Source organism: Ziziphus jujuba, chromosome 10, assembly GCF_031755915.1.
Source record: "Ziziphus jujuba cultivar Dongzao chromosome 10, ASM3175591v1".
Lineage (NCBI taxonomy): Eukaryota > Viridiplantae > Streptophyta > Magnoliopsida > Rosales > Rhamnaceae > Ziziphus > Ziziphus jujuba.
Genome location: NC_083388.1, coordinates 11,660,875 through 11,732,963, shown reverse-complemented (window position 1 = coordinate 11,732,963; position 72,089 = coordinate 11,660,875). Strand labels below are relative to the sequence as shown.

General features: G+C 29.8%; 2 protein-coding genes across 9 annotated transcripts; one reads left to right on the top strand and one right to left on the bottom strand.

Annotated features, from left to right (window-relative positions):
* Positions 1-26,891: 26,891 nt before the first annotated feature.
* On the top strand, positions 26,892-36,048 carry LOC107411291 (uncharacterized). 5 transcript variants are annotated; one of them, XR_007238997.2, is made up of 14 exons: positions 26,892-27,074; positions 27,811-27,909; positions 28,158-28,285; positions 28,381-28,534; positions 28,631-28,740; positions 29,782-29,865; positions 29,962-30,010; positions 30,118-30,209; positions 30,860-30,992; positions 31,614-31,693; positions 31,773-33,304; positions 34,051-34,164; positions 34,468-35,374; positions 35,693-36,048. XR_007238997.2 is itself a non-coding variant. In XM_048467770.2 (13 exons), exons 2-13 carry the CDS (start codon positions 27,817-27,819, stop codon positions 35,034-35,036), a joined length of 3,144 nt encoding a protein of 1,047 aa, XP_048323727.2. In that variant the 5' UTR covers positions 26,892-27,074; positions 27,811-27,816; the 3' UTR covers positions 35,037-35,586. The 5 variants fall into 5 exon arrangements, 1 of the variants encoding a protein (XP_048323727.2); XR_007238996.2 differs by having other exon boundaries at positions 30,854-30,992; positions 34,054-34,164; XR_007238995.2 differs by having other exon boundaries at positions 30,854-30,992; positions 34,468-35,202.
* A 16,080-nt stretch (positions 36,049-52,128) lies between these two features.
* Positions 52,129-56,375, bottom strand: LOC107411289 (ethylene-responsive transcription factor RAP2-7). Of its 4 annotated transcripts, none has more exons than XM_048468564.2 (10): positions 55,229-56,374; positions 54,837-54,862; positions 54,690-54,720; positions 54,483-54,570; positions 54,236-54,381; positions 53,959-54,003; positions 53,748-53,851; positions 53,519-53,649; positions 53,173-53,286; positions 52,129-52,657 (listed from the first exon to the last, which is right to left on the bottom strand). In XM_048468564.2, exons 1-10 carry the CDS (start codon positions 55,792-55,794, stop codon positions 52,382-52,384), a joined length of 1,527 nt encoding a protein of 508 aa, XP_048324521.2. In that variant the 5' UTR covers positions 55,795-56,374; the 3' UTR covers positions 52,129-52,381. The 4 variants fall into 4 exon arrangements, with proteins under 4 accessions (XP_048324521.2, XP_048324522.2, XP_060668054.1 ...); XM_060812071.1 differs by lacking the exon at positions 52,129-52,657 and adding an exon at positions 52,770-52,867 and having other exon boundaries at positions 55,229-56,375; XM_048468565.2 differs by lacking the exon at positions 53,959-54,003.
* Positions 56,376-72,089: the final 15,714 nt, after the last annotated feature.

Genomic DNA, 72,089 nt, shown 5'->3' with positions numbered 1-72,089 from the left:
GGTAGCTGTTTTAGTGCATTCTTGGACTCCGGATAGCAAGGAATGGATCCAATACTTCATCATTAAGATTTCATGGAAGAAAGACAAGGTATAAGCTAAAGCAACTAAAATGGTGATTTGCGCATGGAAGGATTTTCGGGCCGAAAATGCTGTTTTGCCGCTGGCTTTACTTTATTTTGCTGATTTGGTATTTTCTCTTTGTTCCAATCAAGGGCAACGTGTGGGAATCATCATTAAGCCTATTTGGCATCCTATATGGTACATTGGAACATATTTAGAGCCTTTACAAGCTGAAAATTAGTCAAAGTTAGCTTAGAAGTCAAAATAGTCAACTAGTTTCCTAATTTGATTTTGACTTTTTATTTCAGGAAACTAGCTTTTATTTTGGTTTTATTTAATTATTTTGCTGGAAAAATTAAATTAGAAAAGTTATTATTTTATTATTTCAATTTCAAATTAATTAATTCTTAATTCAAAATAAAGAAATTAATTATTCAAAATTAGATTAGGAAATGAATGGAATTTTCGGCCACATTAGGAATTTGTCAATGTATGGCCGGTTTTGTCTTAGCTTTTTAGGGTTTATTATTTTATGACTTTAGCCTATTTAAGGGCTTATTTTTCAATGAGAATACAGCTTACATATTATTTAGAAAATTATTTGTGAGAAAGAATTCTTGTTGTTCTCTTTGAACACCTAAAACACCCTTAGAAAGTGAGTGTTTTAGTTTGACTTACCAATAGGATATCTATCACCCATTGTTGCATCTTCATCATATACCAAGGTTTCTAGTCATTGGTTGATTAGGGGTTTAGGTGACCATAAGAAATTGAACTTAATTTTTTTAACCCGGCTAATGTAATACAGGTTTTTATGTAAGTTAACCTAGGTTCGTATCATTTAGTATCAGAGACAAGATTTTGTTCAGGTTGGATCGATCTTATTTGATTTATTTTGTTTTCTGTTAATGCAATTTTAGCATTAGGTTAATGTGGCATCTATTCAACATGTTCTGCATATTAAAAAAACAAAATCATAGCCGAAATTAGGTTCCTTGTTTTACCGTCTTTTTGCTTCCTAGATTGTTGGTTGCTTTTCATCATTATTGTTCTTGTTAATTTGGTTATTTGTTGAATTTTATTTCCTTTTTTGATCTTAGTTATTTGCATCCATATAGTCAAAAAATAAAAAAAGGAGGAAAAGAGGATTTGCGGCATCAAATTACAAATTCACAAAAAATTACAAATTTGTATTTTGTGGTCTTGGGTTTGGTTTTTGTTGTCATTGAAGTTGTGGTTTTTATTGTTTTTGGTGCTGTTGTAAATTGTGTTGCATCATCATATTTGTGATTAAAAAAAACAGAAAATAGATTAAAAAAAGCCAAAAAGCAGAGTATAAAAAAAATGCACAAAAGGCCGGTTTGTTTAATTTGGAGAGTGAAATTTGTTTGAGCTGAAAAATTTGAAATTGTGATATCTGGAGTTTCTAGAATTATCTATTGTTGCTAGTTATTTTAAATTTGAGTGCTAAATTTAATTGGATTAAAATTAGTTAAAGGAATTGAGACAAAACTTGAATTACAAGAACAACAACCAACAACTATTCCTTATTTTTGTTCGAATTGTTTCTTTGTTCATTGTTTGAATTTCTTTTCTTAAATTTTATCCTTGAATTTTGACCCTTAATATTCTGGTTTATTCTTGTTAAATCTGAATTTTCCTTGATTGACTTACGTTTGTTTTGGTTAGTTAGGCCGAGAATAGGTATTTTCATTCCGCTTGGTATTTGCCTATGTTGCTTGCTGTTTTATTGATAAGTTTAAATTAAGGAACACTTCTGATCTAGTTTCTGTTTAAGTGTGTTTTAATTAGAACTTTGAGTTAATTCTTTATGTAAAAAAAGCAAGAGAATGTGAGCTTAAAAGGGGGTTAAAAGCAGAAATTAGTGTGCATACACGAGTGTCGAAACCTTATTTGAGTGAAACACATGAGGTTGTGAATTTGATGAGGATTTTTGTATTATTTTTACTAACATGGTAGATTCAAGGATGAGGAGAGGAGATAGATCATTAAGAATTAATGATGAAGAATCTGTGGGGTTCAAAGGTGATTCAAAGGCAACAGGAAGTGGAGGCGAACATACCGATATGATGGCGATCATGGAACAACTCCAACGGATGAATGCTTGCTTTGATCACCTAGATCAAAGATTGAACTGAGTGGAGAACTCACAAGGTGGACCGAATCCTAGGAGGGCACCACATGGAGGTTAAGGTCAAGGACGAGGTGGTCGTGGATACCTTATGGAGGAGTTTGAGGGAGGTAACTTTGGAGATAACCTTGAAGAAGAAATTGATGATATTTTTTCACTCCAAGGAAGACCAATCTATAGGAGACCAGCAAGGAATGAGGATGATGATTTTGAAAATATTAAGGTCAACATACTACTTTTCATGGGAAAAAGTGATCTGGGGGCTTACATAGAGTGGGAGGAGTGAATGGAGATGACATTCAATTGTCATAACTATTCGGAGATGAAGAAGGTAAAATTGGTAGCAATGGAATTTGATCATTATGCATTCCAATGGTGGACAAATGAGCAAAGTACCCAAAGAAGAGTTGGAGATGAACCTATTACTACTTGGCGACAAATGAAATGAGCCATGAGAAAGAGCTTATACCAAGTCATTACCATAGGTTGCTGCATTAAAGACTCCAATCATTATCACAAGGTAGTAGGACCGTGGAAGATTACTACAAGGAGAAGGAGATGCTCATGATGAGATTGAGCATAAATGAAGATAGAGAAGCAACCATGGCACTGTTCCTAGGTGAGTTGAATCGAGAGATAGCCAATGAATTTGAATTACAACAACATGTGGAATTGGAAGAGATGTTGCATGTGGCTATCGAACATGAGAATCAATTCAAGAGGAGGGGTATAGGCTCATGGTTTGGAGGAGTATCAAACAGCAGAAGATCAAATCCAAGTGTTTGGAGAAGCAATCCCACATATGATAACAAGCCAAAACGGAAGCAAGGTGATGAAAGCACCAATCGGCCAAAGAAAGAAGCCAAAACCGAATATATCCAAGCACCAAAGAATGAAGGTAAATCGGATCCTAAACCTTCTAGAACTCATGACATTGTTTGTTTTAGGTGACAGGGACAAGGACACATTGCCAATTAATGCCCGAATAGGAAAATCATGGTACTAAAAGGTAACAATGAGTTGGAATCTAAAAGTGAAGGAAGTGAAGGTGAAACCGAGCAAGAAGAGGAAGAAATTGAAGATGAAGTCGAGACCCTTAATGCTTCAAATGCCAAATTGAGCTTGGTGAAGATATCTTCCACACTCATTGTGAACTTCAAGGTAAACTTTGTAGTATGATAATTGATAGTGGGAGTTGTGCAAATGTACTTAGTAATGTTGTGGTGGAAAAATTAGGCTTAGCAACAATTAAACATTTCAAACCATATAAATTACAATAGCTTAATGATAGTGGTAAAATGAAAGTAAACAAACAAGTCAAAGTAAATTTTAGTATTGATAAATATGTAGATATTGTTTTGTGTAATGTTGTACCTATGCATGCCAGACATATTTTATTAGGTAGACCATAATCATTTGATAAAGATACTATACATTACCATTGAGAGAATGCTATTGCTTTTAGATTTAAAGGTAAAAAGGTCAAGCTGGAACCATTGACTCCCAAGGAGGTATTTAGAGACCAACTTCAAATACAACAAAGGAGGGAGGCCGAAAAGCTTAAAGAAAGAACTAGTGTGGCACCCACAGCTTCAACTCCAATCCAAGGGGGCAAGACTGAACATGACCAACCAAGTAAGTGTCCTAAACTCAAACTTAAGGAAAAAGAAAGAGAGAAGTCCGAGAGGGTGAAAAGAGATGAAAAAGCGAAGAGTGGAAAAAAATGGGGAAAAACCGAGAATGAGAGAAAAGGTGAGATGGCTAAGAGAGAGAAAGAAAAAAAGAGGAAAGAGAAGAAAAATAAAAATTTCTATCTTAGTTTTGGGGATGTTAATAAAGCAATTTTGAATAAAAAAACCATTGCTGGTCATGATTTATAAAGATATATATTTAAATGATCAAGCTAATCCCAAAGAGCTTGAATTGCCAAGTTCTATCTCTTCTCTTTTACAAGATTTTGATGATGTCTTCCTAGAGGAGATTCCTAATGGTTTACCACCTATCCGAGGGATAGAACATCAAATTGAAATTGTGCTAGGAGCTACAATTCCAAATAGGCCTGCATATAGGAGTAATCTTGAGGAGACAAAAGAGCTACAAAAGCATGTAAGTAAATTACTTAACAAAGGTTATATTCGTGAAAGTATGAGTCCATGTGTTGTTCCTATTTTGTTAATACCTAAAAAAGATGGTTCATGGCATATGTGTGTGGATTGTAGGGCTATAAATAATATTACCATTAAATATATATACTAATTCCTAAGTTAGATGATATGCTAGATGAATTACATGGTGCTAGCATGTTTTCAAAAATTGATATTAGGAGTGGGTATCATCAAATTAGGATGAAAGAAGGTGATGAATGGAAAATCGCATTTAAAACTAAATATGGTTTGTATGAGTGGTTGGTAATACCTTTTGGTTTAACTAATGCACCTAGTACTTTCTTGAGATTAATCAACCATGTTATGCGACCATTCATTGGAAATTTGTGGTTGTTTATTTTGATAATATTCTTGTATATAGTAAGCATTTAGATAGCATGTAGAACATCTTAGGTTAATTTTAGGAGTACTTAGGAATGAAAGATTATTTGCTAACCTCAAAAAGTGTGATTTTTGTAGAGATGAATTGGCTTTTCTAGGATTTGTTGTAAGTGCAGCAGGAACTAAAGTTGATCAATCCAAGGTGAAGGCAATCCAAGAGTGGCCGAAACCTACATCTATCACCCAAGTAAGGAGGTTTCATGGTTTGGCTAATTTCTATCACCCAAGTAAGGAGCACTTTTGACCAAAGTTGTAAAGAAAAATGTTGGCTTCAAATGGGGGGAAGCATAAGAAAAATCTTTTAATTGTTGGGGTGAGAAGGTTATAACCAAGAGAAAGCTAGCTTGAAGTGTTAGCAACAAGCAAGCTTTTAATGATGCTCTTGGGAATGGTTGTGTGTGAGTTGTATTTTTAGGTTTTGGTTATGGTGTTTGCTAGTTTTTAGGGTTCCTATAGTGTTCTAAGATATTGAATAAGAGATAAGGAGAAGGAGAACATGTTGGTTTTTGAAAATGAGGCTTAGATATTCAGCCATCTCATTCATTCAACAATATAAGCTTTAAATTACAACTAGTTCACACATGCCCAGCATGTGAGCTTACAAAATGAGTAAAGCATTTGAAATTTAAAAAGTAAACACCTAACTTTTCATACACAAAAAAGGTAGAAACTAGCTGCAACATGTTTATTCCAAATATAGCAAAAAGGTGGCACATTGTTTGAACTAAGTTCTGATTGTCTAACTAGTTTGGGTAAACAACCAAACTAGCTTCACCTACTTAGTTTCCCTTTGTATTTGCTTGTTGCTTATCCTTCTTTTTAGCTTTGTATACTCTCTCCACATGACCCTTTTGTTGGCATTTATGGCAAAATGCATCCGGCCTCCACCAACACCTTCTTGGATTATGACCTTTCTTTTTGCAATGGTGACAAGGTTCATAAGATTTCCTCTCGGGGTTTGCTAGTTTCACCTTTCTTTTGTATGACCTTCGGCTTGTTCTTCTTTTGATTTCATTCTTTTGATGTTATTTAGACACAAATGCAGCCTCCATTGATTCTTTATGTCGAATCCTCCTCCTTTGCTCTGCAGCTTGTAAGGCATTCACCAACTCGGTTAAGGAAATTTCATTTAGGTTCTTTGCCTTCTCCAATAAAGATATTTTGGCTTTAAATCTCTCAGAAAAGGAGACCAACATCTTCTCCATAATCCATTGGCCACTTAATCTTTCACTTAGCACCCCTAATTTGATTCACCATATTAAGGAGCCTTATGGTGAACTCCTTAACCGTTTCTTTATATTTCATCTTGATAGTCTTAAACTCCCTCTTTACGTCAAGGATTTGCATTTGCCTTGTCCTTGCACTCCTTTGGAACTCATCTTGAAGTTTGTTTCAAACTTCCTTAGCATTCTCACATGCATTATTCTTGTGAAAATGGTGTCACTAACACAAGAATGAATGGTGGTGAGAGCCTTAAAACCTTTAGCAAATTCCCCTCATGGTGCTTGATTTGGTTGACCGTTGCTCCTTGTCTTAAAGGCTCGGATTTTTGGGATTTATGGTGACCTCCTAAAGACCATAAGCCTTCAAGTAGGTTTGCATCTTGATACTCCAAATGTTGTAGTTCTCCCCATTGAAGATAGGAGGAGAAGGAGATGAAAAACTTGAAGAAGCCATGTGAATGTTACTCTTGGGTATGAAGGAATATAAAAATATATTTGTGCTTTCAAGTATCTCTTCACTCTCAAGGAACGAACTAGCCCAAAAACCTCACAAATCTCACAAAAATATGCCTTGCTCTAATACCACTTTGTTGAAGTGAGAAGGTTATGACCAAGAGCAAGCTAACTTGAAGTGTTAACAACAAGCCAGCTTTTGGTGATGCTCTTAGGAATGGTTGTGTGTGAGTTGTGTTTTTAGGTTTTGGTTATGATGTTTTCTAGTTTTTAGGGTTCCTAGAGTGTTCTAAGATTTTGAAGAAGAGAGAAGGAGAAGGAGAACACATTGAGTTTTAAAAATGAGGCTTAGATATTCAGCCATCTCATTTGTTCAACAATATAAGCTTGAAATTATAACTAGTTCATACATACCAAGCATGTGAGCTTACAAAATGAGTAAAGCATTTGAAATTTAAAAAGTAAAATGGTCAACACCTAACTTTTCATACACAAAAGAGGTAGAAACCAGCTGTAACATGTTTATTCCAAATATAGCATAAAGGTGGCACATGGTTTGAACTAAGTTCCTATTGTCTAACTAATTTAGGTAAACAACCAAACTAGCTTCACTTACTTAGTTCCTCTTTGTATCTACTTATAAAACTTGGTTTGAAGCATCCTTGGTCATCAATAAATATTGTTCCAAGAGCTAGGAAGGTTTTAGAACCGGTTCATGGGCCAAATAACTCCAAAACTTACCCATACTCCACATATTGGACACTTCAGATACAGCAATCTGTTTGGAATAGAAAATGGACTTCCCCATGTCATTTTAACTTGAAATTTGGACCATAGTCTTCTATATATGTCTGTAGAAATCCTCAAAATTTCAGCCCAAAACTCTTTTTGCAGCCTAAGATATAACAAAAACAGTGGACCTATATTGCTAGAAATTATGAATTCAACATCAAAGGCATTTCAAGCATAATATTCTTACTCTTTTGTGTATAGTTTTGCCTATGCTATTGAATAAATAAGTTAGGCACAAAACATCATCAAAATGTACCTTGCATCAACTAAAAACATACAAGAAAATATAAACTCATAAAAGGAAAGGAGGTGATATCAAGGTGTGTATGCTAGCCGGATAATGCAAGCACCATCAAGTGGCAAAATTGCCACACTTCAACATTAATTTGTTGAAAGAAAAACTAACTAATGCACCTTTACTAGTTTTGCCTGATTTTGATAAAAGTTTTGACATTGAATGTGATACTTCGGGTGCAGGTATTGGAGCTATTTTGATGCAAGAAGGAAGACCATAGCATACTTTAGTAAGAAGCTAAATGGAGCGACATTGAAGTACCCGACTTATGACAAAGAGATGTATGCTTTGGAGACATGGCAATGTTACTTAATACCGAACGAGTTTGTGATTCGTACGAATCATGAATCTTTGAAGCATATTAAAGGTCAATGGAAGCTCAACCGAAGGCATGCTAAGTGGATTGAGTTCATTGAGACTTTTCCTTATGTCATTCGCTATAAGAAAGGTAAGGAAAATGTGGTTGCCGATGCATTATCCCGAAGGTATGTACTATTTTCTACCTTAGATGCTAGATTGCTTGAATTTGAACAATTGAAAGAACTTTATGAGTAGGATAGTGACTTTGGTGAAATATTTAGGAGCTGTACAAAACATGGATTTAATAAATTTTGCATCTTTGAGAGATATTTATTTAGGGAAAATCAACTTTGTGTGCATAATTGTAGCATTCGGGAATCGTTAGTGGGGGAAGGTCATGGTGGTAGTTTAATGGGTCATTTTGGTGTTTTAACAATTTTATCCTTGCTGCAAGAACATTTTTATTGACCCAACATGAGGAGAGATGTGGAAAGAATATGTGACAGATGCTTGAAATGCCGAAAAGCCAGGCCTAAATTGAAGCCACATGGTTTGTATCATCCTTTGCCTATTTCAACCTTTTCTTGGGTAGATTTGTCTATGGATTTTATTCTTGGTTTACCTAGGTCTAAAACAGGTAAGGATTCAATTTTTGTTGTTGTGAATAGATTTTCTAAGATGGCACATTTTATTGCATGTAATAAAGCTGATCATGCATCTAATGTTGCTAATTTATTCTTTAAGGAAATTGTAAGGTTGCATGGTATGCCTAGAACAATTGTTTCGGATATGGATGCTAGGTTCTTAAGTTGTTTTTGGAAAACTTTGTGGGTAAAGTTAGGAACTAAGCTTTTATTTTCAACTACTTGTCATCCACAAACTGATGGACAAACTGAAGTAGTGAATAGGACATTGTCTGCATTGTTAAGGGCTTTAATTAGTAGGAATTTAAGAATATGGGAAAAATGTTTGCCACATGTTGAATTTGCTTATAATGGACTTTGCATTCAGTGACTAAATATACTCCATTTGAAATTGTTTATGGTTTTAATCCTTTGACTCCATTAGATTTAACACATTTACCTTTAAGTGAACGTGCTAATCTAGATGGAAAGCAAAAAGCTAATTTTGTGAAGCAGATTCATGAAAAGACAAAGGCAAATATTGAAAGGAAGACCGAGCAATATGCAAGAAATGCTAACCAAGGCTAAATAAAGGTTGTTTTTTAACCTGGAGATTGGGTTTGGTCGCACTTAAGAAAGGAAAGGTTTCCTGAGCAAAGAAAGTCCAAGTTTATGCCATTTGGGAATGGACCTTTTCAAGTCTTTGAGCATATTAATGAGAATACTTATAAACCTGACTTACCGGGTGAATAAAATATTAATGCTACATTTAATGTTGCTGATTTATCTTCTTTTGCTGCAGGTGATGATTTTGATTTGAGGTCAAATCCTTTTCAAAAAGAGGAGAATGATGAGAATCCGCCCAAACCCGCTCAACCAACTACCCACTAGGATGCTAATCCAATACAAATGAAGTCCGGGCCAATCACTAGAGCATAAGTCAAGAGATTTGAAGATAACCAGGCTGAATTTATACAGAGAGTTATCAATTCTCAAAGGGGTTTATCCATATCTGAAGTTACAAGACTTGTTTTATGCATCCAGGTGGTGAAGGCCGATATGGACCCGAGTCGATGTTTTAGTGTATTTTTGAACTCTGGACAGCAAGGAATGGATTCAACACTTCATAAATTCGATGAATATCACTAATAGGTCATGAAATCAAGACAAGGCAGAAGCTAAAGCAACTAAAATGGTGATTTGCGCATGGAAGGATTTTTGGGCCGAAAATGTTATTTTTGCCACTAGCTTTACTGTATTTTGCTGATTTGGTATTTTCTCTTTGTTCCAATCAAGAGCAATGTGTGGGAATCATCATTAATCCTATTTGGCATCCTACATAACACATTGGAATAGATTAGGAGCTTTTACAAGCTGGAAATTAGTCAAAGTTAGCTTAGTAGTCAAATTAGTCAACTAGTTTCCTAATTTGATTTTGACTTTTTGTTTCAAGAAACTAGCTTTTATTTTGCTAGACAAATTAACTTACAAAATTTATTATTTTATTATTTCAATTGCAAATTAATTAATTCCTCATTCAAAATAAAGGAATCAATTATTCAAAATTAGACTAGGAAAGGAATGGAATTTTCGGCCACATTAGGAATTTGTCAATGTATGGCCGGTTTTGTCTTAGCTTTTTAGGGTTTATTGTTTTATGACTTTAGCCTATTTAAGGGCTTATTTTTTAATGAGAATACAACTTACATATTATTCAGAAAATTATTTATGAGAAAGAATTCTCTTTGCTCTCTTTGAACACCTAAAACACCATTAAAGAGTGAGTGTTTTAATTTGACTTATCAATAGGACATCCATCACCTATTGTGGCGTCTTCATCATATACCAAGGTTTCTAATCACAGGTTGATTAGGGGTTGAGGTGACCATAAAAACTTGAACTTAATTTTTTTATTTGGGCTAATATAACAAGAGTTTAGGCACAAGTTGATCTAGGTTCATATTTAATGTAAGTGTTTAATCTAAAAGATGAGTAAAGACAAAGGCCTAATTCAATAGTTTATGGGATTTCAAGCCCAAAAGACCAGTTACTTTGTGGTTATATAATTGATTATTATTGCTTATTTTTGTATTTATTTTTACTATTGGATATTAGGTGATACTCCCAAGTTATAGGAGCTGGATAGTTTTAGAGATTTTATTTTATTTTCGTAATTTAGAAAATTAGAGGAAAAAGAGGAAACTCTAGTTTTATTTAAAGGTTTTGATTTTCACATACAGGAGATATACGCACCTACACCCACTCCGCCGTCTATATGAACCTAGATCGATTTGCTTCTAAACCTGTATTATATTAGCCCGGATCACAATTAAATTCAGGTTTTAATGGTCACCTTAACCCCTAATCAACTTGTGATTAGAAACCTTAATAAGGGATGTTCTATTAATAAATCAAACTAAAACACTTGATTTTTATTCAATATTTTAGGTGTTCAAAGAGAACAAAGAGAATTCTTCTCACAAATAATTTTAGATTAATATTCTAAGCTGCTTTCTCAGAGAAAAATAAGCTTTTAAATAGGCTAAGAGTACAAAACAAAAACCCTAGAATAGTAGTGTAAAATTCAGCTAACATGGATTGGAATTAGGAAAGTGGCCGAATTTTCTAACATTTCCTAAACTAAATTGGTTTACTTAATTCCTTAATTTTGGAAATATGAATTAATCAATTTACAATCAAAATAATAAAATTTTAACTTTCCTAAAGTAATTTTTCCAGCAAAAAAATAAATGAAAACCAAAATAAAGACCATTTCCTAAAACAAAAGTTAAATTACAAATTAGGAACTGGTTGACTAATTTTCAAACTAAGCTGTCTTTGACCAATCACCAGCTAGTTTAGGCTCCAAATCAGCTCTAAATAACATTTAGGATACCAAATAGGATTAATATTGATTCCCATACGTTACCCCTTGATTGGAATAAGTCAAACTTGCTTGATCAACAAAAGAAGTCAAAGTCATCGCCAAAACAAGCATTTTCGGCCAACATGATGCTTCATGTGCAAATGTGCCATTTTAAAGCTTTTGTTTCTATCTAGGCATGATTTCACAGTCCCTTGGAGTGCTCAATCATGTTCATAAACCAAAAAATTCACTCCTTGCTATCCGAAGTCTATAGAAGAACCAAAACAGTTTGCCAGATCCATTTCGACCTACATAACTTGGATGCATAAGATAAGCTTTGGATCTTCTAGTATTGTCATGGCCTCTTGAGATTGAATCACTCCTTGTATGAAGCTAACCAAATTGTCCTTAAATTTCCTAACTTGTATCCTAGTGATTGGTCCCATCTTCATTTGTAGAGGATCAGCAACCCAACGGGTAATTGGTTGTACTGATACGGGCAGATTCTCATCACCGTCTCCATCTCCATGCCACCTTCATCATTTATTCACCATTGAAAAAGTTTTGAAAGCTTGTATATTTAGAAAAAGATGAGGATTGAAGCAGAATTAGTGATGCAAATCCGCCCGAACCCGCACAATCAACAACCCACTAGGGTGATGATCCGATATGGATGAAGACCAGGCTGATCACTAGGGCTCAAGCTAAGAGGTTTAAGGACAACCTTGCTGCCTTTATCCAAGAGGTCATTCATTCTTAAAAGGGCTTGTCCATACCCAAAGATACAAGGTCTGTTTTGAGCATACAATTAGTGAAAGCCGATACGGGCCCGGATAGCGGTTTTGGTGCATTTATGGATTCTGGGCAGTGGGAAATGGGTTCAAATCTTCTTGAATTTACTTGATATCACTAAGAAATCATGGGATCTGGTCAAGACCACAGCTTTGCTGGTCATTTAAGACGTGTCTGCATGAGAGAGAAAATGGCCGAGTTTTGTTGTATTATTTGCCGGCTTTACTATATTTTGCTGAATTGGCCTTTCTCTTTCCTCCAAGCAAGGGCAATGTGTGGGACTCCATAATAATCTTATTTGGCATCCTACAAAGCATATAGAAGCTGATTTGGAGCTCAAATTAGTCAAAGATTGGTCAAAGTCAACTTAGTCAAGCGTATTCTAGTTTCCTAATTTGATTTTGACTTTTTATTTTAGGAAATTAGTCTTTTATTTTTATTTTTATTTATTTATTTGCTGGACAAATAAGTTTAGGAAAGTTATTATTTTAGTATTTCAATTGTAAATTAATTAATTCTTAATTCAAAATAAAGGAATTAATTAATCCAAATTAGTTTAGGAAACTAGAGAAAATTAGGCACTTTCTTTTTCCCTACTTTCCTTTTCTCTACTTTCTTTTTCTCCACACTTTGTGTCCAGTTTTGAATTAATTTTTTAGGGCTTTTGCTTTGTAACCTTAGCCTATTTAAAGGCTTTTTTTCAATGAGAAATCAAGCTTGAATTTTATACATAATTTATTTTGTAAGATTGAATTTCTCTTTATTATTTTGAACACCTAAAACACCATCAGTGAGTAAGTGCTTTAGTTTGACTTATTAATAGGAAATCCATCACCTATTGTGATATCTTCGATATACCAAAGTTTCTAATCACAGGTTAGTTAGGGGTTGAGGTGACCATTAGAACTTGAACATAATTAGATTCGGGCTAATATAATATGGGTTTAGGCGCAGGTCGTCCTAGGTTTGTATCAATTAGGGACAAGTGATAGTAAGCCTTTGGACGCTATCAAAGTAGTTGTTTAATCCCATCAATTATTAAATCTATGTATTTTTAAGAACCTAGTATTGTAAAACGATATTCACAAGCATAACTTTCTTCCACCCTATTCAATTAGTTTTTTTTTTTTTTTTTTTTGGTAATTTCATTCATTTTCTTTAATGAGAATTATCTTCTAAGTTTTATTGTTTCTAAAATCAATTGAGTAAATATCAACAACAATACCTTAAACAACATAATAATTGGATCTATATAATAAATTAATAAAAACTATTCTTTTTTTCTTTAGATTGAATATTTGGTTACTCACCATAGCCATCGAAAACTTAGAACTTGAAGATTTTGGGGACAATTATTACAAGAAGTAAGATTATCTGAAGGAATACACAATCATTTTATATTAACTGAATGGTCAAGAAATGTGATCCAAAACTAACCATGCCCAGTTCAACCACCACAACACAAGAAATAACTAGGTATTCTCAAGAAAGTAAAAGAGAAGGAGTCTGATGAAGTAGTCCAAAATCCTGAATCAACTATAGTAATTTCAGCCAACATGGATTAGGAAACAATGTGTGGTCCAAATCCACAACTTTCCTAAACTAAATTGGATTAATTAATTCTTTTATTTTAGAATAGCAATTAATTAATTTTACAACCAAAATAATAAAATTCTAAATTTCCTTAAATAATTTTTCCAGCAAATAAATAACCAAAAACCAAAATTAAAGACTATTTCCGAAAACAAAAAGTCAAGGTTCAAATTAGGAAACTAGTTGACTAGTTTTACAACTAAGCAATTTTTGTCCAATCACCAGCTAGTTTAGGCTCTAAATCAGCTCCAATATGCCATGTAGGATGCCAGATAGGATTAATATTGATTCTCATATATTGTCCTTGATTGGAATAAGTCAAACTTGCTTGATCAACAAAAGAAATCAAAGTCAGCGCCAAATTGATGATTTTCGACCAACATGAAGCTTCATGTGCAAATGTTGGATTTTAATGCTTTTGCTTTCATCTTGGCATGATTTCATGGTCTCTTGGAGTGCTCAATCATATTCACAAATCAACAAATTCATTCTTTGCTGCCAGGAGTCCATAGAAGCATCAAAACAGCTTGTTGAGTCCATTTCCGCCTTCATAACTTGGATACATAAAATAGGCTTTTGATCTTTGAGTATTGTCATGCCCTCTTGAGTTTGAATCACACCTTGAATGAAGCTAACCAGGTTACCCTTGAATCTTTTACCTTGTTCCCTCATGATTGGCCATATCTTTATCTGTACAAGATCAGCACCCCATCAAGTAGTCGGTTGTACAGATATGGGAGGATTCTCATCAAATATTCACCTTCTGGTTCCTCAACTATGTAAAGTAAATTAATGCAAGTCTAATAGTTATTTTCACCTTTTAATACCTCAACTACACTAAATCATTCAAACCCATAAGCACACAATAATTTATTGAATGAAAATACTTGATTAAATAAATAAAACATACAAGAAAGTAAATAATTTATCGAATGAAAATACTTTATTAAATAAATAAAACATACAAGAAAGTAATCAAACATTTATAATTAAAGCTCCAACATATCTCTAGTTATGAAGTTTAGTCCTTCATAAAACAAAAAAAAAAATCCATAACGAATCAAAAACAAAGGTTCACAATCAAATAATCAAAAAAAAAAAAGTAGAAGATGAGGCAAAATTGATGAAGTACCCTAGTAGAACTCTTTCTCTAAGCTAGCAGTTTGCCCTTCTTTTATTCCTTAATTATGTTACTTTTCCTTCTATTTTTGTTGCTTATGAAAAACTTGCCTTGCATCTCGTCCATATGGGGTAAAATCCAAAAATTATAGCCTTTTATAAAATATTTTGATGCCTTGAGCCCCATTACAATTAGGGTTGCGGTTTCTTCAAATCCAAATCAAGTAGGATTCTAAAACTCAATCTGATTAGACAATGAAATTGGTACTAATTGGCTAGTCCATTCGATGAAATTTTACAAAAATGATCTTTAATGTCTTCAGAAAATTCTCCAATTGGAATCATCTTAAAATTTTACATGTAGCTCTAAATATAATCAAAATAGTGACTACTACGCAGAATTTCAACAACTACTAAAATGACTTTAAAAAAATAGGTAGAGAATTAATCTTCAAATCTTCAAATTACATATCTAAGATCTTGAAAAATCTTATCCAAAATTGATCTCCATAACTTAAAACAATAAAGCTCCACAAAATGTTTCTCTCCTAAATTAAGTTCAAAAAGTCTAAAATATAAGTAAAAACTCCATCTTTTACTTTTTTACACTAAAATAAGAAAATCATTAAATCAATAGCTTTTAATTTAAAATAATAACAAATCAACAAGAAGGTAACAAATATTAATTATAAAAATAGGTAAAGTTTAATAAGGTTACATGGTAATAGATAGATGTATACATTTTTATATAAGTATTGATGGAGAATGTCAATATATACAATTTCCTTTTTAGTTAAACGGAGTGGTAATTTACAGGGTCAATTACATTTTGCAATTTTGATTGCAGCTTACCATTACATGTTCAATTGCATATTACAATCTCAATTACAAATTGCAATTACATATTTAATATATAGGCTCTATTATAGATTATTGTTTGCATTTCAATTCCCCTATTTATAAGTTCAATTAAAGTTTCCTTTAAAATTAAATAGAACTAATAGTTCCATGACTCAAATGTCACATTTTACATTTCAAAATTATCAAAATATTACACAAAGTTGAACTAACAATAAACAAACATTACGTACTCAACAGATAATTAAGTTAACACCAACATTGCCTCATAAGACTATGACAATGTCACCTTAATATTATATACAGCATCGTCACCAACATTCCATCACTAACCAACAAAGGATATTACAATACCACCAACATTTCACCATTAACCAATACAAAACATTACATAAAAGAGGACAATGCCATCCATATCACCAGTTTAAATATTACATCACTAGTTTTTATTTCCCAACCATATAACCAACAATAAAAATGACATGAATCCAAACTGCCTCCCTTGAATATCTTCATAATCATGTTCCAATTGTGTGATCCTTGCATTATCAATTTCCACTTTTGTAACCTTTGCATTTGCATTCTCCAAGCTATGAATCCATTTGAACAAGCCTAATAAGTCCTTCAATCATTCGTATGTTATTGGATCAAACCCAAACAAAAAATATCTTGCAATAGCACATTTGAATTGAAAATTTAATCACATCATATTAAACATAGTGATAGTTAAAACGTATGGGTTATATATTAAACATAATCTATGCCTCAGATTTTTATTCATCACATAGACACCTAAGCATTGCTCGAAGGAAAGTAAAAATTGGTGTTATCATAATTTATGTTACAACTAGATAAATAAATGTTTTATATGATCATATGTGCATGTGTAGCAGTAAACGAAAGAACCTGATTGATATCTAAAACCAAATTTACTATTATACTTTCTAAAATCATAATAGCAAGGTGTCTAACACAATGGCAAAGACTATATTTTGAAACATTTTCTCATTGAAACTTTTATTTTGAATTTAACCTGATAAATAAAGAATACAAACACAAATCCTTAACCAAACAATCTAACTGAATCAACATAAACATTTCCATACCTTAATCTTTACACACACATAAAACCTTCTTCCCAAATTGTGATCAGTTTATGCACATCACCTTCTTTACCTGGGTGTCCCAATTTTCTTGGATTTTGAGGAATTCTCTAAAATTCTTTTAAACCCTAAACACTGATTTTAACCCTTTATTAATGAAGAAGAATGTAATTTATCTTTGATTGCAAGAAAGAAGAATGGAGAGAAAAGTAAAATATTGAGATGGGAATTAAATAATTTAAATAACCATATATTAGCTAAGGTGTTGGTCATGTTAGAGGCATATGGTGAAGAAAAGGGCTAAAGCGGATAGGGATTGATGGTAAAGTTTACTGTGGCAATGTTTCACTATTCTATATGGCAAAATGTAGCAAACCCCAAAAGTTTGGGGATAGCATCATAAATAAACCTTAGTAATTAATTTAATCAAATAAAAAACCCAAAAGCAATAAATTGTACATTTAAGCAATAATAATAAATTGAATGTTAAATATTATATATACTGATTAACGACCAAAGCTCCTTAACCATCACAATATAATTAGCAATGAAGTAAAAAGTGGAAAAGCAATAACAAATGCACATGCAAGGTTTGCAATGAGAAGTACTTTGAACAGAAAGTATTCACTCAGCATTCCATAGCCAATTAACTTCACTGTTTCTTCCAATCCTTCAACATGTCCTGCTATCACTTTTACCAAGAATCATCTACCACAACGATGATGATGAAGATAAAGAAAAAGAAGGAAATAATCTCTAGAAGACAAAAAAACCATGGATCAATTTGAGCAAATACCTCATGATGCACATGAAAGTTCCTATGCCAAAAAGATTATTAAAAAAGAAGATGAAAAAGATGGTGACCATGAATTATATATCAATTTCTTTTTTAATCTAATCATTATTTAAATATTGAAATTAAAATCATATAATCGATATCTTATTTAAATTGATTCATGCAATTGGTTATTCTGGATCAAAGATTCTAATGGAGTAGGTCAACAAATGGGCTCTTCCTAATATATGATTTACTTTTCTCTTATATTAACTGATAATAGTATGAATATCGAACTTTCAATTAGTTCTCTATAACGAAGTCTTATCAAGCATGGCTGCACTTTCATCAGCTTTTGATTCTCCTTCCTCACAGAGAAATTGGGCATCAATTAAGTTAAAACAGAGAAGGTGATTAGCCCAACCTTCCCAAGGTCCTACCCACGATGACATTAACTACTCTAAAGCCATTAAGAAGGAAAACCAACAACTCCAAGTTAACAATAAATGACTTTTCAAACAACTTCAATAATTTGAGAATTAAACTCCATATACTTCATAAATCCAAAATCAAAGACATGCAAACACCAATATTCAAGGAAAATTTATAAAAATTCAAAACCCACAACATCAAAAATATTCCACGGTATGTATGCAAGTTTAAACCAACAATCTGCTTTAAAACTTACAAATCCAAGTTCAAGAACAACATGCAATGATGAAAAATCAAAGATCTAAGCTTAGAACCAACAAACATGGACAAAAATTTAATGATCCAAGATCACTTACCAAAGTTTTCATCCATACTTCCATATGCAACCAAAGATTCCAACTAAAAACTGAAATATCCAAAACATATTTCAAACCCAAACCAAAATCCAAATAATAGAAGGAAAATTTTATAGAATCAAGCAAGATAAACTCTCGAGTTTAACAGGAAGTATGTGATAAAAATGCTTAAGTTAGAAAACAAACAAACAAGAATCGATCTAAATGATGCAGGCCACAGGTTGAGAAGAAAATGAGAAGAAATGGAGCAAAATGAGGGAATGGTGAGGTGTGAAGGCTTTAGTGTTGTCAAGAAGGAAGAGAAAAGAATAAAAGAAAAATTAAGAATAGTGGTGGTGGTAGAGTCGGTGGGGGAGGGGAATTGAAACAATGATAGAAACAAAATCCCAAGAATTAAGGTGGTGGGTGTTTAAGTAGACCAAGGAGAGTGAGAGCAAATTTGGAAATTTCCAAGGGTATTTCATGTCAATATCACATGTACACCTTGCATGAACAAATGCAATTCTGCATGTGCCCCTCCTTTTCTTGGTCTTCCAATAATATCCTTAAATTAAAAATAATGTTAATTCTCCCCCATATATATATATATATATACCTCTTGGGAAGTTGCTTTATTTTTAAAAGAAAACACTTTCTAAGATGTTAAAACAAAGAGATAAAAGAGAGATCGAAGAGATGGCAAATGTGAAAAGATGAATTTTACCTATAAATGGTGCTTCACGTGGATTTCACGATGGATTTCAAACAAAAGTAAGCGTAGTGACTACAACTTTATTCAAGTTTAGGGACTAAAGTGCTAAAAAAAAATATTTAGGACAAATTTGTAAAACATGATATAGTTTAGAGACATGTAGTAATTATGACTTATATATATATTATATATCTTGAATGGTATTTTTTTCAAATAAAGGGAAAAAAAAGCTTAATTTATAAGAATTAAAATATTTATAGTTAAAAAAATTTGAAATAAAAAAATTATCTTATGTGTTTTTTTTGAAAAAGTTCAAACAATCATTTTTATTGACTTGGATCGAGCAAAGCATCACCTTCTGTCTACGCCTTTTTCGTCTTCCCCTTTCTCTTCTTTCCCCTTTCCTTTTTTTCTTTTTTTTTCTTTTTTTTTTTTTTTTGGGGAAACCACATCAAAAGGTTGTTCATCCAAAAGGATTTTACCCAATAGATCTCCTCCAGCATATATGTTGATTGTCATTTAAGTGTCCTTTCTACCACTTTTTCTATATGTCCATGTTCCGATTCATAACTTCCAAATATATCCTCAAGCATGTGGTAGTGCAATATTGCAATTTTGTAAACTACATCCAAAAAGCAATCCAACTATAGCACGCAATTCATTAACTTGCATGCAGAATCAAGTATAACGTATGCAAAATAATTCAAGATAGTTATTCATTTAGTTCAAGCAGTAGCAAGCAAAGGGGGAGAATATAAAGTGGATACATACTGCATAAATAGATGTAATTAAACGAAAAAAAAATTCAAAGACTATAAAGTAGATACATACTTCACAAATAGATGTAATTAAACGAAAAAAAATCAAAAACTATCAATTATTATTTCATTTTTTTCTTTGAGCTATAATAAATTATCCTCCTAATTATGGCAAAAGCTACTCCATATACAATACATAGTGATTTATGTTTGATAATTCAGGTTGACAGAAAAAAATTTGCAAAAGGATTTGGCCTAAATGGATGTTTGCTAAGGAGGAAATCTAATTACCCCAAAATTGAGCCATTTAAACACTAAAATTGAGCCCTAAGGAAAGGGAAAATCCAAAAGTAATAGACCAAATTTCACACATTATTCCTTCTAAACCATCAATGTCTCATTTGTCTTCTCACCATTCTCTCCTAAAAAAGCTTGACTTTGATTTCTTACTACCTTCAAATTCCTTTGCTTCTTAAGGTGTTTTCTTTTCACCTCATTAGAGTCTACAACTCCCGTTCTTCTTTCACACTCCTCTATATCCACTAAAAGAGAACAAGTTCTTAAAGCAGGTGTTAGACTTGTTGTAAGGATAGTATATGCCAACCGTTTGAGAGCGAGCTTTTTGGCTCTTGGTTCTACTACAAATTGGCCATTCATTGATAGATCAAGGCTATCTAGATCTTTCTTTCTCCTCACTTCACATCCCTCACTTCTCGTTCTCATTCTCCATCTTTTTTTCTTCTTTTTTTGCTTTTTTTGATGATTATCTATTTCTTTTTTTTCAATTTGTTTAGATTTTCTTATATATTTGATAATTATCTATTTCTTTTTTAGGGTTAAAAAATTATATAAAAATGTTTTAAAATATATAAACAAAGACTTTTAAAAAAATCTTACAATAGTATTTTAAAATTAATTTAACTAATCATCAAAGGTAAAAAAGTACTTCATAATTTTCATATAGAAGAGAGACCACCAACTTCAAATGATGCTAAAAAATAGGATTTGCAGTTGAATTGTTTAAAAATAGAGGAGTAAAATTGATTTTTCATATGCTATAATTGAAAATGAGCCTATCAACAAAGAATAATATTAGTAAATAACTAAGCTAAAACTTAAAAATACATTAAGATTTGTGCACAAGTGATGATTGATGAGAAAGATAATAATATAATTAGATTCTAACCAAGAAGGTAAACATTGGGTTGAAGATTTAATCACACACTTATAAAACTAAAAATTAGATGGAAAAAAAGTGTATGGTTGATACTGAATGGTTTTGCCTTCATTATTTAGAATTTGCAAAGATATGTCAACCTCTAATTTTCTAATCTCTTTCATTTATCAATAAAAAAGAAGATAAAAACAAAAAAAACCAAAAAAAAATCTTTTCTTTTTTTTTATTTACCAAAAGATAAAGACAAAAAATAAATAAAAAATAAACTTGTTTTGTCTTGAACTCTTTTCCATCCAAATATATTTTTTGTTGAAAAACATGCTTCAAACACATATAATTTAACTAATCAAAAAAAAATCCATGAAAAATCAATTTTAGCCACAAAAATCAACTTTATTAACCTTTTTCCTCAACATTTTAAATTTTCTTATAGATATGCTCAATATCTCAAAAGTAAGAACATATCCAGTAGCAAATTGCATTATGTCATTGGCATTTTTAAATTTTGCCATTAGCATACACCTCTTTAATGTTAAATGCCAAATTTTGACATAACATTTCCAATGGCATATGGTAAAAAATACATTGGCAAATATATATTTTATTTAATCATTGTTTTTTTCTACTAAAAAAAAGTTTGGGTTGGATCCTACTTTTTTAACTTTAACAATTAAAAAAAATTAAAAATTAAAAATTTAATTATTTAGTGGCGTGAACCCCATAGATTTTATTGTTAGTGAGGTCCACTATCAAAAAATACCAATTGCATTTTTGCAATGTCCCATTAGAGCACAAAAAGAGCATAATTATGCTATTTTTTTATATTACAATGAGAAAATGTAATACTACTGGAAATGCTCTAACATTACAAATTGCAAATTACAACTAAGTTCGGAATATTTAAAAAACAAAAACCTAAGCCTAGAGAAATATAAATTTTATTGACATTTTCATGAGTATTTACCCAAAAAGAAAAAGCATTGTTGCCCCATTAACAGAGAAAAAGGAAAAAAAAAAAAAGTTAATTACAGTTTACTTCTTTTTAGTTTTGAAAAGTTGCATTTTTGGTCATCAAATTTAAAACATTGCAATTTATATTTTATTTATTGAATTTTTTGGCAAACGACGGTTAATAGCTTGAAAGTATTAAAATGCAACATTTTAAAACTAAATAGCCTAAATTATCATAAATTGTATTTTAACACTGGTTATATGGGGGAAAAATCTACCACAAAATTGAACCAAAATGTAACAAATTGAAACTTAAAGATCTAAATTATAATGTTTTATATTTTGAAGTTAAAAGTGCAACTTCTCACAACAAAAGGGTATTAAAATACAATTAGCCCTAAAGAAATAATGAAAAAAAATATTTTTATGGTTTCTCCATATATTGCTTTGCATCTTAAAATGTTATTCTCCATTTTAGTTGGTATCAAATGCCAAAACTTTATTTATGGAATCTGAATGTGTTTTCACCCATAACCAGTGTTATTACATGGGATTTTCAAATAATAAAAAGCTATTTGTTACTATTAGTGCTCATTACCATGAGACCCATATGCCCACATGATATTTTAATTGGCTATCTAAAAGGGTTCACTTGCCTATATTAGATTTTTTTTTTAAAATTAAAAGAAAATTAAATATAACTTATCAATATTTATCATATCAATGGTGACAAATAACAAAATTTATTTTAGAATATATGACACTAATATGATTTGTAGTTAATATCAATGATCATGACACTAAGTTTTAAGTCATTGGATATATGGTTGATACACCAAATAAAAGTAAAAGCATCTCCAATAGAAAATGTGAATTTTGAAAATAAATATTGTCGCATAAACAATATTAACAATATTAAAAAAAAATTATTTTCCAATGATAATCTTTACAATGAATGTTATTTAAATATTGTCAAATTGAATATCTACCTTCGAAGGCAAGGCACGTTATGTTTTTTCTATATATGCAAAATCTTCCTAAAAAACCAACTTTATCTAAAATTTTAAAAAAAAAAAGTTTATAGAAATGTAAATAATTAATAGCTACAAATAGTTTTTTCCAGATAATATCATTAGAGAACAATTTTTTATTTGATTATACATTTTATACCACCTAATTATCAATACTTTCAATTTTTATGCCACATATACAATGATCCACATTCGTCATTTAAAAAGACTCTAAGAATAGTTAAATGTGCATATTATTATTAATGATTTGTTTCTTATTTAAGAAAGATATTGTATAATGAAATGGAGCTTTCTCAATTTTGATAGATTTACATATCAAGCATATATATGCGTTATGGTACCATTTCAAGTTAAATTATAAACTATAAAAGTTAATTGCATTTTAATACTTTCTAATATGGAAGAATTTTACTTCGGATTTTTAATTTAAAACATTGTAATTTGGATCCTTCAATTTTAATTTCTAGCATTTTGATCCAATTAAATTTGTTAACTATCAATGGTTAATGGTTCCATTGCATTTTAACAATATTAGAATATAATTTATTTCAATTTAAACAATTTAATTTACATATTTATGGTTTAGCATCCTCTAATTTAGATCTCCATGTTAATCTCTGTTAATTGAAAAATTCAATTGTCAAAAAATTTAATAAATTATAACTTGAAAACTAAAATTGCAAACTTTTAAATTTAAGGATCCCAAAATGTAAATCCCTTAAATTAACGGATACTAAATTACAATTAACCTAACTTTCAATTGCATCAATCAACTCTTTATTTGTTGAATTGTTCAAATTATTTCATTACTCCAAGATCAAGTCTGTATTTGTTTGAATTGTATGGTTTATTTTATTATATATTAACTTGGGATAACTAAATTTATCCTTTCAACTACACTAATTTTACATTTTGCCACCTATACTATAAAATCCCTCAAATTGCCCCAAACTATGTTCATATACCAATTAATCCAATCATGCATTTTTAATATATGAATTGGATGAATTTGTTTACCCAATTTATGAAACTTTACTTAGAAATTATTTTATTCTACTCTATTTACTTTTAGACATTATAAGTGATTAATTTTGCCAAATTTATTAGGAATAATTGCGTAAATAAATTAAATTGGCATCAAAATAATAGCTATGGGGATAATTTGAGAAAATTTTTTAGTTTGAGGAGCAAAGTGCAAAAGGTAATATAATTGAAGGGATAAAAATGTGGTTATCCATATTGACTTAGTGCTTGTTTGGCAGAGCTTTTTTTTGGATCAAAAGCTCTATTTAAAAGCCAAAAGCTCTTTTGTTAAAAAATAAGGGTGTTTAGCAAAAGTTAACAAGCACTTGTTGACCAAAAAATAATTTTTTTAAACCGTTTTGGAGAAGCTCAAATTTTATACTTTTTTAAAAAAACTATTTTTTTAACTTATATGGAAACTTAATGAGCATTTAATACAACTATTTTAGCGTATATGAAAACTCATTGAGCATTTAGTACAGCTTTTTTTATTTTCAGCCAAACACTTATTAAATTTTTAATAATAGCTCTTTTTCAAAAAACATCTATTATACAGAACTCTACAAACTAAAACTCTTATTTTTATTAGCTATACCAAATGGACCACTAATTCTACAAGTATACAGTATTCATGTTACAAATTTTTTTACATTTAGATTATGTCTTTAATTTAAAAAAAAAAAGTTATTTCCTTACTAATATTTGTCCTTTTTTTGGTGAATAATATAAGCTATATTTATCACACCGTTGTAATTCATCAAAACTTGTATACCTATTTCTTTAAAAAATAAAAATAAAAAAGAAAGAAAAAAAAAGAGAAAAAGGAATCTTATTGACCTATTATTATTATAAATATTATGAAATGAATCTTTAAAGGTTTTTATAATGGTTACATGCAATAATAATTATGTGATAAATATCAAGAATTTTTAAATTAAATAATATTGCAAAAAAAAAAAAAGGTAATGTTAATTAACATCTAGAGGAAATAACCGGTACAAATAGAAAAATAAAATTAAAAGTCAGCCCTCATTTGACCATATATTAAAAATATATTTATATATATATATATAAGTAATATATGTTTCTTTTGAGTGAAAATTGTTTTCAATAATTAAAAAATATTTTTTCCCAGAACAAAATAAAGCAATATCTTTTTGCAAACCCAAAAAATTGAATTTATGATTGAAAAACAAGGTCAATATCGTATCATAACTTCAATATCTCCCTAACTTTACACTAACACTAAAGCATCGATGGTTATAAGGTTTTCAAAATAGACCTTAACCAATTATAGTCCCTTCAAAATAAAATAAATAAATAAAAACAAGTATAGTCCCATAGCCCACAATGGATAGCACCATGATAATACTTTCCTACATAAGCCTAAGGCATACTATTATTTCCTAATTCCTTCATAAGTTAGCCTTACAAAATCCCATTTTCAAAAAGCCCCAATCATGTTGCCTTCCCAAACCAATTTGACAACCAAAATGAAAAAGAATCAACGTCTTTATACTATGAACCTTAACAAATCCTTTCACAGATTCCATCAAAACTAGAAAAGTTTCTTCACCAATATTCTTTTTTCCCATACACCAAAACTTTTTTCTGAATATGACATGTAAAATTTTTTAATCAATCGGACAAATACCCATTTTAGTTCAGATTTATAGCAACTATTGAACTGAAACATCAATATTAATACTAATAATAATTATTGTATTATTAGTATCTTTACTATCTTAGGATGTATTTTTTTAAGCACTTATTTTTTATAATATTTATTTTCGTAGCATTTTTGTTAATAAATATTTTATAATATAAATGATAAAATATTTAAATTTATTTTTGATATTTTTATTTTTCAATTAATACGTTGAATGCTTTTTCTTTTTCATCCTAAAATATTTCTTTTAGAAAAATCTTTAGTATTTATATTTTTGTCAAAAAAACACTTTTAATTTTTTTACCAAACATGATCAAAAGTTTTTATTTTTTTTAGTCTCTTAAAAGCATTTATTAGATCTCCAAAAATATTAACAAATACACTTTTAATTTGAACAATGTTATGTCAATCAGACAATTCAATAATAGCTATCATTATTTTTTCAGATAGTGATTTAATTTCAAACTCCATTATTTGCAATATAAAAATAAAATAAACTAAAAGTTGAATAAATTTCATTTTAAAGTCTCTAAATACTGATGAAATCATATATATATATATATATATATATATATATATATATATTTACTTTATAACAATTAAAGAGATAATCCAACAGTAAAAAATAAAGACTCCAAAATTAACTATATCCAAATAAAGATAATAAAATGCAGTTAATCTTTATATCACAAAATAAAAATAAATAAATAAAAAATAAAAGATGAAGAAGAACCAAGAATTAATGAATCATAATTGAAATTCCTTAGTCTTTTTCCAATCAAATGCTACAAATTATCAATTCTAAAGTGAAAACCAACATAAATTTGTTAACGTTAAAAATAGGATTAAAAAATTTTACATACACGTCATGCATATACTAGACCACCTCTTTTTTTTTTTTTTTTTTTTTCTTTTTGGGCTTCAAGCATCTATTAGACCACTTTAAGACGCAAAAGAAATAAAAATTTATATACAAAAATAAATAAATAGAAATACGTGTAACAAAACAAAAGAACCAATATGCTAGAATTCAAGCAAAAAAAAAAAAAAAAAAACAAAAAAAACAAAAAGAAAATCCAATGTGCTAGAAGAACCGAGCTCCCAAAGTCGACAAAGCCGGAGCATAGAGAGGAAAAGCCCAAAGAAGCAATAAAAAAGTCACAGGGGGAAGGGGGAAGGGGCATATCTTCGTAATATAAATAAAATCCAAGGGCATTAAGAGGAGGTATCTAATATTTAATTGACAGCGACGCAGAGAGAGTAAGCCAGCAGCCAAAAAAGCCATCCAAACGAGAGCGTCTCTCTCTTTAAAGCCCTCCCTCTAATTGTGGTTCTCTCTCTCTATCTCTCTATTTTGTGCGTTTTCTTTTATCGTGCGCTTCTCACACAATCTCATCCTCTCGTAGATTCGTCGCCTTCTGGATCTCCCAACTGCTGTAAGTCATTTCAGCTCAAATCTCGAGCCCTAATTTTCTTCATCCGATCATTTCTCTTACAGATCCCTAATTTAGTTTTTCTATTATTTTTTGTTTTTTTTTTTTTTTGGGGGGGGGGGGGGGGGGTGGGTGGTTAATCTGTGGTTTTCTTAGATGTCGATACGTTTTGATTTGTGCTAGTTTTGATGATTTAGGTTTTGGGTTCTCTGTCTATGCATGCTGGCGATTCCCGATTGCCTTTTGAATTTTGATTTTTGTTTAATTGGAAGGAATTGATATGCGATTTGTTTTGTTCTTTTTCTTTTTTTTTCCCTTTTTTTTTTTTGCTTATTTAGGTTTTTTTTTATGGATTATTGGTTTGATCTGCGATGACTTCGATTTTTGTTTGACTTTTGAATTTGCCTGGGATTTATTTTGGTTACCTTGTATTAATATATATTTTGTTTATCTTCAAATGGGGTATATTCAATGATTTGGGTTAATAGGGTTTCAATTTGGTGCTTTGGAGACCGGTCCGAGCTTTATCTTGTAAACCCATGTTATTTCGTTTGAGATTTTTCTAGGGTTTTGATGCTTTCGCATTTTATTTTAGGTTATTTTATTTGTATAGTGAAACCTGTAAAATGCGGATGTTGCAATTATATGACATGCAAAGGGACCTGGGAGGAGAAAATAATTTTGAATTTGGTATATGATTTTTATTTGTTGTTAATTTACACTCTTTGAATTTTTTTAGGCAATCATGAGTGATGAGGGAGAAAAGACTTGTCCTCTCTGTGCTGAAGAGATGGACTATACTGATCAACAGCTGAAGCCATGCAAATGTGGTTATGAGGTTTGCGATATTTACTCCTTTTTTCCCCCCCTCTCTTTGTTGTGGGTGGGTCTTGTGAATAAGTATTTTGAAATAGAACTTTTTTTTTTCATATATTATTTTTCTCTCTACATAGATTTTTGCTAAATTGACAAACTCATATGTTATGTAGATGACCGCCCAAAATAAGAATATGCATTCTGTGCTCTTCGATGCACCAAATTTATCAACTATAATCAAATTCTCTATAACTCCCTACTTCATTACAGATATGCGTTTGGTGTTGGCATCATATAATGGACATGGCTGAGAAGGAAGATACAGAGGGGCGTTGTCCTGCATGTCGTACGGCTTATGACAAGGAAAAGATAGTAGGGACGGCTGCAAATTGTGAAAGGTTCTCTTTTTATGAACTCTTTAACCCTTTGGCTTAGGATAGATATCAACATCAAAACCTTCTTTTGACCTTTTTCTTAATAATTTTTTCAACAGATTGGTGGCTGAAATCAATATGGAGAGAAAAGCTAAGTCACAAAAGTCTAAGGGAAAAACATCAGAAGGACGGAAACAGCTTAGTAGCGTGCGCGTTATTCAAAGAAACCTTGTCTACATAGTTGGGTTGCCTCTTAATCTGGCAGATGAAGAAGTAGCCTTTCTCTTCCCTTCTATGTCTCTAATCACTGAGCTTCTCTTTGCATTTCTGGGTTGAGTGGCTTAGCATTTTTTATTTCCTATTTTGCAGCTTCTCCAGCGTAGAGAATATTTTGGTCAATATGGGAAGGTTCTCAAAGTTTCTATGTCTCGGACAGCAGCTGGTGTCATCCAGCAGTTTCCGAACAATACATGTAGTGTGTAAGTGGAAATATACTTATGCCTGTTTTTTAACTAGCTTTGAACTTGAAAGTCATATTTTGGTTTAGAATTGTTTATTAGAGCATCTAGAAACACTGTGCAGGGATTGTTCTGCTTGTACAGGTGGTATACGTGCATTACTACTGATGATTTGCCTCATAGGCACTGTTTTAGCATAGTTGTCAAAATGTGCATCGTCTTGACTATTATTTTGTGAAAAAGTGTCATATATTGTAGTGTATCGCATGTTGTAAGATTCTTCTTTTAACTATTTTAATATATAAAAATATATGTTTCTGGGTGTGTATTTGTTATATACAGTTATGATGTTTATGGTGTTCCCAAAAATTTGTCGTTTTAGTCCTTGTATGGTATGCATCTTAAACAGAAAGAAAGCATCAATAGAGTAAACTAGAACATCATTATTAAATCAATATACAAGTTCCAAGTAGTTTCTTAAAAATTAAATTCCATACGTCAATCATTAATTTCATTTTCAGTGGCATCATAATCTTCATCCACAAATGCCAGTAAATCTCTACATTTTTTATACATATATATTTATTATATAAAGAAGCATGAATTTATTATAACCTAGGCACTTTTTACACAAAAATATTATATAAAGAAGCATGAATTTAACTATAACCTGGGCTCTTTTTACACAAAAACATTGTTTTGATGAATTTTGCAAAACCTATCTATAGGCATATCATACTTATTGTTACAGATTGTATCATGTGACGGGTGATATACTGTAACTAAATATATGTGTGTGTCATGTATTGTTGTATTTTATTGTGTATTGTATGTCATATTATACTAACAACAATGGTTTTAAGTGCACTGTTTAACATGTTTCAATGTGTTTTTAATATTGCTTCCTTAAATTGTCCTGTTATTGCATGCTTTCTTATTTTTTCCTTTGATCGTGTTCCTTTGGAAGTATTGGTTTGATGATGTGTCTAGTTTTATTAGTTTGTTTGCGTTTTTATTTGATATGTTTGGTAAGGCTGTATTGCCAAATTTCTTTGTGCTCAGATATATTACATACTCAAAAGAGGAGGAAGCTATTCGTTGCATTCAAAATGTACATGGATTTGTTTTGGAGGGTCGATCTTTGAGGTACATTAATGTTATTGAGTCTGAATCTGTCATCAGTGGAATGGTTATGAGTTTGTAGCACGAATCTTGATTATTGTTTTTATAAATATCATTCAGGGCGTGCTTTGGAACCACAAAGTATTGTCATGCATGGCTGAGGAATGTGGTATGTACATCTTCCGGATCCATTGTGTTGTAGTGAATTGATCTCTTATAGTTGTTTTGAACTGAATTTTTTTCAATTTAAGTGGGATTGCATTTTTTCTTTTGCAGCCTTGCACTAATCCTGATTGTCTGTATTTGCATGAGATTGGTTCTCAAGAGGATAGTTTCACCAAAGATGAAATTATATCAGCATACACAAGGTATATTTGGAATTCTGTTCTTGCCAAGATACTGTTTAGGAGTGTAATATTTTCTTATTTATATGATAGTTAAGTTGTTGGTATGATGTTTTCACAGAGATGATTTTCTTGTTCAAACTGGGGAGAATTTGTATCCCCGAATATTTCTTTTAATACATTTTCTAAGCGACTTTAGTTGGCAAGGCTGAATCTTTTTATGTGAACTATGCTTTTACAACCCTGACAGTGTAGTTTAGTAATCTTTTACCTTGATTCTGCAAGGGAGAAGGCCTTATTATTCTTAGTGAATATTTGTTAACATTTCATCCTCGTTCAAGGCCAATCATAGAGTCTGAAAAGTATGTTTCCACCAAGCATGATAGATGTTGTGAATCCATGATTGGCTTGGAACTGGGGTGAAATGATTGATCCTTTGTCAAGTATTGAGATTTCAAAATCCATGTTATCTCAAATTATGTATTTAAGGTTGGAGGTGACAATATTGTGAATGGTGAAATTCTTGATGTGGGTTGGAACTATTACAGTTTGGATGGTATTTATCTTTATTTTTTGGGTTTCCAGTTGCTTTCTGTTGCTCTATGCTTTGGAATGTTATATGGTGTTTTAATTGTGAAGATTAATTAACTTACATAGTTGTTTTAAAGGAGTAGAGTTCAACAAATTACTGGTGCTGCAAACAATGTACAACGGCGTTCAGGGAATGTGTTGCCACCTCCTGTAGATGATTCTTGGAACAGCAGTTCTGGTTCCTCTGGAAAGCCTATTGTGAAGAATGGTTCTACTGTAAGAATCTTATTGTTAATTGTCTCAGTTGTACAAATAAGTGTGTTCTACAGACTTCCATGAGCAATGGTTGCCTGCTATAATTTTTATTCTTTTTTTTCTTTTCCAGGAAAAAAAAAGAAAAAAAAGATTGTTGCTGCTGTTATTAATTATTTGTGGTGGTCATTAATTATTTATAAACTATCTACTGGTGGCTTCTATTTGCTACTGGTTTTGACATTTCACTGCATAGTGTTTCCATTTTATGAAACTGCATATTTAAAGTATGTCACATGCTATTCCTTGAACGTTGGAGTAGTTGGTTGTTTGTAGGTGCCATGATGTGGTTGATCAAAGTTAATACGTAGACAAACACGTTTCACTTGTGTCCATGTAATGTTTGTTTAAATATATTATGTCGAGAATTTAGATCATATCATGGTATACAATACTCTGGAAGCATGTACAAAGGGCCAAAGTTTGATAAGTGTGAGATATTCTTGGCATCCTACAAATGTTGTTAAATTATTATGTTGTTGTAATAGGTTGTTGATAGATGAAGCAATCTTCTTGAACCACATTTATTCAATTTGTAGGTAGAAATGCATAATCTTATTTTGTTATTTTTTTTTTTTCTCACAGAATTCTGGAAGTATTATTAAAGGTTCTCCTCCAAATGGAGGCTCTGGTAGATCTATAGCTCTTCCAGCAGCGGCCTCATGGTATGTTATTCCTTGTGTTTGGTGTTCTATTTGGTTTATGGTTGTAACTAAGTTGTATTTATTTGGTTGAATGTTGTAGGGGAACACGTGGTTCAAATTGCCAACCACCAGTTGCTAATTTTACATGTTCAAATGGACCTTCTAAACAGAAACCTGACACTGTTAGTAGTCCATTGGCATTTTCATCAGCAGTTGCAGGCACTACTCAGGCGTCTCTATTGGATAGTGATGGAGGGAAGACGCAGTCATTGATTGAAGCAAGTCAGTATGTGCATGCTAAAGTTAATCAAGAATCAGTGAAGCCTGTGAGAGAGCTTAGTTTGGATTGTCAAACAAATTTGTCTGAAAAACCTGCTTCACTTGATGGTGCTTCTGCTGCCATAAATTTGAGCAACCAGTTTTCATGTTCACCAGTATCGAAGGATGATGATAGAGGCATTAATATGGCTGCAAACATTTCAAATGCCACTGACCTAGATGGGCAGTCTTGTACTTCTGTTCATGAAATAGAACAGATAGTTACTACTGATGATCGGGTCCAGAAATTATGCTCTCAAGTTTCTTCGTTGAGCATTGATAGAAATGGGATGGATGACCATTCTGGAATAACAAGGTTGAGTAATTCAATTTCTGATAATGCCCTTATCAAATCATCACAGAATCAAGATTTGCAGCAATATTATGCTGATCAATCTAGAGAACCTTCATCAATTACTCAGAAAACTGCTACATCAACTAATGGGGTTTACATTTCAAGAGATAAATGTGAATGGTTATCAGATTCACAAACACAAGCGGTGCCAAATATATTTCCCGAGTTGGAAGAGGATATAATATCCTTTGATAATCAACGACTTAAAGATCCTGAAGTTGTGAGTCATAGTACTTATTTGCCTAATTCAGTTAATGTACTCCATAGTTCCAATCACTTTAGGTCTCCTTCGCAGCAACGCGAGTCGTATGGTGTAGCTAATATGAGTGCTGATCATCTATACACGGATAGCAAAGTTAGGGATGGTTCAATTCTATCTGGCTCTAGTGTTTCAGCTACACCTAATGGCTACCTTCGGAACTTGGCGGCTAGTTCTGCTTGTTCAGACCGAGCCTTAGAGAATACCTTAATGCATCCAGATGAGGGTTCTGGGAAAAACATTGGAAGATTCCTGGGTGATGCAGCTGATGTTGAAATTGATGCTGTTGTAGATAAAAAAGGAGAAAGCAGCATAATCTCTAATATATTATCATTGGATTTTGATTCCTGGGATGAATCGTTGACTTCACCTCAGAATTTGGCTAAATTGCTGGGTGATAATGATAAGCAAACTGGATCCCATAAAATTTCTAGTTCTTGGAAACCGCAAACTAATAGTCAGTCCAGGTTCTCTTTTGCAAGGCAAGAGGAATCTATAAATCAAGTATTTGATGTACAGCCATCTCTTAATGCCTTCAGTCAATTGTCAAACAACCATCCTTTCAGCCGTGATTTGGCTGAAAACAGAGATTTATATTCTGATAAGCTTGGGATCGGTAATGGTTTCTTATCCAGTAACTTTGAAGAATCTGAAATCCATGCCAGTAATCACTCAGCTTTCTCTTCTTCTAAGCTTTCTGGTGCGTACAGATGGTTTTGGAACCTCAATATTTCTAGAAGTTATTGGTTTCTTTTTTCTTATTTGTATTTTTGTTTGATTAAGTATGTATCTATCTGGTTGCCATTGGTCTAAATATTGAGTCTGCTATCATATCTGCTGATATAGAGGTTGCATTACTTAATTTTTCGTAAGCTTTTTGGTCTCTGTTTCTTACTGCTTGTTTAGTAGTGCTATTGGATACAAGCCAACAGTGCTTATGTGAGAACCAATTTTGTGCTTTTAAAAAGAGATCTATGAACGCTTTTGCAGTACGTAGATAGATTGTTTTCATGGGTGCAGCTTAAAATGTTTTTCAAAATGCATATTACCAATTTCAGTGACAAAAGCTGCTATTTTCCATTTAAGAAGCAGTCCTATTATTCTAAAATAGAAATGTTTTCCTCCATGTTTAAAATAAGATGTTCCAAGTTTATTTAGGTGTTTGCTGTAAAGATTTGCTATGAGCTGTGCAAAAGTATTTGTTGAATTTGTTTCTTGATCTCAGTGATTGTAAGAATTAGTTTATTGATAGTTTTTCTGTACAATTTATGGGAATTTTACAGCGAATCCTCATTGTCACATATTCTATTGCAACAAAATAATGCTACAGTTCTGGTAGAGTCGTGACACGTCTATGTTTGTGTCCAACTTACACCTTTTTTATGTTATCACCAAGGTGATATTTCTTGCATAGTTCGCACCTGACTTTTTTCTGACATTTTTCAGCAGTTTCGAGAGCTCAAATTTCAGCTCCACCTGGATTTTCGGTGCCAAGCCGGGCACCACCCCCAGGATTTGCATCTCATGAGAGGGTTGACCAGGCTTTTGATACCCTATCTGGTTTGTGCCCCTTTTTCTTTTTCTTTTTTTTTTTGAGCATTGACTTCCAGTGAGGATATCCTCAAAAAAGTAGGGGATAAGTGGGTTCAATCATTTAGAGCTTTTGGATTTGATGTGATATATTACCACTTATCAAATCCAAGGCTCTAAATAATTTAGCCCGCTTCGCTTAACTTTTTAAGGATGTCCTCATTGGAGCCTAGTTGTTGACTTCTATATTATCTATTGAGAAATGAATCAAGTATGACTTTTGAATCAAGTGTGACTTTTCCTTTTTTTTTTTTTTTTTTTTTTGTCTGTCAGGAAACCGATTGCTTGATGCTACTATGTTGAGAAATGCATATCAACCGCAGGCAACTGCAAATGTGGTTAACACTGCTGATATTGAGTTTATGGATCCTGCAATACTGGCAGTTGGTAAAGGGAGGCTTCAAGGTGGGCTCAACAGCCCTGCCTTAGAAATTAGATCAAATTTCCCTTCTCAATTGAGCCCCTTTGAAAATGATGCTAGGCTTCAACTTCTGATGCAAAGATCCCTTGCCTCACAACAGAACCTAAGATTTCCTGATTTTGGAGATAATTTTTCTCATCTCAGTGATTCTTATGGAATTTCTTCTAGGCTTGTTGATCAATCTCCAGTGAATAGTCTATCTCCCTTTGCACAAATGTCCCTCCAACAGTCTAGAAATGGGATGATGTCAAATGGCCACTGGGATGGGTGGAATGAGGTTCAAGGTGGGAGCACTTTGGGTATGGCAGAGCTCATGAGGAATGAGAGACTGGGATTCAACAAGTTCTATGCTGGTTATGAAGATTCAAAGTTTCGGATGCCCAGTTCAGGCGATCTATACAACAGAAACTTTGGGATGTAATTCATGTAATTTCATTGGTTGGCAGTGATGAAGGGAGAAATCAAAGGGGTATGTGTGGTTTTGTGACCTTGTACACAAGGATGGAACTGACTCATAACTTGTCTCTCTGGGCACAGCATGATGTAGGATCGAACTCTGCAAAAATATGGTGTTTGGAAGCCTGCAGGTAAGGACGACTCTTATTTAGTTTTTGGATCTGGATAGATGTGATGGCAACGGTTGGTTTTTATGAGAGGCATGAATCAAATTACTACAAGCACAGATTAATGGCTTGGAGATTGCATCTTTTGTGTACCATAAGCATTTTGAAGAAGAGAATAGGGACTGAAGTTGATGAGGTGAAGAGTTTATCTCGTTGCTGTCACTATACTTTTAACATTGCATACTGTTCCAATATTTTCTTTATTCTTGGTTCCCAAACTGCCAATGGATTTAGAAATATTGGCTTGCATCTCTCAAAAAAGAATAGGAAATGTTGGCTTACGTCTCTTGCATTGGTTAACAACAAAATATTAGGGGCTAGCAATATCACAGGTCTCCTTTTAGGTTTTCCCTTGGAATGATTTGCAATTTTAGTTTACATGGGGACATTGTTATTGTGTCATTATTCTCATCAACTGGGCTGGGCTTATTTTATGGTTTTGCTAAATTTGCAGGTGAAGCTGTGATCTAAAGGTGTGATATGAAAGAATGTGTTGTGGATTGCTGTATATCATCTAACTTAGAGGCTGATAATCAAGATGTCAAATATTAGCTCCTTGTTACAGAAGTTACTAAAATCTGGTTGTTCTCACAACTAAATAGATGAAATCTGACCCCTCTACTTTTTGTAGTTTTATACTTACCTACCTCCATAATTTTGCCAGACAAGAGGTTGCTCTTAACTTGCTTTCTACCGGATTTTTTTCTTATACTGCTATTATCATCTGGGATGTCTCTCTTATCGCTAAGCATATGCTTTATAACGAGGAGCTCTCACCCCAGTTTGGTTTATGAAAAATGTGATTACTAATATCGCCTTCTTAAATGACGAACGTGAGGTGTCGACAATCAACGAAATGGTTCTTGTCCTTATCCATGATAATCTAAATAATCTAATTAAATTCTAGTTAAATAATTTGTAAATAATAATCAATGGTTGTTGAATTCCATTTTAATTTTCCATTATATACAATAAAAGATATAAAACAGCATGCTATAGGAATTGGTTTTTCCCTTTATTTTTTGTTTTTTTTTTTTTTTTCTTTTTTCGGTGGTGGTTCGTTTCTCTGCATTTTGTCTCAAAGCTTTTTAAACTGTTAATCATGAAGGAAAAAAAAAAAAAGAAAGTGAAAAATCACAATTAAGGGAAAGCAGTTGGATCATATTAGAATTATGGTCTGCGACCTTTTCCGTTAGATTTTGTTGACCAAAATGATATGGTAGGCCTTGAAGTTGAAACAAATAAATAAATAAAATTGTAACATAGATTAATGGAAAGTGAGCCTAGCAGACATTATCAGGAGGTATATAAAATTTTGTGATCCCGACATTTTTGTTATAAAAAAAAGTTCACTTTTAGTGCGGACCAAAAAATTAAAAAATCTGTTCGTGCTGCTGTTGTACGTTGATTTTCATAGTCGATTTTCCTCTATTCACATGTCTAATTTTTGGCAATTTAGACTGCCGGCTCCCTACGGAGCCAATGCTGCATTATTTTTATTTTTTGGTTGTCTTAAAAAGCCACTGCCAGTTGCTAGTCGTCATAATTCATACAAATGTACAAGTATTCTCTTTGGATATTGCTGGGATATGTATGACGTATCATCCTAAGGAGGGCTGATTTCTTTTGTCGGCTGCCGTTGAAGCTGCGTGAGATTGTTTCCATTTAATGGTATCTCTTCTTCTTTACAAATGTGAAGTCATAATCAATCTGTCTTGGATCTGAAATTTATAGGGCTAAGCGACACTGTTTGTTTTTTTTTTTGGTTTTAACAAAGGAAAAAGGAAAATCTATAATTATGGGAGAAAAATATGTAAGAAATGATGATCCATTTCTTTTTTTGTTTAAATTTATTAGGATAAATGATAATTCAATTTGAAATCAAAATTCAAAATTTAAATCGATATATAAAGGAAATATTAAAGAAAACTATAAAACAAATTATAATTAATCTTCTATCAATTTAAATTTTTTTTTTTTTAATGTTAATTCAATGATAACAATTATTATATGCTTTATTAGTATTCACCGTTCACACATATATACATAGGATTTTTTTTTGTTTTCGGTTATTTTTGTTGTTCTTTCTCTTCTTCGAAAGTAACCATTCTTCGATTGCAGTGGTTTGCAATTATGCTTAAAAAAAATTAAAAAAGAAAAGGGAAGTGGTAAAATAGTTAAAACGAAGGTTAGCCTTTGACAAGAATCATGACAAAGAATAAGGATTTTTTGGCCGGTGTCCTCGGCACACTTTAAAATATGCATCTTTCAAGATTGACCACAACAGAAGTCCCTTATTTCAGTTATCATAAAAATAAAAAATAAAAATAAAAATAAAAAAATAATCAGTACCCGGTATCATTAGGTGGTAAATAAATAATAGTTCAAAGGCGTCCAGAGCTAAGGGAATCTTTTTTTTTTTTTTTCCTTTTTTTTTTTTTTTTTTTTTTGGGACGATGCCCAAAAATCCCATTGGTGGGGCCGGGCTAATCCTTCAAGTTTTTATTTTTTTGGTAGTTTTTGCAGCATTTGCTGCACTGCCACTCGAACTGGGGCAAGGAAGGGACAGATAATCCTTCCAAGTTTTGGAGAGCTAATAGCCTAATACAGGAAAAATACATGAAGGGGTGAAGAACCTTATGATAGTGAACAAAGTGGACCATGAAATTCAATTCCTTAGTGAGCTAATTCAAACAATGACGCGTGGCTAACTGTTACCAAATAGTACTTTTTATACAGAAATCGATAATTTTCATTCATTAGTTTTCTGGTTGGGAGCTTTTGGTCTCCTTAAAAGAGGTCACTGCAACACTCTTACCACAGCAGGTAAAAGAAAAAGAATTGGTGGGTTGGTTTTGAAAAGTGGAATCTCACCCATCACAATAAGTATAACAAAGACAAAGTTGAAGACAAATATGGCACCCCAAGCCCACAAAGCAATCACTGACTTCCTCACCCATTCAGTACCACACAATTAATGTTTGTTTAATAGATTTTGGGGGATAAAATAATTAGTAAAAATAAATCAATAAAAACTCTTTAATATGAAAACCCCACCAACCAAAAACCCTGTTCCTAGGGGCTCCAGACGTTACCCAAAGTCCTAAACCAACAAGGTTCAGGTGGGACCCATACTGGAGTAAAGGACATGGAGTCATAAAAAATCCAACTTGGTTTGGGCCCACCATGTGTTTCTGAAAAAAGCCCTAGTGAGAATCCACAGAAGTTCCTCTCCCTGGCCAATTTCAATCATGGGTCACGACAGGAAAAGAAGAGTCGTTTTCGTTGGCAAGATTGTGAAGGAGAGGTTTTGAGGAGGGGTTCGTGTGATAGGTCAAAAAAACCTTTAAAACCTTTTCCTTCTTTCTTTCTTCTGTGTCAGAAAACCTTTGACAATTTTGATACCTTTAATGACTGAGAGAGCAAAAATATTACAATCGGAAAAGTCGCTACAGTGGCTAATTATTTTACAAGAGAATATTAAAAGTAAGGGCCAAAAACAAAAAATGATAATAATAATATTTATGCTTTTTCTTTTGGTAAATTAAAAAAAAAAAAATTGGCATTCCCTCCCTTGTTTTTATTGTATTTTAATATATTCTTATACCATTATCAGTGATCCATTATACTGATATTCAAAATTTGACAATCCTTACCAAAAAATATATGTAACGACCATTGATTCGATAAAGAAAATATAAATGTAATAATAACCCACCTTTCAATCAATTTAAGTTTATGTATAAAGTTTTAAGTTTATATTTTGATATACAAAAAGCATATTGAAAGATTTAAAATAAGATATAAGATGGTAAATATCAATATCAATGTCAAATTTTAATATTAAATTTTTAATAATATATATTAAAAAAATAACACTATGAAATTATAAATATTAAACGATGGACGAAACTCAATTTTATCAATTAAAAGACAAAATTATAATAATTTATATATTAAATTAAAAAAGCATTAAATGGTGGGTGGGATCCACAAATTTTACTATAATGGGGTTCATTAGTAAAATTTGACAATTTTTGATGCTATATTTTATATCAAAAATACAATTGTTAAATTTTACAATATGCCATTAAAAAAATAAAAAACTATATTTATGCCAAATTTAATATTACAATGATAAAATGCAATATCATAGAATATGGTTAAAGAAGTACTGAGATCCTTTAGCATAGCTTTTACTTTTAAAAAAGCATTAAATGGTGGGTGGGATCCACAAATTTTACTATAACGGGGTTCATTAGTAAAATTTGACGATTTTTGATGCTATATTTGAGATCAAAAATACAATTGTTAAATTATACAATATGCCATTAAAAAAATAAAAAACTACATTTATGCCTAATTTAATATTGCAATGATAAAATACAATATCATAGAATATGGTTAAAGAAGTACTGAAATCCTTTGGCATAGCTTTTACTTTTACTTTTCCAATACAATTTCTTGAAAATATACTCTTACTGATTTTGATTATGGAGCTTAGACCACTTATAAAACTGTTCAAAGGCTGTCAAAATAACTTTTAAACTTTAGAAGTTAGAAAAAGCTTTCTAGAAACAAGCCTAAACAAAAAGAAAAATTTTATATCATCTTTCGGTTTCATTGAGAAGAAGAAAAAGTGAGAATCACCTTATCATTGAAAATGAGACAATTCCCAACTGGAAACAGCTTAATTTCCAAACACAGCAAAGACAGGATTTGGACAAAGAAAGAGAGACACCTGCCTGTTTCGTTTATTTTGGGAGATAAATGTTTCACAGCTCCCTAATAATATTAGTCGTTGGGACTTAAAGAGAACGGGAAGGACGCGAAGCCCCACCCCACTCCTAGCAGCGAAGGTAGGCTTCCAACGCAAAGCATATTCTATCCGTTACGTAAATATTTAAATCTTAGTTTTTTTTTTTTTTTTTTCAAGTGTTTATTTTTTTTATTCTTTAATTTTTTTTTTTTCTTGGTGATAAAATACAAGCACGGTTTAAGAGACTTAAGTGATAATATTAATGTGTATATATATACAAGAATTATGGGAGGAGTATTTAAAAATGTAAAGGTTTGCCAAATTTCATTTAGGATTCTAAATTCAAATTTAAATATTAATTATTATTTTATTTATCGATTAAATATTTGCCACATAAGCATTTTGATGTAACTAAAACCAGATCTCTCAATAGACTTGCTCTATATTATAAATTTGATATTTTCTTCCTTAATATAGATTTTTTTTTTTTTTTTTTTTTTGTAGATTGCATGGGCTAACAGTTTTGGTATCTAGACTTTCATTATTAATTTTTTAATTATATTAAATATTATAATTTAAATTCAACTATCGATTAAATATGAGTTTAATAGTTTACGAAAATTCTGTTTTGTTAAAAGTGAACTTTATAAGGATTTAAATGATCATAAATAAATTTTCAAAATTCAATTTTTCTATGCAATTCAAAAGTTAAAAAATAAATTTTTAATAGTAAAACTATCAATTAACTTTATAAAAATATAGTTGTATATATATATATATATATGTTAGCCCCAGTTAATAAATTCATGAATAATAAACGTACCTACATACATATATATATATATTAAATAAATCCTATATTCCATATAAATTTCCAATATAAAAAAAATGCATTTTTTATAATGGACAATTTTAAAATATGTATTAAATATATTGTCATATTGTACAAGTGAAGAAAAACATGTTTTTTTAAATATTTTCAACTATTTTTTTCCTTTTTTTTTTCTTACTATAACATAAGAAAAAGTGTATGAAAAAGTTTTTTTTTTTAATTTTATTCTTTTAATTGTTTAATATATTAAACTATTATTACCTTATTAGTTATTACCTTACTAATAGTTATGTTTTTACCATGCATATAAAAATAACTGATTTTAATGTATATTTAATATCCTTATTTTTAATCTCATAATTTTTTGAATTTATAACACATTATATACGTAGATACTGAATGTATAAATTTTCTATTTAATCTGTTTTTACTAACTTTTTATCTATATTTTTAAATAAATAAAACAATTTATACATGTATATATTTTTTACATATATTTGTTGTCTCATGTTTAATTAACTATGTCAGCAGCATATATTTAACCTGCTCTCATAGATAAAAGAGTGGACAACATAACAATAGATATCCTCATAAAAGACATATTAGTAACAGAAATATAATTTGTCAAAAAAAAAAAATGACAGAGAATAGAGAAACTTTTTAACTTTCATATGTTATATTTTAGCATTGTTTTTTTACTATGTTTGATTCTTTTAGGTTCAAACATTCATATAACTCGACTAAACTTAAAGATAAAAACACAAATAGGTTAATATCATATCTTCCAAATTATGATACATCCAGTAAACTACTCTTAATTGTTCTTTAAATCACTTTTTTTTTTCTTTTTTTTTTTGTCCTTTAATTCAATCATGACTTTCATAAAATTATTCATGCAAAACTCACATAATTTTGTTTATATTTTTTTTCATTCTATTTTAATTCTAATGTTTCTACTTCATGCGTATCATTAATTTGGTCAAATATATTAAAGAAAATGGTATAATTAGATTGAATTGATGATGATGATGATCATCATAATAATAATAATAATAATAATAATAATAATAATAATAATAATGGAATATGATTGAGTTTTTGTAGTTTGAAAGGCAGGTACAGTGTTATAATTTGGGAATAAAATTAATATTAATCCAAATAATTTATAATCAATGTCATTATGAGTATTCAATTTGAATTTTAAAAAATTTTGATGCACATTATAAACTTTCTAGGCTTCTTTTGATTTTTAAATATAAAGAGAGACTTTGTAGTAATAAAATTATATTTTTATGTCAATAAAAAATATTGTTAAGAGAATAAAATAAAATCGCCTCAAAGAGGAAAAATTTCTTCTAAAAAATAGAAATCAAAATTTATAACTTTTATATTTTGGCTTTATTATTATTATTATTATTATTATTTATTACTGGTGTACATATTTTGGTGTATGATCTAAAAATATTTTATTAAAGACACATCTAGCTATATTTCTTCATCATGGTCTTTAATTTATGTTAGTAAAAAACTATTCACGAAATTGATTGATGAGTTTTTGTGAACTTACAATTTTTTCTCTTTTTTTTTATATATATTTTGTTCATGGCAAATATAATATCTTGATCTGATTTCTAACTTTGAAGATGAAAAAGTTACACACATATATATATATATATATATACAGTCCGTCTATGGTGCAGACGGTTCTCATGCGGACCACAATATTGGTGACAGTTTTTCATAGTATTGGTGACGATTTTCTAAGAAACCGTTGTTAATATTATGAAAAACCGTCACTAATACTGCGGTCCTCATGCGGACCGTCCTCACCATAAAATTTCCGTATACATATATATATATATAACATATATAGTCAGGCTCAAGTAAAGTTTATTTTATTTTGATGAATTAAAGCTTATCCTTGATAACCATTAGATTATATAAAAAATTAAGATTTAAAATTTAAAAAGTAATCAAATATGAGTTTAATGACATATTAAAATTTTATTTAAGGAACATAAACACTGTTGGAACCAAGTGATTAATAAATGTAATTTTAAATATCAACCTTTAATGCGATCTAAGAACTGAAAAAAAAAAAATCTCATGTTGGACTTTATATTAAGAACATTATTTAATCTAGGTTATATATATATATATATATATATATAACGTTTTCAAGTTAACTTATTTCTGTTGAAAGGTTCAATTGCATTTGATTAAAGTGAACTATTTTTCTCTAAAACTATTCATGTTATTAAGTTAATTTAATTTTCAGTTCTTTATTTTAGGTTTAGTCCTAATTCTCTCTCAGTGTAACACCAAAAGATATTAATATATTATCAAATTCACACTCTTTTATCAAAAATGAAAAAAAAAAAAAAAAACATGTGAAATATGAATAAATTAGTGAATAACTGGTGGTAGGATATAAATCAATTCTTTTCTTTCCTTATCATTCCACTTTATATATAAATTAATAATGTAATAATTTTTTCAGTTTTTTGATTAAGAAAAAAGTAGGCAATGGCTAATGGATACTCCTTTAGTACTAAAGCTTTTTAAATTCAATTATGTTATGAATTTTTTTTTTTTTTTGGGGTCATTTATAATAATTTTCCTTCTAATATCTTGAATCTATAATCTTTCAGATATAGACACGGATGGCATACAATTAAATTAAGATTTCTTTCAAAAATCGTAAGTTGGGTATATAAGTGTTTTAAATAAATATTTCATGTTCTTACTTAAGAATGAATAAAATTTCAAAATTTAAAAATTCAATAAAAGTAATTGACATTTTAAAGACCATATGATTTTATATACTTTTAAAAAGTTTTTTCAGAAAAAAAAAAATTAGGGTTAAACACACTTAGACCCCCTCCCCACATTCTCGTGCACGTGCACACAAACTATCACTCATGTTGCACTTTAGCCTTCAAAATTCCAAAATATTGCATTGCCCTTAATTATTATTTTTTGTCAATTTAGTCTAATTATTTTTTATAAATAAAATTTATAAAATTATTTATATACAACCAATTGAATTCTATTGGAAAATAATTTTATTCTATTTTATTTCATCTCTAATTAATATTTATAGCCTAATTTTGAAAATTTTCATTAGAAAAAAAAAATGAAGAACCGTGTGCAATGAAAAATGCAAGCATGGTTTGGCGAGAGATTTTTACCCATAATTATTCTCTAATTCTATGAAGTAAATTGTCTACTTTATCCAAGTAGTTTCAAGTATGAGTCTCGAGCAACCCATTTTAATTAGTTTAGCGAAAACATAAGTTTCTGAATTAAATCTTAATTGTAATTTGAATTTTTTAATTGCTTTGATTTGAACTCTTTAAATCAAGAATCTCCATACTATAAATGGGTATGGCTAGTTAAGGTGACTAACTTTGTATGGCAATTCTTAGTTAAAGTACTCTCTCATGGATGGGCAAGGATGAAAAGTGGCTCCAACAATCGTGATGGAAAAGTCTTTCCACTTTATCTTGTTGATAAAACAAGACAAGTTCAAGTATAATACATAACATCATTGTGCATTTGTGGCCAATAGTACCCTTGTTTGATCAGTGCGTACATTCTCTGTCATCCTAGATGGCCTCCCTATAAGTATCATGGCATTCTCACAAAGCATGTTCCTTAAATTCCCATATTTTGGGATAAACAATCTATCCCTATTTGTCCAAAGCATATCGTTTTCTTCCCAGAACTAACATGTTGTCCCTTCTTTACACAATATTATGAGGTTCTACATGCAAGAATTCCCCTTAAATGCTTCTATATGAGTGTTTGCATCTATAGTGCTAGCCACCACATTAGCTAGTACCTTTAATGCTGCAAGTTCCATCTTATGACTTAATGCATCAGCAGTTTGATTGTTGGTCCTCGACTTATGTTTGAAATGGAAGTGAAACTTCGCAATAAATTTATGCCAACGAGCCTGTTTTGGAGTTAGTTTTGAGTTACTTACAGTCAAGTTGTCAGTTTTTACGATAAATCTTGACCTCAATATGTAGTGTCTCCATGTCCTCAAATAGCGAATCATGGCAGGCATCTCGCTTTCTTGGACGGTGTAATTCGTTTCTACCCCTGATAGCTTCCTACTTTCATAGGTGATGGGTTAGCTGTCTTGAAATGGGGCTCTACCCAAAGCAAAATCTAATGCATTGGTTTGTACTTGAAATGGTTATGTGACATCCAAAAGTGCCAAGAACGAATCACTCATCAAAGTTCCCTTCAAATCATCAAATGCACCTTGAGATTCGTTCCTCCATTCCCACAGTACATCTTTCTTTAACAAGTCTATTAGGGGTATTGTCTTCTTTGAGTATCTTTTGACAAATTGATGATAGTAATTTACTAATCCAAGAAAAAATCTAATTTTTTTTACATTAGCGAGAGTCTTCCATTCTTGAATTGCCTTCACCGTTTTTTCATATTCATGCAAACTTTCCCCTCTTCAATAATATGACCCAAAAATTTGTTTCATTTCTTAGTAAAAGCACATTTTTCCTTATTCACAAACAATTCATTTTCCTTAAGCCTTTGAAACACCAACCGAATATGCTCAACATACTCCTCAAGGGTAAAACTAAAGATTACAATATTGTCCAAATATTACAATAAACTTGTCAAGAAAGTCTCAAAATACTCCGTTCATGAAAGTGTAAAATATTCCTAGTGCATTCATCAACCTAAATAGCATCACCCGGAACTCAAAAACCTCATATCATGTTATACAAGTAGTTTTCTCCTCACCTCCTCCAACGATTCTTACTTGGTAATATCTTGATCTCAAGTCTAATTTTGTGAAGTACTTAGTACCACTAAGTTAGTCGAACAAGTCGGCAATTAAGGGGTTAGATATTTTTTCTACACGATGACCTTGTTCAACACTTAGTAGTCCACACACAGAAGTAGACTTCCATCTTTTTTCTTCTAGAATAGCATTGGCACGCCATACGATGCCTTCAAGGGCCTAAAGAACTTGGTTTCTAAAAGTTTTGTCAACTATTTTTGCAATTTTGCCAGCTTTGGAGGAGCCATCCAATATGGTGCTTTTGCTTGAGGTTTCATTCCATGCATTAATTCAAGTTTATGGTCGATGTTTTGTTGAGGGGGAAGATTCCTCAATAAGTTAGCTAGCATTACATCATCAAAGGATTTCAATACTTCTATTACTGCGAGAGAGGTTGGTTCATCGCTCTCACCTTCCCTTGCCACTACCACTGCTACATAAGAAGGTTCTTTGCATCTCAATCTTTTCTTAAATTGAAGTACCGACAAGAATTTTAAGTCATTCACTTGCTTTCTTTGCACTAGGATCATCTATAAGCTATTGGCAGCGTAAATGGAAATTACTTTCTTCTCCACTAGAAAATTCATACTCAATATAACATCAAAATCATCCATCAGAACCACAACCAAATCCACATGATCCTCCCAAGATCCTAACTTGAAAGGAACTTGTCTCGCCAAACCCACCATGGATAAGGCTTTTGAGTTAATAGCCTTCATTTGATCCACATCTCTATGCAGTCTTAAACCCAATCTCCTTGTCACATTATTTGAACAAAAGTTATGAGTGACACTACTTTTCACTATCACACTTTTCGTGACCTTCCCATTGATCACCGCATCCACGACTCGTTAGTCTTCTTGGTCCGAACGACTTGCTTCTTAATTGCATTCCAAAATCTCAATGCTCCCACTTAGAGGCTGTCTTCTCTTTCATCAATTGTCTTCTTTCACTCTTCTCCTAGTTCACATGAGCGAATAAAAGCATGTAAAGCATTAAAGGCAGTTCTATCATGACACTCAGCAACTCTATGTAGACCACTACATAAGAAGCATGACATGGATCTGTGTTTAATCCTGAAGGCATTGAATGTTCGAGACGAAGTATTTCTCATATTTAAAGTTTCCTGATATCACCTCCTTCCAATTTTGTGAGATTGGTAGGCTCAAAAAACCTACCTTTGTTGGTATTCAATGGAGAGGGTTTGGTTTCTTGTTGCTAGGGCTTTCCAAGATGTAATCTATTAGCATTCTGCTACCGCTAACGCCCAGGTTAGATCTTGCGCTCTTTGTCATTAAAGTTTCATCCTGACCTAAGGTTTCAAACTTTCCAAGAAATAGAAAAGTTTATCATTTTCTAACATATAACGGACATTTAGCATGAACACAGAGAAAGCCATCACATAATCTCTCACATTGCTTGTTTATTTCAACTCTCTCAAATGTCGTGGGCAATGTAGTCCACATTCTCAAGAAGGAATTAATTTTTGAATTCCTTCTGCAATTGTTCCCATGTGTCAATGACACATATATTGTTTTTAATGTCCACATATTTAGACTGTCACCATAACTTGGCATCGTTTGTTAAGTATATTATGACCATCGTCACTTCAATTTCTCTGAATCCGGCCCCACTGCTCAAAAGTATTGTTCCATATCAAATAGAAATTTTTTGAGCTCTTTTCTATCACGCACATCTCCATATGCCCGAGGTTTAAGCACTATAAGTAGCCCATACTCCACTCCCGTTGAGGTAGCAGATTGGTTCTCTACTACATGCATGGTGATAGTGAACTTAATATTCATCTACCCCAACTCGATCTTGAATGCCTCTATAGTAGCTCAAAATTTTTCCTTAAATCATTCACAACAGCCAACAAGCTTACTATTGCCTCTTCCGCGACTCTTTCTCATTCACCTACAGCCGAGCTCGAAGCACTGCTAACCCTTCATGGGTTTTGTTTCCTTTCAAGTGATCTCACCCAACTAGCCAAATTGTCAATCATCCCCACCTTTTCAAAGTCTTCACTCCAATCATGGCCTTTGATATGTGCATCCACAATTCTAGCAAACTCCTTAAGCTGCTGATTGATGGCATCAAACCACATTTGATTAGTCATCTTCAGCATCCATATGATTTGTCTCGCAACTAAGCTCTGATATCAACTGTTATGATCCCACTCTTTGGAATAAGCAAAGGGGGACTATGCGATGCTTACTAGCCCCACACAAGTAGTAAACCAACTGATAATGTCCATTGCAAGTAAAAAAACCCATACAATATAAGTATCTTACAAACACTAAATAAGTAATATTGTAAATAACAATAATCGATATTAAAAAAAAGCACACAAAGTAACAAAGAGACTGAATGAAATGCAATTATTTTATTGGATCTCGGTAGAAAGAATAGCAGAGAGGTTACAAGTATGCATTAAAAGTTCTCACATATTAGAGTAGTTTAACTAACACCTCACATGTTAGTCTTCTCCTTTAAAAAACTTAATTAGTCATTATTATCTGAGTAGGAAGAAATATCAAAATATGCAAAAAATCATAATAATACTATTTCTTACAATGTAAAATATAGATCTAAGCAAGTGATCAAAAACTTAACTAATAATTCCATATCAACTATAGCTTGGTAATTATAGCAAAAATATAAAGTAAATGTGACTCACACACATTGCATACCATCTTTATTTGATAGTTTCCATCAATTTTAATCAATTGGATCAATCGGTAAGAATTTTAAACAATATATATATCAATAAAACAAAATCAATAAATTAATTTATTTTAAAAAATATTAAAATATAATTAACTCTAAATTAAAATTACTGCATGCAGCGTTACTTTTCTGAAAAATATATAACAGAACTCATTTTTCGGGTACGTTTCCTAATCTCCTACAACTATACAAATGAATCATGAACTTAAAAATTATGGAAAACTTTTTTCTTCCAAAAAAGATTATGGAAATTTGCTAATGGGAAGCATATACGATTTTTCATTTGTCAAGGGAGATTGAGAAATTCCAGGTAACATTGAGAATGAGAGAGAGAGAGAATAGTGATTGATTTGACATACAACGATACATAAATGGAGAATGAACAGGAAACCAGATTTCATTGGTTTGTCCATCAAATCATCCCATGTGTGTGTATAATGTGAAATGACTCCTTCCTGCACTCAGTCTACGTGGGTGCTTCCTTGCCACTATTCCATTTACCCTATTAATTTTCCAAATAAATTAATAATATTTTTGTTTTAATTTTAGAGAGAAAAATACAACAAATGTTTAAAGAAAATTATAATGATTAGTGGGACCAGCAGTCTTTTGGTGAAGTGAGCTAATAATATTTTATTATAACATCCTAATTCAGATAGTAATCCTTTTTCAATAGCATTTAAATTGTGAAACCATATCGTTGTGTGGTTGATTATTATTATGTTATTTGTTATTGTAATCACGATTATATATTTTTATTAATATAATAATTATTAATTAATAATATATATTTATTTTTTATTTTTTAATTTCAAAAAGTGAACATTTTTAAACATTATTTAAATTATTAAATGATATATAAATTTCATCTATAATAATTTTTTTTGGATCAAATTTTATTTAGAAATGTTGTCCTGGTTATATACTTGTTTTACATTTTTAAAAAATTATCAATTATCTACCTTTAGTTTTTTTATATCGATCAATCAGTCCATTAGTTTGTTTTAAAAGTTGAAGGTTAAATTATAAAATATTAATTATTAACCCCTATTTAGCATTTAATTCTTAAAATAATAAATTAAAATTGTAAGATAGATTTATCAATAAATATAAAAATTTAGACGGATGAACAATGATGTTATAAAGCCGTGAAATGTAAATATAATTATTATAATCAAGTTAGATATATTAATAAATTATTTATATTTATATTATTAAATTGTAGATTCCATATATTAGAATAAAAATCATTTATAAAGGTAAAAATGATATGTAGTATATGATAAAAAATACATATATAATTGGGATAGCAGTAAGCAAGCCACGATCCATGCTGTGGTACGGGGTTCGACCCTTAGGGAACGGGTGGGGCCAGCCACACTAGAAAAAAAAATATATATATATATATATATAATTATGGCAAGGTTAAAAGATGTAAATGAAATTTGCCATTCTTCTAAATATTATGTTTGTCCATTGTCCAATCAGATTGTGAGGGTGACAATGATTGGTAAACCCCAAATGCAATGATTACTACTCGAAAATCATATGCAATATTGATTTTAGAGGGAAAAAAAAAAAAAAAAAGTACACAAATGTGGAAAAGATTATAAAAGAGACTAAAAAAGAAAAAATAAAAATTGTATAGGGTTTTAGGTGGCAATGTTGGTGATACCTATGAAGACCAGAAAGATGTGGCTAGTTGAGAAAAGTAGGGTCACTAGGTCATCATGTCTCCTGTCCAAGATTCAACTCTTTTGGTGCCTTGGAAACAATCAAACCTACTTACTTTTTTTCTTCCTTAGGGTAATCATGCTTCTCATTTGTAGTTTATAATAAGTGATTATTATTTCGAGGAATGGTCTTTTTTCTTATTGAAAAAAAAAAAAAATTTACTTGTATTTTCTTTTTTTCTCGAAGGGAATTGCTTTTAATTTTGAAATAAATAAAAAATGAATTCTTAATACAAGTAACACCACTATTAATTGGTTAATCTCAACAGTATGTTAGTAGGGTAGCTTTTGCACTCTTTAAATACAATTGTATTGTTTAATCTTTACCAAAAACGAATTGTTATGTTGCTCAATATATGTTCGTAATACCTCTTTTTTTTTTTTTTTTTTTGATGAAAACATGTTTGTAGTCGCTTAAAAAAATAACTTAGTGATAAGTTTATTATGTTCTAATGAGAAAAAAATTACACTTAAAAAAAAAACATACTTATAAATTGTAATTAGTAATTCAATTTATATATAAAGATCACGATCGACATAATTTTATTTTATTTTAATATTAAATATGATTTTTGAATTCAAAATTATTGATTAAAAAAGGTTTTTTTTTTCCCCATTGTGTGGACATTATTAGCATGAATGTTGAAGATTTTCGTTTTATTTAAGAAAAAACAATAACTCTACATGTTCAAATTTATTTGATATATATTTATATAATTTAAACATGAATAAAAATAAATAAATCAATTAAATATTATTTTATTATCAATCATATAATTTAATAAATAAATTTGATAAATATTTTAATAATTGTAATATTATTATTAAAAAATACTTATCATATGTGAAGAAAATTTCAATTCTCTATTTGAATATACAGCCTTTTTTTTTTTTACTTTTTTTTTCAGTAAATTTGTTTTTGCCATTCTATTATTTATACAAAGCTCTTATTTTAATATGTTTCTTTTCTTTCTTCCTTTTTTTTTTTTTTTGTTGTGTTTTGGGTGAAGAATCTGATTTCCTATCTACAATATATCCAAAATAATTATAAAAAAAATTATATTTGTTCGTACATAGCTAACTTAGTATTAATTTTTTGTATGAAACATAGATAATTAAAATAAAGTAAATATTTTTAATAAAATTAAAAAACACTTTAATTTGACATGTATTTGCTTAATTGTATTGCATCATAGTTAAACACATGTGAAATAAAAGTTTTTAAATTGTATTAAAAATATTTGCTTTATTTAAATGTCTATTTTTTATAATAAAAAAAAAACAAAATAAGGTCAAATTGTAGAAATGAACCGAGTGTTTAGCGTTTGTGCAAGTGAGTGTTACTAGCAGTTGAGTGTTGCTAGCAGTCCTCTTTCATTTATACTCAATAATTGTTTGTGGGACACAAGATCTGGACAAATATAAATCCACTGCCATCCAGTTGTCACCCAGAGGAGTAGAAAGCATTATATACAGTACTATCACCAAAAATGTGGCATGCATTTATTTGTAGTCACACGGCCCAACTCTTTTGCTGCTGTGCCTAATCAATTACTATGGCTTTTGCTCCGAGGTAATGTGGGACCATTAAACTGACAAATGACCAAGCAAATATCAATTCTACCAAAAAAAGGTCTGGACGAAAAGGGGTAGGAGGAAAAAGCAGCACCAAGGCACCAAGCCTAAAAAAATTGTTTGCTCAAATATTCTTTCACAGGGAGAGTACAATATATTCACCAAAATAATATAGACAGTACCATATGGTTATATTGTAATTCTTAATATCTATCACATAAAAGAAATAATGTCTCTCTCATACATTAAGCATTCCTCCGACAATAATCTTAATTTGAATCTCCCTTAAAGCATATAATAATTCAATCCTCTCTTTCATCCCAAAAAAAAAAAAATTACCCAAATTATCTTCTGTCTATATGTAGCTTTTTCTCATGAAATTTGTCTCCTTGGTCAAGAAAGAATTGTAAGAAAGTAACTTGCTTTGCTCAATAAGACCAATCAGTAGCTTAAAATGGCTCACAAACAATGGAGAAAATTCAAGTTGATGATGCCACATTGATACAGAACAAATGCGGACAGAATTAGCATTTTTTTTAACACAGATGTATCCAACAGTGTGGTAATGGCTTGAACAGAAGTCAGAAATCAAGTAGTGTATATCAAATCACAACTAGAATCATACAAAGAATTTGAAGAACAGAGTTTTTTTTTTTTTTTTTTTTTTATGGCTCCTCTTCGAGACAGAGGGAGAAAGGTTATGGAGGTGCCTGTGGCGGCTTCGCCTGGTAACAGTATTGAGAGGAACTGTGGGCAGCTGAAGAGCTAAAACAGAGATTGATGGCTGTCGGGTTTGAAGGTTTGGATGGAAGAACGGCAGCGGAGGGAGGAACAGCTGAAAACGAGAATCCTGATGATGCTGCAGTAGAGAACAATGGCATTTGGGTTGCAGAGACCTGGCCATGCATTTGCCATGCCCAGTTGGGGAGACCTTGAGAAGAATCTAATGCAATTCGTTTCTCTGTTGCCCTTTCCTGTCAAAAGATTAAAAGATGAGAAAGGTAACTCCTGTACTAACAATAAAGATCTTCATCCTAATTTGATGTAAAAAATATATAATACAATGATACATTTTCTTTATTTACCCCAAAAAAAAAAAAAAAAAAATCTGAAAACTATTTTTACCGCATAAATAAGTGCACTTTCTGCTTCGGAAACATAACTAATATGTGATATTAAACGACCTGCATAGCCCTAGCTGTAGTTATTGTTCTTAAAACTAAACAAAGTTGTTGATAGCATGACTCAGCGACCAAATAACGACTTTTAACAATAAAAAATGCATTCTCTGTAATAACCATTCAAACACGAATTGACATTTTCATTTAATAGCTTTCATTTTCCAAATTGTTAAGAGTTCCCACAAATTCCTCCATGAGTTACACTATGATCCAGTATAGGGTTACTCAAAATTATAGTCTACATTTAAAAGTGTAGAGAAAATTGAACAGGAGTTAATGAAATTAATAAAGAACGAAATATAATTTACCTCATTTGGAAAGAAATTAGGATATACACCATTCAATAACAAAGGCTGCTCTGATGCCATAACCAGCCCTTTGAAAGGTGGATCCCCCAATGTTGCATCAGCATGGTTCTCAATCTGGAAAAGAGCATTGTACAACATATATAAGCAATCTAAATCAGAGGACAGGTATCACAAGTTTCATTTACATAATAAATAAATCAAACTAAAGCAACACAATAATATAATAGACAGCAAATAAAAAGAAGAACGGAATAAACTCTTCCCCCAGCACAGGATATGCTTGTGTGTTTTTATCAGAGACCAAATACCAATCTAATAATTCAACATAATTAAGTTAAAATTTAACCTTTGAAAACTTTCCACTCTGCAAATCGTAAGGACCAGCGTGGAACTGAAGATGCCTCTCGCTTTCCATTTGAGCATTGCCAAATGAAGGGGTTGACATCCCCAAATTGAGATCAAGATTGTGGGTGTCACCTGCATCATAAACATTCAAACAACTTATAAAAAATCCATTCAAGTCTTGTAGAAACCATTATGATAAGTTCCTTAAAAACACATGCGAGGGAAATTACCTTCTATACTGGCCTCAGAGATCATCTCCCCTTCATATGTACTTGGCTCAAAGTTGGTGACAGCCTCCCTTCCATTACATTTGATAGCAGCCTTGTCATATGCCCTGGTTTCCAGAAAATCAAAAGGCAGACGTGTTGGAAGGAACCCTAATGAGGTTGAGAAGGTAATAAATTCAGTGTCAGGTAGAGTGTAATTCATGATCATTAGGACCTTGCAGCTTCTACTTCGCTGTCGAACAGCCCAAGATATATATACCTGCATTCAAGCATCGTAACCTCCACGATGAAAAAACGGTCCCCAATCTTTTTTTCTTTTTTTTTTCTTTTGAAATAGGCATCTTAGATTCTTTCCCCATACAAGCAAAAAACAAAACCCATTGGCAATCAATTTGAAACATTTCTTGGTTCACTTCAATAGAACCATAAAATTCTAATGCACACCTAATATAGTAAATAGAAAATCTAAATTCCACAAAACAGTTCCTCACTTTTTGCCGAGGAACTGTCCCATTCGAGCTTCCCATCGACCACATTTGTGTAGTGTTACTCCTCTATATTTTGAGCTCCCCCTCGAGAAACCAGTGCTTTGTCTACGCAGTATGTGCACAAATTCTTCCTTGGTTAAATTCTTCATCTGCCCATTAAGTAGAAAAATGTTCAGACCTATATTATTTACCATACCTACCATTAAAAACGAAATGGATTCAGCAATATCAAATGAGACGTGCATCATACCTGTTTCAAATCATCCTCATAATCACTAAGATTGAAATTGATATCAGCCTCAACTCCCCTGAACTTAATAGCAGCTCGATCATAGGCTCTAAATATTACGAAACCCAAGTCAAAAAAGAACGTACATACATTTTTTCTAATCTGCATGTAATTTTCAAAAGCATTCGAAATTAATCTAAATTTATAAGTAACTAACAAGAAGTATACCTAGCCGCAGCATGGGCAGTGTCGAAACCACCTGCATAAGCCCAATATCACAATTCATCTTTATTTTCCAACAATAGAATATCGTAAACATACTTTAATAATTAAATAGAATTTAAGATTGATCTAGCAAAGATATCAAAACCATACCCAAATATACTTGTTTCCCACAATCCCTGCACCAAAAAAGACCCAAAAAAAAAAAAAAAAAAAAAGGCAGAGCAAGTTCAGATTAAAATTTATGTAAATTCTACATTGATTCAATACAGAAATTCACCAATTGCTTATGGACAGAGATCGGAAAGAGAGAAATAGATCTATTAATGCAAAACAAACATTAAATTTCAATTTCAATTGTAAATGCCAAAAAAAAAATAATAATAATAAGCGAATTGAGCAGTCAAAATCCAAACAGAATTTAAAAAATAAATAAATAAAGAAAGAAAATAAATAAATAAAATGGTAAATCCTAGAATTACCTTCACAAACAAACACTAAACATACAGATTCCAAGAAAATGAACAAGAAAAATTTTCACTAACCAAATATGAGATTCCCATCTGCCAGTCCTCCTGTAGAAGGTGACCCCTCTGTACTGCGAGCTCCGAGACCTGGGTCCCCTCCTGCTCTTCTTCACTTGCTGCTGGGGTTGCTGCTGTTTCTGTTGCTGTTGCTGAACCAATCTCGCCTCCCCAGAACCACCCTGATCGAACCCAAGCTCGATCCAGTTCTTCCTCGACGACGACGACGATGACGAAGACTGCCCCTGCCAATCCTTCAAATCCCCATTCACTTCCAGTCCTCCACTCACCGGGAACAACTCCTTCGTCACGGCCGTCACGACGTCGTTACCTTCCCTCCCCACTTTCAGTATAGCGAAGTTGAAGGTGTAAACGTCGTTCCTGCCGCCGGCGGCGCGTGTGGAGCATGAGTCGTCGTCTCCACCGTTGCTCGACGCCGCGTCTGCATTGACGATCGAAGAGTTCGATGTCCCTGACTCGTCCATTTGGGTTCCAGAGCCTTGTGGAAACTTCTCGACGAACATGGACGAGTCGTCGTTCTGAGTTGAATCGTCACCCGAAACCATATTAAGATTAAGATCTAACATGGTTATTCTATTTCCTTCAAATTCCAGCTTTCCGATTTTTAGCCTTTTTTTTTTTGGGTTAAAGCTCAGCTCGCTGCTTGTAAAGCAATTTTGAGCTTCGAATCAATGCCTTTTTCTAACAGTGCATCAAATGGCAAAGATCGATAGGGCAAATCACTTTCATACACGCAAAAACCACAAAATCGGAAGCTCAAACGTCAAATTTAGAAATACCCCAAACAAAAATAAAAAAATAAAAAATCAGAAAGAGAAACAAAGGAAGTCGAAGAGTGAAGTGGATAGTAACAAAGAAAGCAAAAGGCTTAATAATCGCAGGAGAAAGTCACCAATCGCCGGCGATGAAGAAGAAGAAGAAGAAAAGCGCGGCTAAACGGCGGCGTTTAAAGAGGAAGAAGGAGAAGAAGTTTATAAAATAGAAAAGGATTATGAAGTTTGCATTCGTGAAATTAGTCGGCGATATATTGAAAGCCTGGGAGTGAAATCATCGCCGACTATGTGATTCCATAGAAGAGTAAAAAAAGAGAGAGAGAAACAAAGGAAGACGATGGGACGTGTGAAGGAACATTTCAGACCCCATTTTTAAGAGGATGGAATATATAAACATTTTTTCTCTCTCTCTCTCTCTGAAATGGTACTGATTACCGGTTTCGTCGGTTACCGGTCCTTTTGATATTGCCCAGAGATTTTTCTTTATTGCCACTGTATAAGGGTTGTGGTGTGGTCTCTCGTATAAAAAGAGCACCACGTTTATAACCAACATGCTTAACCACCCTCTAATATATTTTTTTTTTTTTCGGCTAAGTTAACCACCCTATAATTATACACGCCATATTGATGTTTTGATATTTATATTTATATTTTCCACCTCATTTTGTATAGATTTTAATTAAAATTTTTGTAAATATTGGAAAAGAAATTTAAAATTTTGTACTTTTGCATAAGGGACTATGGTTAAAAAAAAAATAAAAAAATGAAAAGAGGGTTAAGTGGTGGTCCATTCGGTGGGGACTCTAATATGACAAAGTTTGGTGAAAAACTAAATGCGAAAAGAATGTAAAAAATTAATAATTTTGTAAGGTTTTTGGTTTTTATTTTTTTCTTATATATTTATAAATTTGATGTCAATTACATGTTGATTTTATTTTTTTTTTCTTTTTGGTTTTGTTGGATTTTTTTTTTTTTTTTTGGATAAACAATAACATCAACTTTTTCTTCATTTCCAAATGGGAAATTTTCATTTCCTTTTGTTTATCATTGATGATATATTTTTCGGGTTAAAAAAAAGAATTATTTATTTAATTTGGCATCCTTATTTTCATCCAATTGATTATCAATATTTAGTCGTGACAATTGGTTTTTACTGCTACTGCTTCTTCTTCTTTTTTCTAATTTCTTTTTTTTAATATATATATATATATATATATTAATCCAAAACCTGACGTATTGAAGGACTGCAGGTATTACTACTGTTCCCACAAAGGCGGTTTATAATATCAACTTGATTATATAAGAATATAAATATTGACTAAGCCATTGATTTTTTTGAACAAGTGCTTTCAAAATGGGGCATGAATGGAAGGGTCGACCAATCTTATCTCTACAATAAAATAACCAGAAAAGCTCGAAATAGGTAATTGATCATTAGTAAATTGATTAATAAATATTATTATTATATTAAAATAAAAATATATATAACTTGTATTATAATATTGTTAAATTTATCAAAATATTTATTAAATAATATCATTGCTGATGATATGATAATATTTAATTAATTTTTTTTTAATTTACTTTTTCATTTTATGTTTTATTTGTCTATATTTTGATTATATAAGCATGTCAACCAATAATATTTTAACACATGTTATTTAATAAGTAAATTTAATAAATATTTTGGTACATATTGTATTATTGCTTGTATTAATATCTATAATTCTATGTATAGAACCTTATATGTCAAGTTTCCTTTCAATGAAAGATTTCTTTTTGTTAGCTATATATTATGAGTTTTATTATCTGAACTATTTAATAATAAACATTTAAATTATCATACAACATGCAGATTTATTAGTGATCAATCACCGATATATATAAATAGCAATTATTATTCTCTCGATTTTTTTAAATTTACCCAAATTTTGTCTTGAAAAGATGAAATTTCTAAGTTAAAAATAGTAAAAAATTACAATATTTTACTCCTTCTTTCTCTAAAACTAAATAATAAAAGTATACAAGTACAGCCAATAAAAGAGTAAGAGCAAGAAAAACATATTTAAGATGAGTGCATCTTAGACTAAAGCTATAAATAAAATATAGTGTTTGATCTACTCTACTGCTTTTACTTTTAAATAAAGTATAATGTTCGACCTACTCTATTGTTTTTACTTTTTAATGAATGCTGCTACTGTTATTGATATTGTCGGTATTGTATTCTGATTTGTTGTTTAGTTTACAAAAATTTATTAGATATTACAAAAACATATAACACACTAGTTTTGTAATTACTATTAAAAATAATGACCACTTAAAAGTGCTTTAATTATAAATTAATTGTTTCTTATTTTTATATTTATTTATTTATTTTTGAAGAAGAAGAAGAATATGAAACAAACTTACAATTTTCAAGGCAATACCAGGCATTCTATCAACTAATATGACAAAAAAATGTGACATTTATTAGACTTGTTAAGATATCATATAATATAATAATATGATAGGACACTGCATGATAATTTGTAGGTTCAAGTTGACAATATTATATCGGTTCATATCAATATCACTCGATAAGTTAATAGATATTAACTGTTAAAATACGATAATACATTATAAACTTATTAAACCGATTAAAAAGGGTTAGTTTTGTAATTACATAAGTATTATATATCAAAATACTTAATTCGTTATTTAAACATATATTAAGTTGCTATTTTTTAATTTATTTATTTTTAAATCTAAAAACAAATAAGTATATTTGTAAAATTTTTAAAATAAAAAGTAGATTATCATTTGAAATCTAAATTGAATTTAAATTTTTAAATTTATAAATATTATTTACGGGTTAACAAGTTGGACAACAAATTACATAATAATTTAAAGAATAAATTTAAATTTACTTATTTCTACACAAAAGTTTAAAGAGTCATATTGAGATTTATTAAATTTAATACAAACATGATACACAATAACATAACACAAGCACGACATGTTGCCTGATTTACTATTTACTAACTATTGGTATCCACATTATTATTAGTAAGAAAAATTTTATTTAAATCCTTTCAATTTTACTATAGTTATACTTAAGTTTCATATTTTTGAAAAATCATCACTTACCTTCCATTATTTTTCTATATCTATCAAAATAGATCTATTTATTACATTTTACTAGTTAATTTTAACAACTAAAGTCTAAAATTATATTTTTATAATGTTATTCAATTATAAAATATTAATTTTTAAACTCTATTTAAAATCGTTAAAACAAATGGGTAAAAACTAATAAAAGGGACATATGTTTGTTTTGACACATATATAATAAATTAAATGGAAATTAATGATGATTTAAAAAAAATATGATATCTAAATATAATTATGATAAATTTAAAAAAATTTAAATGAAATTTGACCCTATTATTCTTATATTTTTGTTACTGTCAGGCATGAAAAAAATAAAAATGGTGGTTTTCTAAGGGCATATATGGTATGTATAATATATGTAAGAATAAAATAATTACTCTATAAGATTAGCTACTACAATGCTTGGTATATTTTAAATTTTAAGAATATTTGTTCCATAAAAATACTTATTCTCCAATTTTGATGAAAAACTAATTTTTTAAAAAATTTCAGAATTACTATTCATTCATTTGAAAATAAATATTCTTATCGTATATAAAATATATTCGAATTAAAATTGATTATTCTAAATTGAAAATACATAAATAGTTATAAAATTTGACTTTTAGTTAATTTTTATCAAATTTGATATTTTTGAAAAGAAAAAAATCTTTACCAAGCAAAATATTGAACCTAATTCAAGAAAATAACCAGATATATTAATAAAAATATCTATTCTTTTTCCTTTATTCTAAAAAAAATAGAAAATCATTCTATATACTAAACACTGTACAAATTATATTCTAAACAAAATAGAAAATCAATAAGCAGGAATTGAAAATTAATTCTATATGCTAAATATGACCTAAGCTTGCGGTCAAATTTTCCTTAAAAAAATAATAAAGTTTAGTGTCAAATTATGGAGTTTAATCTTGGACAGCCTTCTAAAAAAATAATATTAATAAACAAAAAGGTCAAATAATGTAAATCTTGGACAACCCTTAAACATATCAAATTAGAATACCAAGATAGCAACTAAGCTACATAGAAATTACTTCTCAATGTGGTATTTGAAATGTCTTTCTAGATATGACCAATATTTAAGATAAATTTCTTAGATAATTATTATTAGGCATGTCCAAAAAATAATAATAATTAATTGTGTGAAAACTAGTAGTTTAAAAGAAGATAGATTATCAGAATTTCCCACTATAAAAATAAAACAAAGAAAATAAATTTATCGAATGCAAGCTTTATTTATAAAAAAAAAAAAAAAAAGAATATGCAAAAGATCTTATTTTATAAGTTAAATATGTAAAAATAAATAAATAAATAACTTTTTGTTTCCCTGAAGTTATAACTTTAGTGCACTCATGGCAAATCTTCAAAAAAAAAAAAAAAAAAAAAAAAAAAAAAAAAAAAAAAAAAACAATAATAATAGAGTAAAGTTCAAGAGCTACTAAAATTATGTATAAAAATCTTATTCATTTAAACCCTATATATGCCTGAAATGGAAATAAATTGAACCAAGAAAAGCACACACGCCATAATAATTAATAATAGATCTAGATGGTTTCCAATTGAATCAATTATTCTTGTTCTTCTTTTTGATGCAGAGGAATTTATATGTCATTACAAATCTTTTAATTAGGATCCATTGGTTAGAAAATAATTATGAAATACTCTTTCTCAAATCAATATATATAAACTACTCATAAAGAAGAATAAAAAAAAGAAATATATATCTGACCAAAATTACTAATAATAACAACATAATTTACTCGTAAAATTTGATCAAATTATGTCTATATATATATATATATATATATTAGTTTTCTTTTTGATGAGGAGGAGTTAATTTGTTGCTATAATCGTTTAATTACGATCCACTGGTTTTTTTTTTTTTTTTTTTTTTTTTTTTCCAATCCACTGGTTGGAAGATAACCATGAAATACTGAACCTCATAAAATATAAAATAAAAATAAATTACTCATAAATAAGAAAATAAAAAGAACCGGAGATGATTGGAGAGAATGGAATCCTCAGCAGCTAAAACACACTTGGCGCGAAACAGTTGGTCCATATATGGTGGGCCCACTGTGGGTATATGAAAATAACAATGGGCGGGCCTGATATCTGAAATCAGATGAGTTTAGTGGCGCTTATTTACTGGACCCATACTTTGCGATCGATCTGTCTGGCTTGGAAAGTATTGGTGGTCCGTAAACAAATCCAACGGCTGGGGATAACTTCGGGTTTTTTATGTTTTTTTGGTATAATAATAATCCAGCTGTCGCAGATTTTCTTCACCTTATTTCTTTATTTATTGTATAAAAATAAAAATAAAACAAACAAATCAGAAAATGTTTAGATTTCTAATGTAAGTCTATATGAAAATAATAATTAATATTTATTTGTCTGACAAATTATTTTTAGAGATACGTATTATTATAAGTAAAATCCACGTGGACTGTGATCTTAGGATATGTAATGGGATCTCTAATATAAGTCCATATAACAATAATAATTAATACTTATTTATCTTACAAATTATTTTTAGACATACATATTATTATAAGTAAAATCCACGTGGACCTTGATCTTAGCATATATAATGGGTTGCATATAAGGATTATTATTATTATTATTATTATTTGGAAAACTCCTAAAGCACGTTGATGAAAAAAAACAAAAAATCAATCTTCACTGTTCAATAAAGGTACGTGTCGGATTCGAAACTTGGATTTATGCAAACATAGATGAGTCATAATCAAATCTATATGGTCCACTTTAAATATCTTATCTCACCAATTATTGGTTTCTTATGTAGTTATGTAAATTGTTTATATGGGACAGACTAACCCTGAGCCATTTATTTAGCATAAAAAAAAAAGAAAAAAAAAAGAAAAAAACCTAAGCCATTCATTTTTAAATTTAATAATTTAGAATTCAATTTTCCTTTTCAATAATTTAAAAAATATATATTGCAACAATATAACAATTAAAAAATAGACATTTATTTGAATTATTAATCATAGTCTTGTCAATCGCAGCCATGTCGAATATAATGTAAGAAAATGATGCTTTGCCATAACATTTTTATAGGGAAAAAATAAAAATAAAAAAAATCTGTGAATGTAAACTTCAATAGTTTCTCTCTTTTAGTTTTAAAATGTGTAGAAAAACCTTTAACCGATAATTTCCTAAAAAAGATTTAAAAATTTCCTAATATTATTAAATAGACATAATAGTGTCTCTATTAAATTATTATTGTTAAATGTGAAATGATAACTTTATAGAGTGACAATTAATTAGGTTTGACATCTTAAGTCCCTTCATTTAGACTTTGAATAATCCTCGCATTAAGTAACAAAGGAACATTTAGACTTTCATATAATGGATTTATATGTATTGCATTGACTAATATTTATTGAGTAACTAATTTATCTTTAATGATGGATCAAAATTATCTAATGCTTGCCTTTCTTTTAGTTAATGGAACACCCCCTTCAACACAAAAAAAAAAAAAAAAAAAAAAAAAAGCCTCTTTATACCAGAATAATATTATGATTTTAATATCATGGTTTTTTTTATTAGCTATTTTAAAATTTATCAAATATAAATTTAATGATATATTAAAACTCTATTTAATAAAAATAAACTGTATCAAAATTCATTGATTAAAAATATAATTTTAAATTTTAAATACAACCAAGAGTTAAAAAAAAAATCAGAATATTAGTTTTGATATTAAAAATTTGATTTGAACTTAAATTTATTTATATATACATATATACAAATTTTGCTAGAAAATGCATTAAATCCCTACTATATTTCATTCGTTGTATGTCAGATAATATGGTGCTTGCTGTTGTTGCCTAATACTTTCCTACTACAACATATTATTGAAATATAAGGCACATATTATAGCAAATTTAACATACAATAAAACCTAACTAAATGAATATTCAATAAATAAATTATTTTGATAAATAAATAAAAATTTTCACTCCCAACTTGGATTGATTTACTAAATGAATAAATTTGTTAATGTATAAGATAATAATTATTTTAAAAATATTTTAGGACCCATAAAATATATAAATTAATATTTGATTAAACTTGGGATTTCCTTAAGCGAGTTCAAGGATTTCCTTAAGCGAGTTCAAGGAAGTGACGTGAAGGTAGCCTTAGGTAAGGAGCGGACGATATAAATGGGTCTCCACGTCTTTTTTTTTGGCAGGTGATCAATAAGTTGATCAAGCTTGATTGATCTTTTTCTTTATTAATATATATTATATAGTTCATAAAATTATTTAGTAAAAATAGTATAATATTCGTTTTAAAATAAATAACTCTTTTAAATAAATAAAGTTTATTCACATATAGAGATTTCATTATATATACAATTTTAGTTTGTTGGAAATGTAAGTTCTGTAACTTCCTTTTTTTTTTTGTTTTTTTATGTTGCAGATCTTTTGGCCTCAATGTTTTATTTTTCCATTTAAGGTTTTTTCTTTAATTATTAATTAATTTAATTAATTAATCAAAGTGCCCTTATACATCGTTATTATACATGGTTTTACCTTTTTCTTACATATATTACTTGTGTAACTTGGATAAGCAATGTCAAACAAATCTAGAAATATGGAAAAAACATTTTGGACTGTTTTTTTTTTTTTTTTTTGAAAAATTTATGAACTATAATGAGGATGGTTTGCATATATATTTTAATATTAATGATAAATTTTTTTAAAAAAATTATTATCAATATTTTTTTATATAATAATATTAATAATAATTTTTTAAATATTCATTCTCTATATATAAACCATTTACATCATAAATAAACTTATATAAATCTAAAGTCCATCAATGAAATAAATCTCCTTGTATTTTTATTATATGAATTTTGATAATTTTTTTAAAAACTATTAATATGGGCAGTTTGTACAGCATAATTTGTTTATATATATATATATATATATATATATATATATATATATATATATATATATATATATATATATATATACCGCAGCCTATTTAGACTTTGACTTTTTCTTTAGTAAAAAACAAAAAAAATAAAAAAAAGGCAAAAATTGAAAATAAAACAGTAAAATGTAGCGTATTAATTTATTAATTTCTCATGCACGTTAAAAGGGCAATAATCTTACACGTCGTTGGCTGCCCCAAGTCTGACAGCTGTGAAGCACTCCTCTGCCCGAACTGCCCAGCCCACTCAGTGTTTTTATAGTTTTCAATTTTTTGAAAAAGGACAATGAGTAAAACCTGAGAGAATGCGAGAGCCAACAAGTGTTGAATTTACCGATGTACCCTCTGCCTTCACATCCCCAACCATAAATAGCACGTGCTTTTCTTCATCACTGGCCGCTGCTGCTTTGATAGTTCTCCTCTTTTTCCCACGAGGCTTGTACGTTTCTTGTAGAATTACTAAAATGCACTCCCTTTTGGTTTTTTCTCCCAACAGAAATTTGCTGTCCATGACAATAATGGGCAGGAGGCATGCCAGTAAGAGTGAACCACAGAGATGTTATTTTCGTTTGTACATATAATTGATGTAAAATATTGATATTACACAATATTGAATAAAAATATATATATAAAAAATTTAATGTTATTTACACATAAATTGCAATTAAAAGTCATTTACTTTTACTTTCAATATTAAAACATAAAAAAATACTATAAATTAATATAATCATATATTATTTGTTAATTTTATTCTTAAATGATTCATCATAAAACTGAATAGGTAATCTACTAAATCAGAATTGCATATATATATATATATAGAAATAAAAGTCATTTCATTTTATCAAGACCTTGGAAGAAACAAATGAAATATATAAAAAATTATATTTTATTGTTTGGCCAAAAATATATATGATTATAACATACAGATAAAAATTAAATTATGCGATAATATAAAATATTTTATATAGTCTATAAATCCGTCAGGAAACGTATAAAAGCTTCAATTTCTCTTCGATTTTCTTCTTATTGAATTTCAAACTCCAAACTCCAAACACAAATTCAACTTTATTGTGCATATTAGTTATACATGATATACACACAAAATTAAATCGTCCAGGTGGTTGCTGGAAAATAATAATGTGATAAAGATAATTTTATATATATGAAATTAATGAATTTATTTGAGAAGTCAAAGATATAGTTGTATGGAAATTAATAAAAATTCTAAGTCTAAATTCCAACAGATCACATAACAATCTCATTAATAAATGGATATTGTTTTTATGCTGAAATCAATATAAATTGATTACAAACATAAAAGTTTAATCAACGTGACTAAAATTATAAAAAATTCTGAAGTTTAAATTCCAACTAACCATACTATAAACTCATTCACAAATGGATATTGTTTTTATGCTGAAAATCAATATACATCGATTACAAACTTTAAATGATTAATACGTGATTAAAATTTTTATTTTATGAAATTTTAGGTTAATTGCAATTTCATATTTTCTAGTTTAAAGAAATTACATTTTAGATCTTTAAGTTTAAGATATTGCAATCTAAACATTCAAATTTCAATTTGTTATATTTTGATTCAATTTTATTTTTTGAGTAATATAGTTGAAGACTTAATCCCAGTACACCAATAAACTGCAAGTTTAAGATTTAATTTTTTGATTATTTGAGTAATATGATTAAATGTAATTTAGTCATTGCAATTTAGACAGTCTAAATGGTAATGTTTTAAATTGGAAGGTTGATTGAAAATTTTCCAAATTAAGTATGTTATTATAAAAAAAAAAGGGGGTATTAAATTACATCCTAAAATTAAACTAGATATTATCTTCTTTTAGAAAATATATATGCTAAAATTTGTATGTATATATATAATAAAAAAGAAGAAGTAAATATTAATAAGCATAGTAACACATGAACACAAATTAGGTTATATTCGTGATTTTAGGTATGAAATCATCTACAATATTAATTAATTGTTAATTGTTAGTAATCTTTAAAAAGGATGTATTGTTGCCGACAAAGAAAATAATACAAAAAAAAAGATTATAGTTATGCGTTGGATATCAGTTTTCTTGGGTTGTTGGCATCCTTATCACTGACCACAAGAAAATATATTTGCAGCAAGTAGCTTATAAAATAATAACTTAATTCCTAGGACAACAAGTTACCACGTTCTTTTTCAATTATATAATATATACATATATTTATTTATAGTTGCTGCAAACATTGACTATATATACATGGTGAACTTTCCAAGTTGCATAGAATCCATAATTAAAACAATAAATAAATAAATAAAGGAAATTAAAAAAAAAAAAAAAAAGCAATTTGTTTCCCTTGGGAAACATCACATCTAGTAAATTTCAAAATTGTCTCAAAAGGATTTTCATCCATTAATTAGTTGGCCGCCATAATAACCATATTCTTTTTCCTGCTGTCTACATTTGTCACTTTTCCAAGATTCAAAGTTAATTTCACCATTTTATACATGCGGATAAACCAAAATAAAAGTTAAAAGAAATAAATAAATAAAATCTCCTAATACTTTAATTTGCAATTGATAATGTCAAGTAACCTTAAACTAAACGAGGGATAATACTGTTCTTGGGTTTGATTAAGGTTTTTTTTTTTTTTTTTTATATATATACATATATTTCTCAACTTGACTAAATTCGCCAAAATCATGTTTCATGTTGCTTTCAGATTCATCAACAGGTGCATCTCTCTGTCTCTCTGTCTCTCTCTCTCTATGTTTTTTTTTTTTTTTAAAAAAAAAAACAAATTTTTTTGGTTAATTTTTCAATAAACAACTTTCATTCCATGGGATTGATCTTAAATGTTTGCAATTAAAAAATTATAGGGTACTAAAATGTAAATTTTCAATATTAAAAACATAAATTATAACAAATTAAAAATATAGGACATAAAATGCAAAAAATTAGACATATATGCAGAGCTGTTAACTACGTATCGTTAACCAAAAACATCCTAATTGGACTAAAATAAACCAAAATTTGAGGATTAATTAAATTGCAACTTTTCAAACTTAATGACAAAAAAATACAACTTTCCTAACTGGGGGGTATTAAATTGCAATTAGCCTTTTGTTTTTGCTCTCATATTAATGAAATGATGTAGTGATTTTGAAAAAAAACAAAAATATGTTCAGCGAGAACTGGATACGCAAGGAGAATATTTGGAGCACATGCATTTTCATTTTCTTGCTTAGAAAGTCTGTCTAGAGCTTTAATATATTCTTGGATTCCATATATTTTTTAGTATAATCATGATCACAATAATCAATAATGGTGTTTTTCACTTTATTTTTTTTATTTTTTGAGCAAATGGTGTTTTTCACTTTGCTTGAATCTTTTTGGAGAGACCTGCTCGCTTTACTCTTAACACTTGGTGCCAATGAATCACTGTTCAATGTGGCATTTGACATCGTCCCACAAACCCCCCACTAGCTTAGGGGCAGATTAAAGACAATCAACACCACCAACTTGATTTTGATTTATTCAAGATATTTGGCCAAATGCAATGCTTTTAATGAAAGTTGAAAACATGTTGGTTTAGGATATGCCAAAGTTTGGATTAGGTAGTTTTGGGTATAATCAAATTATACTGAGGCTTTGTGATACCGAAGTTATCTTTAAGAGGGATATATATTAATTTGTAGTGATATAGAAATGTATAGTGAGTGGCCCACACATATAATAGTTTTCTGTCCTTTTTTTCCTCTTTTATTATTGTCTAACAAGTGAATTCCATTTTATTTTAAAAAGTAATTTTTTTTATCTATTTTATTTCTTTATTAATATTTGTAAATAATATAATATTATATTATTGGTAAAAACATGAAAAATGAAATAAAAGATTTAAACTCAAATTAGGCTTATTTACTTATTTGACTTTGTTAATAAAAAAAAATATATATATATATATATATACACAATTCCATCATTGTAAAGGAAGTCGTCTAATGAATGGGCAACTTCTCCATAATAGCAATTATATATATATATATATATATATTTATTTTTATTTTTGTTCATGAAGGTTTTTGATATGAAAATATGTAGTCATTGTATAACAAAATTCATATAATTTCTTATTTAATAATTCATTTTTCACGGAAAAAAAAAAAGAAAAAGAAGAAGGCAGCAAAATGTACAGCTAATATATATTTAAATTAGTTGAACTTCAACGAAAATTCATGTACTGGTACTTTGTTGTATGATGATGTAATGAACACTACAAATGATAGGGAAAATTAGGTGAATAATATATTTATGTTTTAAAAAAGTAATTTAAATTAATTATATGAATATAAAATAATGCTACATCAATTAATATCGAGATAGTTGATTATTAAACAAGTTGATATCAGTAGTATTATTGAATGTGTTATTTGCCCATGTAATTTGAAGGATTTAGAAAAAAAATTTAAATTGATTTGTGGAATTTGAAATGTATAAGGTGAAACATATGACTTAAACTATGTTCTAAAGTTCTTCAACTTATTGTGCTTTTTTCTTATGTACACATTCTATTGACAAGAAATGCCAACTTTTTATAATATGAAAACTAGCTAGGAAGATTGTAATTTTTGACTTTACATGTAGACAAATATGTATATATATATATATATATATAAATATATGTATTTATATAATTCAAACCTAATTAATGATAAATTGACGGTTAACGGTTTAGAGTTTACTCGTGGTTGTCCAAACTAGTTGACCATGTACGAAAATTATAGAAACTTTTTCTTTCTTATTTTATTTTTTTTTGTGTAAACCCAAATTGTCATGATTTGCCTGGCTATAAAGAAGTTAATATACGACTTAATAATTTGCCTTGTATTAGCATATAAATCATTTTCTTGTTTTAACTTCAATCAAGTTCAACCACACAGCAAATATATTTCAATTTAAAAGATTGATTAACATATAATTTTAAAAAACAGATTGATTAACCTAAATAAAAATCTATATATAATTTAAAGGAGAAGAAAAATAAAACAAATAAAATATAAATGTATTTATTCTTCTTTTTATTTTTTATTTTTTTTTTACTTCATCATATTAAAGAGGATATTCAAAATCATCCTATTTAAAGCATAAAAACAAAAGACAACGGAAATAAATTTATTTTTTAGGTAATCGGATTGTTGCACCCTATACTTTAGTTAAATTGTATGGACTTTTGAAATTAAAATGTTCAAATTCTAGCCCTCAATTTATAAATTGTTTCACATAAATCCAAACTTTAAATTGACTAATGAAAAATTAACACCATAAGTTAACCAATTTTCCAAAAAAAAAAAAAAAAAAAAGGGGGAAAAAAGAAAAAAGAAAGACATAGAGGGATAGAGCCCATAGTAAGAATGAGCGAGAAGGAAGAAGAAGAGAGAATAAAAACCACCTCTTTATTATATATCCTCCATGTCCAGCCATGTTACACACTAATACGAAACATTTACAGGAAACCTCCTTCAAAATAATAGCAAGTCTTTGACATCAAGTTCGTATGGATTCGATTGTCCTCACTTCTCTCTTCGATTTTCTTTCACTTCTTTTTTACTGAAGGTTTTTCTTTATTACAACAGAGATTACAACTTCTTTTTGACCGAATGTTTTTCTTTATTACAACAGAGATTACAACAGAAACTGAATTATTAGTATTTTTATTCTTTTCTCAAAAAAGGATCACACAAATACACATTATAATATTCGTAACTTTCTGTTAATAAATTTAGAAATTGGACTAATATAAAATAATTCACAAATTGATAGCTAAATTAATAAACAAATGGTCAACCTTCAACAATGGCCAATTGGCCAGCCATTACATTCCACCTAGATATAAATAGAAAGAGTTGATGAAACATACACTAAAATATTTATTAAACTTGTTTATCAAATAATATATAAAACATTTATACAAATTAAATATAGATTATTTAACTCTTAAATGGATAATTAAGTAAAAAAATAAATTAAATATTATCATATTATTTAAAAATATATATTTAATAAATATTTTGATAATTTTAATATCCATATTTAGCAAAATATGAAACGACATAATGTCTGAAAGTATAATTTTATTTATTTAAAAATATGAAAAAAAAATTTCGACCAAAAATTGGTAATGAGGAGTTTATAAATTCAGTATATATGAATATATTACATATAAATTAAAAATTATGAGACTAAAAATCTACATATTAAAACTAATTATTTTTAATATACATGATAACAAATATAACTATTAATAAGATAATAATAGTTTATTATATTAAAAAATAAAAAAATAATCAAAAGAATAAAATATTAAATAAAAAATCCTTTTTATAAACATTTTTTTATATTGTCGTAAAAGAGAACAAAATAATTGAAAATATTTATTTCTTAAAAAATACATGATTTTTTTACTTAATATAATACAATAATATGTTTAATATGTATGTTTTAAACGTTTCTATCACAAAAACAAAAACATTTTTTCTTACACTTGAAATTAATACGAAAAATATGACCTTTTTTTTTTTTTTCCTAAAGTTTATACGTGAAGTACATTTTTCTAGATTTTTGAGGTGTTTTATACATACATCATACCATATTATAAACTTTTCTCAACCAAAAAGGCCAATACAAATTTTATAAAAAAAAACAAAAAAAAACCACTTACACGTGGCAGTAAAGAAAAAGGAAATGAAGAATAAATGAAAAACGCAAAAAAAGTGGTGGGGGAATATAATGGTTGTCTTAGTCAATACTATACAATTAAGTACCTTCCTCTTAAGGTAATCCTTCTACCTTAAAACCTTTTGGTAAACTTATTTTCTAATTCTGGTAACTTCAACCAACCACTCTCTCTACCCTCCCGTATGATTTATATGACTTTTTCTACCGGCTATTCCCGGTTTCTGGACCCCCCCCTCCCCCGCACAAAAACCCTATCCGAAGTCCTCCTCATATCCTCAATCACTTGCTGCCACCTGTTGGTTTCTGACACTCCCACTATCGCCCAACTTATTGTGGTCAAATGCTGCTGATCCTAATGATTTCATCCAACGGTTCATCTTCCTTCACATTTCCAATCAGCTGGGAAACCGTAGAGATATTTTGAATAAAATATTATTTCTAAGCTTCTAGAGTAGATAGAGAATAATAAATATGCTAATATTATTTTAGGAAGTATGTGGAAAGAAAACAAAGTATATTGACAGATTGTCAGTGATTTATATAATTATATACCAATCGCACCATACAGTTTTCCGACCCAATTTATAGCTTTATTATATCATATTACAAGCTATCTCGATGTTGTTTGTCTGCAAAAATGCTATCAGGAAACGATTAAAAATAAAATAAAATGAAATATGCCATTAGATGTTTATTAAAAAAACAAAGTAGTTTTTTTTGTTGCTCAAATATCAAAATATAAAGGTTATTAAAAGCGGAATACAATTATATATTTATATTTATAATAATAGCTATTCTCATTTTCTTATCAAGATATTATACTTGCTAAAACCATGTGGATCCCTCTTTTATCAATTTTTAAACTGTTTTAAAAGTTAAAAATCAAAAGTATAGTAATGGAGTACACCCAATTGAAACCATAAAAAAGTAAGATAAACTGTTTATAAGAGGTGTATATAAGAGGTGCTGATAGTTTTCTATAGGACAATTTTGATCTAATTTATAAACATCTAAGGAATTTTCAGGTACCATCCTAATAGATTTTCATCGAAGCCTTTATTTAATAAAAAAAAAAAGGAATTTAAGGATGTATTTAGAGTATATTTACATGAAAGATTTAATAATATATTTACATACATAACTTTACTTTACAATTATATTTACGCTTATAGAGTTTGAATATTTAAGCTCAGTTTTTATAGTACATGGGAATGACTAATA

What these genes read in the sequence shown, in the direction of transcription:
- LOC107411291 (XM_048467770.2), top strand. Translation starts at nt 27,817, where the DNA reads ATGAGTGATGAGGGAGAAAAGACTTGTCCTCTCTGTGCTGAAGAGATG. An exon ending in TTGGAGGGTCGATCTTTGAG is followed by an intron (nt 29,866 to 29,961) that starts GTACATTAATGT and finishes AATATCATTCAG; the next exon opens with GGCGTGCTTTGGAACCACAA. An exon ending in CTTCCAGCAGCGGCCTCATG is followed by an intron (nt 31,694 to 31,772) that starts GTATGTTATTCC and finishes TGAATGTTGTAG; the next exon opens with GGGAACACGTGGTTCAAATT.
- LOC107411289 (XM_048468564.2), bottom strand. Translation starts at nt 55,794, where the DNA reads ATGTTAGATCTTAATCTTAATATGGTTTCGGGTGACGATTCAACTCAG. An exon ending in AGATGGGAATCTCATATTTG is followed by an intron (nt 54,863 to 55,228) that starts GTTAGTGAAAAT and finishes TTTTTGGTGCAG; the next exon opens with GGATTGTGGGAAACAAGTAT. An exon ending in AGAGTGGAAAGTTTTCAAAG is followed by an intron (nt 53,287 to 53,518) that starts GTTAAATTTTAA and finishes GCTCTTTTCCAG; the next exon opens with ATTGAGAACCATGCTGATGC.